The 71393-nt window shown below is 46.6% G+C and overlaps 4 protein-coding genes and 1 long non-coding RNA gene across 5 annotated transcripts in view; 2 read left to right on the plus strand and 3 right to left on the minus strand.

Moving 5' to 3' along the window:
• The window catches only part of LOC149366442 (amine sulfotransferase-like), a 7711-nt gene extending 1434 nt beyond the window's left edge, over positions 1 to 6277 (minus strand). Inside the window, exons 1-2 of the mRNA XM_089559136.1 lie at positions 5986 to 6277; positions 1 to 166 (exon numbers count right to left, since the gene is read on the minus strand). The exon at positions 1 to 166 is cut by the window's left edge and continues 1434 nt beyond it. Of these exons, the coding sequence (XP_089415262.1) occupies positions 1 to 153 (153 nt within the window). The 5' untranslated portion in view covers positions 154 to 166; positions 5986 to 6277. The remainder of the gene's footprint in view (positions 167 to 5985) is intronic.
• A 5523-nt stretch (positions 6278 to 11800) lies between these two features.
• LOC149366443 (uncharacterized) lies at positions 11801 to 29992 on the minus strand. The gene is made up of 4 exons (XR_016283856.1): positions 29922 to 29992; positions 29793 to 29852; positions 19749 to 19996; positions 11801 to 13692 (listed from the first exon to the last, which is right to left on the minus strand). It is a non-coding gene; the product is annotated as an uncharacterized LOC149366443 (long non-coding RNA).
• Positions 29993 to 32078: 2086 nt separating this feature from the next.
• LOC149366444 (putative ATP-dependent RNA helicase DDX5) lies at positions 32079 to 33764 on the plus strand. The gene has a single exon (XM_089550803.1). The coding sequence runs from the start codon at positions 32079 to 32081 to the stop codon at positions 33762 to 33764; it is 1686 nt and encodes a 561-aa protein (XP_089406929.1).
• Positions 33765 to 54537: 20773 nt separating this feature from the next.
• LOC149366445 (uncharacterized) lies at positions 54538 to 60962 on the minus strand. Its single transcript, XM_089570835.1, has 3 exons — positions 60780 to 60962; positions 56901 to 57019; positions 54538 to 55206 (listed from the first exon to the last, which is right to left on the minus strand). Exons 1-3 carry the CDS (start codon positions 60960 to 60962, stop codon positions 54867 to 54869), a joined length of 642 nt encoding a protein of 213 aa, XP_089426961.1. The 3' UTR covers positions 54538 to 54866.
• A 4531-nt stretch (positions 60963 to 65493) lies between these two features.
• LOC149366446 (putative ATP-dependent RNA helicase DDX5) lies at positions 65494 to 67179 on the plus strand. The gene has a single exon (XM_089550842.1). The coding sequence runs from the start codon at positions 65494 to 65496 to the stop codon at positions 67177 to 67179; it is 1686 nt and encodes a 561-aa protein (XP_089406968.1).
• The last annotated feature ends 4214 nt before the right edge of the window (positions 67180 to 71393 follow it).

A 71393-nucleotide genomic window follows, 5' to 3' on the forward strand; every position in this document is an offset into this window, starting at 1 on the left:
CCAGTGTGTTCCGGAGCTCGAATATCCCATCAGGATGATGTCGCCTTCTCGAGGTTTCAGCTGAAGGGCTTCCCGTATCTTGTTTGGGTCAAACGTTGCGTTGTAGCGCTCTCCGTCCACCTCTTGCCAGAGATTGTCGTCTTCACTGGACATGTTAGTTGTTCGCCTGGAAAACACAGAAGGCAAGCAAAGAATATGTCTTAAGGTATTAAGGCAATCAAAAGACACTACTTAACTACGAGAACTCAGATTTAAACATTTTGCACATAATAGTGTAACTGATGCTTATATTACGTATTACATGGTGTAATCGAAGACCGGCTTGTTTTGGAGTCAAAAGAAGAGTAACTTACAGAGCAGACGCCCTCTCACAGACATTTCGGAACGTTTTCAAGCCGTCTCTATTCCGCTCTTCCCGGATATTTATTCTTTGGTTACGTGGCAGACAAGATCGAAGAACTGGGCTGGAACTTTAGGCATGAGACTCCAAAGGAAGGCGAATTAGTTTCTGGATCAAATATTGATAAAGAACCCGTACCATCTTTGTTGGGTTTGCCGTCTGCAGTCAGCAAAAAAAAGTTAAATGGAATTTTGCGTCACCGCAATAATAGAACACCATCCAGGATCTCATCGCTGTGCCGTGCCTGAAGTCTGCTGTATCAGTCTTGTCACCATCTCATCAATGTAAGCGCTGAGTATCAGGTGGAAAGACTAAATCAAAGTGGTTACCCAGGTCACGTGATCAGCAGAGCAAGCTAGGATGTTGTTAGGTGGGTTAAGTGCCAAGACAAAAGCGGGAATACAGAAGAATGCTCAAGTCCGGTCGCGATATCATGCATTGATCGACTATTGCGCGGGATTAAGAATGAGGCTGGCAGGTATGTTGATCGAATCAAAATTTCAGCCGCGAAAAAGCTATCGAGGCTATGCCCTTTAACTGAAAGGAAGTCTCAGCATGGCACGACGAAGGAAAAAGTGGTTGTGGTGTCAGGGATGTATCACCGTTTGTTGTTTGCGAGGTCGGCATAGTGTACAAAGTTCCCTCGACACGTGGTAAGGTGTACGTTGGTCAGAGAAGAAGTTGTTTGAATGTGCGGCTGATGGAGAGAGAGGAAAGAATTTTAATGAGAGGAAAAGGTGGAGAGGTCGGCCGGTGGTAACATGGCCCTGGCCTGCTACTCCATACAGGTGAAATGGAAGGGTAGGAAAGGGAAAGTGCGAATGAAGATTGACGATGGCGTAATACAATGAGTTTCATGGGTTATGTCTACACACACACACATTGGCTGGCGCTCGCATCGTCAGACAACTGAGCAACTGAACATGACACACTTTCAAGAAATGAAGGAAACGCAAGTAGCACTCCGAGCTAACAACACAGCAAATATAAATAACAATGATATTAATAGTACACAAGTATTGACAAGGTTACAAAGTAGTTCTGTACTTGCAGTCTTTGATAACCAGTGGTGTTTTGAATTGCGTTTAAGGTACGCGGAAGGTTATGAACTGAAGACTGTAATTTATAGTTCCTACAAAGAAATGGCATGACCCATACATCCTCATTTAGTGTGTGCATTAAAGACTGGAGTAATTCTAAGGTGGCCAAAGTTGATGAATAATTTTTGACATGGGTGGTGGAAAATACTTTAGTTGAAGAAGTCGAAACTGGTATAGGTTATTTACGCGGATGATAGAATGTGGTTTGAAGGCATCCCGGCCGCGGCGGTTGAATTTCTTCGGAGGAGAAATTCGAGGCCCGTGTACTGTGCGATGTCAGTGCACGTTAAAGAACCCCAGGTGGTCGAAATTTCCGGAGCCCTCCACTACGGCGTCTCTCATAGCCTCAGTCGCTTTGGGACGTTAACCCCCATAAACCAAACCAAACCAAACCAGTTTTTGATTCGATTTTTTTAGATTTGCAAGATGATGAATTATTTTTTGTATTATAAACTATTTATTAATGTTAGTCTTTGCAGTTGTTGCGCAAACTAAACTTCAGTAATTTAAATGTGATTGGAACAATGCATAATAAAATATAATTTTACATTTTTGAGGCTGAGTGCCATGGCATCAAAGAAAAGTTTTCGCTAAGGTGTTCAATACGGTCATCCCAAGTCAAGTAAGACGAAAAATACACACCTAATGTTTTGTGTTTGCTGACAATATAAATAACCTGGCCTTCAAATTTTAGTATGCCACTGTGGTGTACATCTTTATTCTTAGCACGAAACATTATTGCTTTGGTTTTTGCTGCATTTAATTGAAGTCGGTCTAAGCGACACCAGGTTGATAATTTTTCTAGAGCAACATTACACTCTTCTATGAGACACTCAACATTACGGCCACAGACAAGCACAGTAGTGTCATCGGCATGTATAATAAACTGAATGATGTTGTCTATGTTAACCATGTGATTAATGAAAACATTAAAAAGTAGGGGCCCCAGCACCCTACCCTGTGGTACGCCAGGGCGGATTGGTAGAAAGTAAGAAGTTTCATTATGGATACATACAGCCTGATTTCTGCTGCAAAGATAGCTTTCAAATAGTGATAATTTCTTGCCACGGATCCCACATGAATATAGCTTTTTTTATTAGAATATTATGATGTAAGCAATCGAATGATTTGCTGAAATCAAGAAACACGCCAAGCGTAAAGACATTTTTCTTTATATTCTGCAAATGTTTTCTTTCAGTGTCAGCAATGCACTCTCAGTTGACCTTCCGGTTCTGAAGCCAAATTGCGATTCTGTTAGAGCATTGTTTTTATCGAAAAACTTTATTATTCGCGAAAAAATTGACTTTTCTAATCCTTTTGAAAAAACTGGAAGTACAGAAATGGGCCTGTAGTTTGAAGCGACGTTTCGGTCACCTCCTTTATGAATGAGTGATATACCCTGGTTGCTTTCATGGCAAGGAAAAAATTGCCTCAGTCGATTACCAAATTAAAAATGTGCGTAAGCACAGGGGACAGTAAGCCTATTGTGCTTTATTGGTTTTATTTGTGAATTTTAAATATCCAAAGCCTTACTGTTCCTTAAGCTCATGAATGTATTGCAAACTATGGATTCATTAGTCGGCTGTATAAATGCACTATTCGCAGCTTGTGTCAGACTGATCTCACTATTGTCTGTACTGGCTCCATTCAAGCAATAAGCGATGCTGTTCACAAAGGGGTTATTGAAGTAATCCGCAAGAGCTTTACATGTTATTTCATGATCATTTATGTTTATTGCTTTGGGCACGGTGCTGCCCTTATGACGGCCCAAGACATCATTTATTACTCTTCAGGCAATATTAGTGTGCTGAGGGGTAACATTGTCAAACTGTCGTTCATAGTACGGCTTCTAGCCCTACGGAACTAAGAGTTTAGTTTATTCCGCAGTTGTTTGAAGAATTTTAGTGTCGCTTCCGAGGGCGTGCGGAAAAAAAAGTGGCAATGTCGATTTTTACTTTTTATCACGTTTATATGTTCATGCGTGAAGAAAATGCTTCTTGTAGATATGTAAAAACTGCCGAATACGAGCATCATACGCATCGTCTGCACATTTTATGCACGTAACAGGTGACCAATCGTGCTTAAAAATGTCACATTTGAATGCTTTCAAAGCGCTTTCAGAAATACGCTGCACGAAGAAAGGCTCTTTTTATTACTCCGTTTACGTACCTCCCCTTGGTAAGTAACAAAATTAGGACCATGGTCGCTCACATCAGACGCTAACGGGCCGACAATGTCAACATCGGCTTCAATGTTAGTAATAAAAAGCCTATTCCAGTAGAGGTAGCACACGTTACTCTAGTTGCCGTGCTGATTAAACATACGTAGCCAGCAGAGACTAACAGCACATTAGAATCTCTGACAAGAATGCTTTGTTCTAAAATATTGATATTGAAATCACCGCCGCAAAGTAGACGACACTTGTGTACAAAACTATACAGTAATAACTCTTCAAAAAAGCTCATAAACTGCAAAAAGTTACCAGTAGTGGTATGATGCTGAACACATACTATTTCATCTCTGCTTTGCACCATCAGAACCTCATAATCTTCTCTTATCCCGCTGAAATCTGGAAGAATACGGCATTTTTTGTGGGCATCAATATAGATAGCGACGTCGCCACCATGCCTATTGGTACGAATTAGGACGAAATTTTCGTAATCAGGCACTTCCAACATTTTGCAACCATCTTGGTATCAGGTCTCGGACAACATTAGAATGGTGAACTTGAAAGAAAACTGGTTCATAAACAAAGCTATGTCGCCCTCTTTGTTGCCAGCCGAGAGAGCGTTAAAGGTGCACTGAAGAGGAATCTGCACTTGTCTTTTTGCCGCGGGAACTCGATCTACACGTTCCTAGCATTCTTAGAAACTGCGACTTATTGCCCTGTATGGCCGATTTCCCAAATTAAATCGAATTAACGGCCGGCTCCCGCCCTTTTTTTTTTTAATTCTGCCTCGTACGGTGGGCGGAGTCGACCAACGCGTGGAGTGCCTTTCACCCAGTCCCGTGGCGGCTTGCCGCTCTGCCATCGGTGGAGTAATACGTAGTAGTCCGTAGTAGCAAATAGTCCGCGCGTATTTTTATTTCTGCGGGCTTATTTTGCGGCTATATTATCTGCGAAAGAAACAATTTATTCATGGAAACCTAAAAAACAAAATAAAGCGAAAGCAAAGCCTCCACGGGGCTGGCTGAAAGGAACTTTACGCGTTGGTCGACTCCGCCCATCGTACGAGGCAGAATTCAAAAAAAAGGGCGTAAGCCGGACCTTAATTCGATTTAATTAGGGAAATCGGCCATACAGGGCAATAAGTTGCAGTTTCTAAGAATGCTAGGAACGTGTAGATCGAGTTCCCGCGGCAAAAAGAGAAGTTCAGAATCCTCTTCAGTGCACCTTTAAGATGAAGTGCTGAATTAGAGGACAGATTTTTCAGATGGATTGCGCGAGCCAAAACAAACTCGTGGTAATCTATTGTTTCAGACAGAGTAGCAACCAAAAAAAAAAAGCTTTCTTAGACTTGTGTCTGACGTACTTGCTGTGTCATCGGCTGGCACTGCCAAAATCTTGCTGACATCGGCTTCGAATATAGTCGGTACGATAGGAAATTTTTCAGTCCGCCTCATGAAGATCTTCCCGTTCTGCGGCCAGGCGGATTTCGAGTTTTGATAGTAGTTTTTTCTGGTAGCTATGAAAAGTAGTTTCTTTTCCGTTGGGCAGAGATGCTCATTAACATAAACAGGGGCTGGGTCGTTAAGTTAGATGTCATCGTTGGTCAGGAGCATTTTCTTAGCCTTCCTGAGTACAGTGTGGCGCTTTTCCCGAGATCGAAACTGCACAACAATGTTGGGCGTGTCCGCATTCCTTATTGGTACACGATGACATGCCTGGAGTTCCGGTTCCAGGAGAGGTTCGCTTATTGCCGTGCCAGTATTTTAAATTAAATCAGCAGTAGACTCATTCTCATGTTTCAGAACTGCTCTGATTTCAAGATTGTTTCTCCTAGAATACTGTTCAGAATGAACAACGCGCCTTTCAGCATCCAGAATTCTGATTTCCAGATCCTCACGCTTCTTCTGGAGCACTTCATGTTCACCTGCAAGCTCTCTGGCTTTGGCAATTCCTCCATCTGCCTAACTTGACGGGTCTTTTATGTCACCATGAGCAAATTCAATGGTTTCCCGCAAATAAGCCTGTTCACTCTTAATCTCACGCAATTCGTTCATTACTTCCCATTCTATGGACTCACGAAAAGTTTTCAGTTCGAGTTTCATTTCATCTTTTACCTTTGACAGCTTAGCTTTCATTTCTTCTCTAGCTTTGGCTCAGTCCTTCGACATCCTAAAGTGTGGGTGCCATTATGATAGGGAAACGAACATGAGAAAAAGCAGGAAAATGAAGCACTGGATGCGACCAAGAAATTGCAGCCAACTTGGCGGCCGCGACAACTACAAAAGAAGAAATGATAGTACACTCTGTTCACTAACCAGCAGTAACAGCAGAAAGATACCAGTGATGTGCACGATGGCTTGTCGCCGCTGCCCAGTGGCGCCGAAGAGTTTCCAATGCTTGTTGTGTAGAAGCGATGAAGTCACGTGATGGCGATGCAGCAGGCCACAGCAGAGCCGACACCTACAGGGACACCAGGGTGGCCAGCCTGCTTCTAGCGTTCGTTGGCACGCACGCTTCCAGCTTGATCGTCACCGGCGCTTAGTGCGACTGCGTTGCGATTGGCCTGAAGCAACAGCAGAAAGATACGAGGGACGTCCACGCTGGCTAGACGCCGCTGCCCCAAAGGCGAATATCAATGGAAATATGTATAAAAATATCAAGCCTGCTTCCAGCCATGTTCAATTATGCTCCATGCAGCTGTGTTTGTACGGCATCTGTTCCGGAAATTGTTCGCATAGCATCGCCAAAGAGGAACGTTGGCTGTACAGGTAAAAAGGTCAACTCTTTCTGGCACTCTGTATTGCAGCTGGCGATAACAAGCGGCAGCGTGTGTGTGCTGTGTTTTGTGGCACAAAAGCAACCAAGGCTATCAATTGCGAAACGCAACATTTAATTTGCTCCCTTTTTGGGAAGAACTAAAAAAGGTTCTAGACGGTATAGATTGTTTGGCAGTAGGGTGGACTTTTGGGCTTGCTGGTAGGACATAGTTTCAAAACACTGTAGCACAACCGAGGACGAGGACAAAAATCAACAGACGGAACACCACGAGAGCCAACTTCCAACAAACTTTATTGCTCTCAAGCAGCACATTTGTACGCCAGCAAAAACACGTAGTGAGTTTTGCACAACATTATCGCGTTCGCAAAAAAGCGAGCTCTTTATCACTGCGCTCGTGATGTCCCTTCTGTTCATTTTTGTCCTCGTCTTTGGTTGCGCTACAGTGTTTTGAAACTTGTTTACCAGTTTGCTTGTTAATGAAGCAAGAAGTGCAGAAAATTCTGGCAAGATATTTATTTTATGAGGGAAACTGGGATAATAATCTTGTGTTGGTTGTAAACTTGCCGAAGTGTTTTTATTATTTTCTACATTTGTTAGCTTGAAAACAAAATATGGTTTATAGTATGTAGTAGTATGTTTATTTGTCCATATTATGTTCAATATGCCCTTGAGGTGAGGCTAAAGGTGGTAGAGCAAGCATGCCTCCTGACAAGGCCCAACCCCAATTAACCCATCATGGAAACAGTGGCCGAACGGATAAAAGAGAAAAAACAAATAGCAACATTTTCACAATAGAAAATAGTTAATGATATACGATAATAAATATCAATTAACAGTAAACCAAACATTTCAAAATATGCACATTCACCTAAAAAAAGGGAGACAAAAAAATTTAACCGGGGGGAAAAGAATCTTCAGTTTTTTCTTAAATACACACACTAACTTTATAAAGGAATCTGAATAAGAAACTGGTAGGCATTAACAATGTTCTAACTACACGCGGATGAGCGAACACTTATCCGCGTAATTCGAGACGGGCGCTGTGTCTCGTCTTCGTTCCTTCTTGTGGTTTCCATGGATTGGAGCTATTTTTTCACCAGTTCAAGTACGCACCAACTAGTTTTAAAAGAAGTGTTAATGCGGATTGTTCTTGTTTTGCGACAATGGAGCGGTGAGTAATGTGAGTGTGCTCAATGCGAACTATAAATAAAACACTGTCAATGAAACATTCTTAGAGTGTGCATGTTCCGTTCTCCTAATATGGGTTTCACAAGGTGTAGCTCATTCAATGTCCAACCCAGTCCGCCATTCATCTCTCAGCCCACTGTGTACTGAATGTTTGCTGTAATCTTTGCAGAGAGAGCTTACGTTTTTATTTCCCAGTCTCGCGCATGCGCAAACCGGACGTGCGTTCTTTCTTCGTCCGTAATTCAGAAATTGCTCAGGACCAGCCAGAACTTTCATCACAACCCTTTCATCGCTGTATTGAAGCGATATGTTTGTTTTCTATGATACCACCGACTGATGCTGTGACTGCATTTGTAGGGTGGAAACAGTGTGAGTTCTTTTATGAAGTTTACGCAAATTCCGCTTTCATAAATTTAACGTTCATTAGTTTTCTACATACGCAAAGGAGGCAAAACATTCAGCAGTGAATAATGTGTTCCGCCACGAAAGCTTGTTCCTTCCGACGTCACTTCATACGACTCCACTACGGAGTTAATGTATCTTCGAACCACCGGGATGAAACTCAGTGTGGTTGTCGTATTTACTTTTTAGTGCCGGGTGTTTTTCTGCAGTATGTTTCAGCGCCTTTTACTGCCAATGAAATTCTGCTACAGTGCGATCGCATGGTGAGGTAAAATTGTACCATAGGTGCAGTGATTTGCAGTGAAGGCAGAAAGCTGGGCTAGTTGGTGTTTGGAATGAGAAGGCATAATAGTAGTAGCATGGGAAGCCATTTATGGCCTGCAGGAACAATGTGGTCTATCAGATTCCGCTATCTTGAGGAAAATGCTACATCGGCCAGACAGGCCGTTGTATCAATGTTCGCCTCATAGAGCACAAGAATCTGGCAGCTGCTATATCGGGCCCTGGACACTTGGCGGCACACTGCAAACAATGTAAGCATAATGAAAAGACTTGTACCCCTTTTTTGAGCAGACACGTGTGGTTTATGTAAATGCAGACCAGAAGGAATGGGAGGTATTGGAAGCCTTTCTTATTCACATGGAAAGGCAGTCGTGTGTAAGCAAACCAAATGTTTATCTGTGTACAAAACATTTTAACATATCCTGTATCGTGAAGTGCTCTCACGCATGCGATTCGATTGTTGATTATTCTCCTCCTGAATGTCACCTATAAATTCGTGGTTTTTTCGAGAATAAAGTCAGTTGATGTCCAGCGCCTGTGTTGTTTTCTTCTACCCTCGTCCTTGTTTTTTAGCGCTACTACTATGCCTTCTCAGTCATTTGTGCTTTAAGAAGAGCTATGTCCATTATGCTAAGATTGCGGCAGATCTCTCTTCATTGATTCCATCAATTTAGTCGGAAATATTCTCAAAAGGCCCTCTCTCTCGAGGGGACTGCATAAGGCGGTTACTGCATCTGCTGTGGCCCCATTACTACAACTAATACGGCCTAATTACGCGAGGTGTATTGTGGATATTCTTGCAGAGAGACAGTCGGATGTCGGAGCTGCCGTGGTAGCGGCCCTATGTATTGAACGTACGGTCAAGTGAGTGCCGTTTTTTTTTTTTTAGTGTACGCTCATTTCGCGCTGAGTGTGCCGTAGAGAATTACGGCCAAGGCTGTTATCGCAATAAAGCAGGTCATGATCACGTGCAGGGAGCTGAGAGACCACCTATGCTTGCAAACAGCATAACGGAAGTACTCTGCGCTGCGTAGCACGCTTATGCGCACGCTCAGCTTTCTAAAACTGCCCGAGGTATGATGTATGGGGAGAGCTCTAGAATTAGGCTTAATATGTATTAAGTTACTAAGTACATTTCTTACAAGATATATCGAGCAAGAAATACCGAAATGATTACCTAACAAATATTAGCCACGGAATAAAAAGCAGATAAGGAATAATGCAATTTTACATTGTTCAAACGAAATGGAATATACCCTAAGATTTCTTCGTTATAGCCATTGCTTCATTATACCGGTATATCCTTTGCTGGCAACTGTCGCATGCCAACGGGCTTACCTGCCACTGAGTATAACGAAGAGAACACAGCTGGGGCTCTGTGTGCCGCGGATGTGCATTGTGAGATCACCGCTTGAACAGGGCGTGTACCACGTGACCGAATGTACGTAGAGCAATACAATATGCAGGCCTCGATTTTGGTCAAGGTCCAATTTCGGGAACAAGGGAAGATTGTTGGGCCAGTTGGCCCATAATCATGGCCAGGAAACGGCGCGAAAAAACGGGACAGGAAGACATGAGGCGATAGACACAGCGACGATGGGCTATGAAGGACAAATTTCGGGGGTGGCTAGGGCTAATTTCGGAAATGACTCGGGCCGAATTTGAAGGTGGCAATGGTCGCGATCGTGTTGAGCAATTATAGTTGGACATCGATTTTGGTCAAAATCATTCATCGTCGAATTTCGCGAGTCGCCCGGGCCAAATTTTTAAGGCGAAAGCCTTTAATGTCTCATACACTGATCTCCACAAGGGAGCTGGATGGCGCATTGAGCGCCCGAAAGTGAAGCCATCGGAAGTAAGCGGCCTTGTCCCGGAAGTCAGCCTTTGACAGTGCACGAAATTGCACCTCAGCACGCTCTTTCGGTTACAGCTTTGTTTTCCCACTTAGCATTTCGTCTTTTCGCTGTTCTCGTCTTTTTACATGACAATGCCTACCTGTTGCGCCTTCAACTCAGCGAGGAGACCAGCGAAGCCTTCGGGAAAGACGTCTCAAAAATAAGGGTTCATTGCATCGCAATGGGACGACACTAGCAGACGACAGGACGTTGCTACACACAGCAAGTATGGAGCTTAGTCTGCTCAACTCTGCGTCGTCTCGTTGTGCTAGCTTCGCCAACTCTGCTCTATACTGTGATTCTTGTTCCCCCGCTCAAGCCCAAGTTATGCTATCAATGGGGGATAAATATAAGAAAAAATAAGTGGAAACATTCACCAGGCAACTGACCTTGCAGCGACCATTTTACCGAATTATGTTTAGACCGATCCGGAGCGAGGGCTAGGCTACTATCTTGTGAGGTGTCGGCGGTGTTCGGTTGATTCACATTAGCCCCTCCAAAAGGTATGGTACTGCTTTTTCGACGGAGCGTGTCATGTACTGTTTCGTAGTGTAGCAAGTAAAGCCTGCATGGGCTTTTATTCGTGGTGCTTGGTGCAGTTGGCTTGATGGTGATGATGATGATGATGATGATGTCCTCGGGCTTAATGCCACATACCCACGGCGGGGGATTGGCCAGGGTGCATAGCGGACTTCTAACAGCGCTTCTCACGCGCACTGCGGCATTCGTCTTTTTTGTCAGTCGTTCCTCTCACGCTGTGCTTTTTTTTTTGCTGCACGAAAATTCGCTTTTAAGATGACCTAGCCTCATCGTCATTCCACTACTTCTCCTTCATGCTCGGAAGACAAGCACTAGAAAGAACACAGAGTTTAGTGCACGTACTCCTTTGCCGCGGCAGGGTGAGACCTGCATACCTGTTTTCGTCGGTTTCTTCTGCACACAATGCTCGCATTTCTCTCGTTCAGCTTGCTTGTTCATTTCATGTAACAGCAGACATTCAACGAGAATAACGCAGAATACTGAGAACGAAAGGGCGAAAGACGCGACTATTTGTATTGATATACACAGCACACACCCAACTTCCGGGACAAGCCGTTCAACTTCCGGTTGCTTCACTCGTGCTCGTCTCGGAAAGCGGGAATGCGGCATCCAGCTACGTAATGGAGATCAGTGGTCTCATACGGTCGTCCGTTAACAAAGCATAAGAAGCGTATAACTCAGGAACTAAAAAAGATAGAAGAAAACCAATGGCTGCTTCAGATAGAGTAGGAAAAAATCAACCTAGAAGCCAAGTTCGATGACTGCTGAATAAGTAGTAAATTATTTATAGGCAAATATGTCAAAATTGCGTCGAAATAGCGCGGACGTCGATATAGCCACGTGAACGGTGTGACGTCACATCCGCCGAAAGTCGTCGCGGCATAGTAAAAATTGTCGCAGAATGGTCGGAGAAACGTCGGATTTGTGTCAAATTAGATGGAAAAATGGGTAATTAAGCGTAATTAACACTTCAGATCCCCGAAAGATGTATAATTTGGATATCTATATAGCCACGAGAACGGTGTGACTTTACATCCACCGCAAGTCGTCACGAAATTTTTATTGTTAAGACATACTACACCGTCATTAACTTGTACCTCATTCACACAGTTATCATCTGATTATGACTTCACGTGACATGGTGCCAGTTTCGATGTACACGTTCTGAGGACGCGATCTGCGGACAACTTCCGGTGATAGGTATTGCTTCTCGCCATCCATATAATGCTTCCCATTAATAAAACGAAAGAACGCTATGCGGGACTACGCTCTTGCCGATTCACTCAAAATTAATCACATCATCATCATCGTCATCACTCTGACTACGCCCAGTGCAGGGCAAAGGCCTCTCCCATGTCTAACCAATTCACGTAGTCCTTCGCCAGCTGCGGCCACCGTATTCCCGCAGATTTCTTAATCTCAGTCACCCACCTAACTTTCTGCCGCCCCCTGCTACGCTTGCCTTCTCTTGGAATCCACTCCGTTACCCTTAAGGACCAGCGGTTATCTTGCCTCTGCATTACATGCCCTGCCCAAGCCCGCGTCTTCCTCTAGATTTCAACTAGGATGTCATTAACCCGCGTTTGTTCTCTCACTTACTCCGCCCACTTCCGGTCTCTTAACGTTACACCTATCATTTTTCTTTCCATAGCTCGCTGCGTTGTGCTTAACTTAAGCTGAACCCTATTTGTTAGCCTCCACATTTCTGCCCCATAGGTGAATACCAGTAAGATACAGCTGTTGTGTACTTTTCTCTTGAAGGAAATTGGTGAACTGCCATTTATGATCTGAGAGAACCTACCATATGCGCTCCACCCCATTTTTATTCTTCTAGTTATTTCCACACACACATACAGCTAAAGGTTTGAAATTGTGGACATTTTTCGCAAGGAGTGCCTCTGCCTTTTTTTTTTTAAATAAAGCTGCTTACGGCATTTTTATTCAAATTCTCAGTTCCAGATAGAAAGACGACCGTGTTACAGTGCAGCTTCTGAAACTTTCAGAAACTCTTCGCTCCATATATCCCTCACGCATTTCCCCTCTGGGATCTCATTTATCTTGTCCAATATGAGTCTTAGCTGATCCTTGCGAAGGGATTCCGCCCATCGGCCTGTTTTAGCCCGTCTTACGAAATGGATGGTATTCTGTCGAATTTCCGCCGCAGTTTTTGCGGCATCAAATTTAAGCGTTGAGTCGCTGTACGCTCGCTCGATAAACTTCTCTTTGGGAAGCTGGAGAAATGTTTTCGTAAACTCGGCGTCGCATTGGCCAACGACTTTGCTAAGCAACTCCGGGTTCTCGCGGAGAACCCCGGCATAGCTGGGGGAGAGGAACTCTGCCAGGCGGAGAAGAACGCCTTCACAGTCTCGCGACGCCTCCTCGTAGGTGAAAAAGAAGAAATTTTTCTCATCTCTTCTCGCGTAACCGGCGTGCAGGTGTCGAAAATAGTCGCCCATGACCGCCGTTCCTGCCAGAAAAGTTTTCAAAAACTCTCCGAATGACGAAAACTTAGGCACGCCAGGAAGTGCTCCCCATGCCTCGTAGACTGATGTGCAGACATCCCACGGAGCTCGGGCAACGTACACATACTTCGCTTCTGGGGTGACGGAAACTTTTCCCGGACGCAGGTGGGTACGAAGCAGGCGAGGTGTAGACATCACTTCATCTACCTTCTTGCCCGATTTCTCGAGAAAAAGAATCCTCGAACAGAACTCTTCATAAGTGCGAGCACTGCGTCCTTCGTAGCAGATCAGCTGAATCATTTGAGCCGTCCAGTGTGTTCCGGAGCTCGGATATCCCATCAGGATGATGTCGCCTTCTCGAGGTTTCAGCTGAAGGGCTTCCCGTATCTTGTTTGGGTCAAACGTTGCGTTGTAGCGCTCTCCGTCCACCTCTTGCCAGAGATTGTCGTCTTCACTGGACATGTTAGTTGTTCGCCTGGAAAACACAGAAGGCAAGCAAAGAATATGTCTTAAGGTATTAAGGCAATCAAAAGACACTACTTAACTACGAGAACTCAGATTTAAACATTTTGCACATAATACTGTAAATGATGCTTATATTACGTATTACGTGGTGTAATCGAAGACCGGCTTGTTTTGGAGTCAAAAGAAGAGTAACTTACAGAGCAGACACCCTCTCACAGACATTTCGGAACGTTTTCAAGCCGTCTCTATTCCGCTCTTTCCGGATATTTATTCTTTGGTTACGTGGCAGACAAGATCGAAGAACTGGGCTGGAACTTTAGGCATGAGACTCCAAAGGAAGGCGAATTAGTTTCTGGATCAAATATTGATAAAGAACCCGTACCATCTTTGTTGGGTTTGCCGTCTGCAGTCAGCAAAAAAAAGTTAAATGGAATTTTGCGTCACCGCAATAATAGAACACCATCAAGGATCTCATCGCTGTGCCGTGCCTGAAGTCTGCTGTATCAGTCTTGTCACCATCTCATCAATGTAAGCGCTGAGTATCAGGTGGAAAGACTAAATCAAAGTGGTTACCCAGGTCACGTGATCAGCAGAGCAAGCTAGGATGTTGTTAGGTGGGTTAAGTGCCAAGACAAAAGCGGGAATACAGAAGAATGCTCAAGTTCGGTCGCGATATCATGCATTGATCGACTATTGCGCGGGATTAAGAATGAGGCTGGCAGGTATGTTGATCGAATCAAAATTTCGGCCGCGAAAAAGCTATCGAGGCTATGCCCTTTAACTGAAAGGAAGTCTCAGCATGGCACGACGAAGGAAAAAGTGGTTGTGGTGTCAGGGATGTATCACCGTTTGTTGTTTGCGAGGTCGGCATAGTGTACAAAGTTCCCTCGACACGTGGTAAGGTGTACGTTGGTCAGAGAAGAAGTTGTTTGAATGTGCGGCTGATGGAGAGAGAGGAAAGAATTTTAATGAGAGGAAAAGGTGGAGAGGTCGGCCGGTGGTAACATGGCCCTGGCCTGCTACTCCACACAGGTGATATGGAAGGGTAGGAAAGGGAAAGTGCGAATGAAGATTGATGATGGCGTAATACAATGAGTTTCATGGGTGATGTCTACACACACACACATTGGCTGGCGCTCGCATCGTCAGACAACTGAACAACTGAACATGACACACTTTCAAGCAATGAAGGAAACGCAAGTAGCACTCCGAGCTAACAACACAGCAAATATAAATAACAATGATATTAATAGTACACAAGTATTGACAAGGTTACGAAGTAGTTCTGTAATTGCAGTCTTTGATAAGCAGTGGTGTTTTGAATTGCGTTTAAGGTACGCGGAAGGTTATGAACTGAAGACTGTAATTTATAGTTCCTACAAAGAAATGGCATGACCCATACATCCTCATTTAGTGTGTGCATTAAAGGGACACTGAGGAGAAATTGAAGTTGGCTTGTATCGACAGAATACCAGCTCCTGATTACAAAAACGCCACTCATACTGACAACAAAGCTCTTGTAACGTAGAAAAGAGAAAGAACCAAAATACAGGTATCGCCGCCACAGGCCAAACTCGCAAGTACAAGCGTGATGAGATCATAGAACAAAACAGTGTTGCTAGAACGAATGGTTCTAGCAACACCAGGAACCGAGAAATCATGCATCACTGAGGCGCAGCAAATGCATGCGCAAATCTCCTTGACGTCGCCAGATGGCGCCACGTGCCCGGCTGCTATGCGCGCTCCTGAAGCATCGGGACAAATCAGCGCCTGTTTTCCGGCGATAGGCGGGCTCCCGGTATTCCGCTAGCGGTAACAAGGTACACGGTATGCTAAAGGTGTCTATTTGCGAGAACTTCGTTGACGACTTCGAGAACGAGATCCATCGTAACGCTGGCAAAACGCCAGTGCAAACGTAATCGAAGCGACTGTAGCGACGGCCGCAATAGCCGATACATGCCTTCAACGTGCGGCCGGCGGTAGCTTTCTTTTCGGCTGCTGCTAGGCCGCACTGCTGGCAGTCAGAAATCACGGAGTCTGCGTTACGTCATGTGCACGTCATGTTTCACGTCTCTTAGTCCCTTGTCGTCATAGACGAATCCCAAGTTTGAATCAGAGCGGCGGGAAAAACTTTTTCAACTTCGAATCCAAATTTCTTAGAAATAAATGCATCTTTCGCTGCCGGCCAAGTGGCAGCAAAGCCATGACATGCCGAACTATCGGATTTTACTATAAAAAAATATTAATAGTGCTCTCCTCAGTGGCCCTTTAAAGACTGGAGTAATTCTAAGGTGGCCAAAGTTGATGAATAATTTTTGACATGGGTGGTGGAAAATACTTTAGTTGAAGAAGTCGAAACTGGTATAGGTTATTTACGCGAATGATAGAATGTGGTTTGAAGGCATCCCGGCCGCGGCGGTTGAATTACTTCGGAGGAGAAATTCGAGGCCCGTGTACTGTGCGATGTCAGTGCACGTTAAAGAACCCCAGGTGGAAAAAATTTCCGGAGCCCTCCACTACGGCGTCTCTCATAGCCTCAGTCGCTTTGGGACGTTAACCCCCATAAACCAAACCAAACCAAACCAGTTTTTGATTCGATTTTTTTAGATTTGCAAGATGATGAATTATTTTTTGTATTATGAACTATTTATTAATGTTAGTCTTTGCAGTTGTTGCGCAAACTAAACTTCAGTAATTTAAATGTTATTGGAACAATGCATAATAAAATAGAATTTTACATTTTTGAGGCTGAGTGCCATGGCATCAAAGAAAAGTTTTCGCTAAGGTGTTCAATACGGTCATCCCAAGTCAAGTAAGACGAAAAATACACACCTAATGCTTTGTGTTTGCTGACAATATAAATAACCTGGCCTTCAAATTTTAGTATGCCACTGTGGTGTACATCTTTATTCTTAGCACGAAACATTATTGCTTTGGTTTTTGCTGCATTTAATTGAAGTCGGTTTAAGCGACACCAGGTTGATAATTTTTATAGAGCAACATTACACTCCTCTATGAGACACTCAATATTAGGGCCACAGACAAGCACAGTAGTGTCATCGGCATGTATAATAAACTGAGTGATGTTGTCTATGTTAACCATGTGATTAATGAAAACATTAAAAAGTAGGGGCCCCAGCACCCTACCCTGTGGTACGCCAGGGCGGATTGGTAGAAAGTCAGAAGTTTCATTATGGATACCTACAGCCTGAGTTCTGCTGCAAAGATAGCTTTCAAATAGTGATAATTTCTTGCCACGGATCCCACATGAATATAGCTTTTTATTAGAATATTATGATGTAAGCAAACGAATGATTTGCTGAAATCAAGAAACACGCCAAGCGTAAAGACATTTTTCTTTATATTCTGCAAATGTTTTCTTTCAGTGTCAGCAATGCACTCTCAGTTGACCTTCCGGTTGTGAAGCCAAATTGCGATTCTGTTAGAGCATTGTTTTTATCGAAAAACTTTATTATTCGCGAAAAAATTGACTTTTCTAATCCTTTTGAAAAAACTGGAAGTACAGAAATGGACCTGTAGTTTGAAGCGACGTTTCGGTCACCTCCTTTATGAATGAGTGATATACCCTGGTTGCTTTCATGGCAAGGAAAAAATTGCCTCAGTCGATTACCAAATTAAAAATGTGCGTAAGCACAGGGGACAGTAAGCCTATTGTGCTTTATTGGTTTTATTTGTGAATTTTAAATATCCAAAGCCTTACTGTTCCTTAAGCTCATGAATGTATTGCAAACTATGGATTCATTAGTCGGCTGTATAAATGCACTATTCGCAGCTTGTGTCAGACTGATCTCATTATTGTCTGTACTGGCTCCATTCAAGCAATAAGCGATGCTGTTCACAAAGGGGTTATTGAAGTAATCCGCAAGAGCTTTACATGTTATTTCATGATCATTTATGTTTATTGCTTTGGGCACGGTGCTGCCCTTATGACGCCACAAGACATCATTTATTACCCTCCAGGCAATATCAGTGTGCTGGCGGGTAACATTGTCAAAATGTCGTTCATAGTATGCCTTCTTAGCCCTACGGAACTAAGAGTTTAGTTTATTCCGTAGTTGTTTGAAGAATTTCAGTGTCGCTTCCGAGGGCGTGCGGAAAAAAAAGTGGCAATGTCGATTTTTACTTTTTATCACGTTTATATGTTCATGCGTGAAGAAAATGCTTCTTGTAGATATGTAAAAACTGCCGAATACGAGCATCATACGCATCGTCTGCACATTTTATGCACATAACAGGTGACCAATCGTGCTTAAAAATGTCACATTTGAATGCTTTCAAAGCGCTTTCAGAAATACGCTGCACGAAGAAAGGCTCTTTTTATTACTCCGTTTACGTACCTCCCCTTGGTAAGTAACAAAATTAGGACCATGGTCGCTCACATCAGACGCTAACGGGCCGACAATGTCAACATCGGCTTCAATGTTAGTAATAAAAAGCCTATTCCAGTAGAGGTAGTACACGTTACTCTAGTTGCCGTGCTGATTAAACATACGTAGCCAGCAGAGACTAACAGTACATTAGAATATCTGACAAGAATGCTTTGTTCTAAAATTTTGATATTGAAATCACCGCCGCAAAGTAGACGACACTTGTGTACAAAACTATAATGTAATAACTCATCAAAAAAGCTCATAAACTGCAAAAAGTTACCAGTAGTGGTATGATGCTGAACACATACTATTTCATCTCTGCTTTGCACCATCAGAACCTCATAATCTTCTCTTATCCCGCTGAAATCTGGAAGAATACGGCATTTTTTTGTGGGCATCAATATAGATAGCGACGTCGCCACCATGCCTATTGGTACGAATTAGGACGAAATTTTCGTAATCAGGCACTTCCAACATTTTGCAACCATCTTGGTATCAGGTCTCGGACAACATTACAATGCTGAACTTAAAAGAAAACTGGTTCATAAACAAAGCTATGTCGCCCCCTTTGTTGCCAGCCGAGCGAGCGTTAAGATGAAGTGCTGAATTAGAGGACAAATTTTTCAGATGGATTGCGCGAGCCAAAACAAACTCGTGATAATCCATTGTTTCAGACAGAGTAGCAACCAAAAAAAAAAGCTTTCTTAGACTTGTGTCTGACGTACTTGCTGTGTCATCGGCTGGCACTGCCAAAATCTTGCTGACATCGGCTTCGAATATAGTCGGTACGATAGGAAATTTTTCAGTCCGCCTCATGAAGATCTTCCCGTTCTGCGACCAGGTGGATTTCGAGTTTTGATCGTACTTTTTTCTGGTAGCTTGAAAAGTAGTTTCTTTCAGTTGCGCAGAGATGCTCATTAACATAAACAGGGGCTGGCTCGTTAAGTTAGATGTCATCGTTGGTCAGGCGCATTTTCTTAGCCTTCCTGAGTACAGTGTGGCGCTTTGCCCGAGACCGAAAGTGCACAACAATGTTGGGCGTGTCCGCATTCCTTATTGGTACACGATGACATGCTTGGAGTTCCGATTCCAGAAGAGGTTCGCTTATTGCCGTGCCAGTATTTTAAATTAAACCAGCAGTAGACTCATTCTCATGTTTCAGAACTGCTCTAATTTCAAGATTGTTTATCCTAGAATACTGTTCAGAATGAACAACGCGCCTTTCAACGTCCAGAATTCTGATTTCCAGATACTTACGCTTCTTCTGGAGCACTTCATGTTCACCTGCAAGCTCTCTGGCTTTGGAAATTCCTCCATCTGCCTAACTTGACGGGTCTTTTATGTCGCCATGAGCAAATTCAATGGTTTCCCGCAAGTAAGCCTGTTCACTCTTAATCTCACGCAATTCGTTCATTACTTCCCATTCTATGGACTCACGAAAAGTTTTCAGTTCGAGTTTCATTTCATCTTTTACCTTTTCCAGCTTAGCTTTCATTTCTTCTCTAGCTTTGGCTCAGTCCTTCGACATCCTAAAGTGTGGGTGCCATTATGATAGGGAAACGAACGTGAGAAAAAGCAGGAAAATGAAGCACTGGATGCCACCAAGAAATTGGAGCAAACTTGGCGGCTGCGACAACTACAAAAGAAGAAATGATAGTACACTTTGTTCACTAACCAGCAGTAACAGCAGAAAGATACCAGTGATGTGCACGATGGCTTGTCGCCGCTGTCCAGTGGCGCCGAAGAGTTTCCAATGCTTGTTGTGTAGAAGCGATGAAGTCACGTGATGGCGATGCAGCAGGCCACAGCAGAGCCGACACCTACAGGGACACCAGGGTGGCCAGCCTGCTTCTAGCGTTCGTTGGCACGCACGCTTCAAGCTTGATCGTCGCCGGCGCTTAGTGCGACTGCGTTGCGATTGGCCTGAAGCAACAGCAGAAAGATACGAGGGACGTCCACGCTGGCTAGACGCCGCTGCCCCAAAGGCGAATATCAATGGAAATATGTATAAAAATATCAAGCCTGCTTCCAGCCATGTTCAATTATGCTCCATGCAGCTGTGTTTGTACGGCATCTGTTCCGGAAATTGTTCGCATTGCATCGCCAAAGAGGAACGTTGGCTGTACAGGTAAAAAGGTCAACTCTTTCTGGCACTCTGCGTTCCAGCTGACGATAACAAGCGGCAGCGTGTGTGTGCTGTGTTTTGTGGCACAAAAGCAACCAAGGCTATCAATTGCGAAACGCAACATTTAATTTGCTCCCTTTGTGGAAACAACTAAAAAAGGTTCTAGTCGGTATAGATTGTTTAGCAGTAGGGTGGCTTTTTAGGCTTGCTGGTTGGACATAGTTTCAAAACACTGTAGCACAACCGAGGACGAGGACAAAAATCAACAGACGGAACACCACGAGAGCTAACTTCCAACAAACTTTATTGCTCTCAAGCAGCACAATTGTACGCCAGCAAAAACACGTAGTCAGTTTTGCACAACATTATCGCGTTCGCAAAAAAGCGAGCTCATTATCACTGCGCTCGTGGTGTCCCTTCTGTTCATTTTTGTCCTCGTCTTTGGTTGCGCTACAGTGTTTTGAAACTTGTTTACCAGTTTGCTTGTTAATGAAGCAAGAAGTGCAGAAAATTCTGGCAAGATATTTATTTTATAAGGGAAACTGGGATAATAATCTTGTGTTGGTTGTAAACTTGCCGAAGTGTTTTTATTATTTTTCTACATTTGTTAGCTTGAAAACAAAATATGGTTTATAGTATGTAGTAGTATGTTTATTTGTCCATATTATGTTCAATATGCCCTCGAGGTGAGGCTAAAGGTGGTAGAGCAAGCATGCCTCCTGACAAGGCCCAACCCCAATTAACCCATCATGGAAACAGTGGCCGAACGGATAAAAGAGAAAAAAAACAAATAGCAACATTTTCACAATAGAAAATAGTTAATGATATACGATAATAAATATCAATTAACAGTAAACCAAACATTTCAAAATATGCACATTCACCTAAAGAAAGGGAGACAAACAAATTTAACCGGGGGGAAAAGAATCTTCAGTTTTTTCTTAAATACACACACTAACTTTATAAAGGAATCTGAATAAGAAACTGGTAGGCATTAACAATGTTCTAACTACACGCGGATGAGCGAACACTTATCCGCGTAATTCGAGACGGGCGCTGTGTCTCGTCTTCGTTCCTTCTTGTGGTTTCCATGGATTGGAGCTATTTTTTCACCAGTTCAAGTACGCACCAACTAGTCTTAAAAGAAGTGTTAATGCGGATTGTTCTTGTTTTGCGACAATGGAGCGGTGAGTAATGTGAGTGTGCTCAATGCGAACTATAAATAAAACACTGTCAATGAAACATTCTTAGAGTGTGCATGTTCCGTTCTCCTAATATGGGTTTCACAAGGTGTAGCTCATTCAATGTCCAACCCAGTCCGCCATTCATCTCTCAGCCCACTGGGTACTGAATATTTGCTGTAATCTTTGCAGAGAGAGCTTACGTTTTTATTTCCCAGTCTCGCGCATGCGCAAACCGGACGTGCGTTCTTTCTTCGTCCGTAATTCAGAAATTGCTCAGGACCAGCCAGAACTTTCATCACACAACTTTCATCGCTGTATTGAAGCGATACGTTTGTTTTCTATGATACCACCGACTGATAGTGTGACTGCATTTGTAGGGTGGAAACAGTGTGAGTTCTTTTATGAAGTTTACGCAAATTCCGCTTTCATAAATTTAACGTTCATTATTTTTCTACATGCGCAAAGGAGGCAAAACATTCAGCAGTGAAAAATGTGTTCCGCCACGAAAGCTTGTTCCTTCCGACGTCACTTCATACGACTCCACTTCGGAGTTAAGAATGTATCTTCGAAGCATCGGGATGAAACTCAGTGTGGTTGTCGTATTGACTTTTTAGTACCAGGTGTTTTTCTGCACTATTTTTTAGTGCCTTTTACTGCCAAAGAAATTCTGCTAGAGTGCGATCGCATGGTGAGGGAAAATTGTACCATGGGTGCAGTGATTTGTGTTTGAGGCAGAAAGCTGAGCTAGTTGGTGTTTGGAATGAGAAGGCATAATAGTAGTAGCATGGGAAGCCGTTTATGGCCTGCAGGACCAATGTGGTCTATCAGATTCCGCTATCTTGAGCAAAATGCTACATCGGCCAAACAGGCCGTTGTATCAATGTTCGCCTCATAGAGCACAAGAATCTGGCAGCTGCTATATCGGGCCCTGGACACTTGGCGGCACACTGCAAACAATGTAAGCATAATGAAAAGACTTGTACCCCTTTTTTGAGCAGACACGTGTGCTTTATGTAAATGCAGACCAGAAGGAACGGGAGGTATTGGAAGCCTTTCTTATTCACATGGAAAGGCAGTCGTGTGTGAGCAAACCAAATGTTTATCTGTGAACAAAACATTTTAACATATCCTGTATCGTGAAGTGCTCTCACGCATGCGATTCGATTGTTGATTATTCTCCTCCTCAATGTCACCTATATATTCGTGGTTTTTTCGAGACTAAAGTCAGTTGATGTCTAGCGCCTGTGTTGCCTTCTACCCTCGTCCCTGTTTTTTAGCGCTACTACTATGCCTTCTCAGTGATTTGTGCTTTAAGAAGAGCTATGTCCATTATGCTAAGATTGCGGCAGATGTCTCTTTATTGATTCCATCAATTTATTCGAAAATATTCTCAAAAGGCCCTCTCTCTCGAGGGGACTGCATAAGGCGGTTACTGCACTGCTGTGGCCCCATTACTACAACTAATACGGCCTAATTACGCGAGGTGTATTGTGGATATTGTTGCAGAGAGACAGTCGGATGTCGGAGCTGCCGTGGTAGCGGCCCTATGTATTGAACGTACGGTCAAGTGAGTGCCGTTTTTTTTTTGGTGTACGCTCATTTCGCACTGAGTGTGCCGTAGAGAATTACGGCCAAGGCTGTTATCGCAATAAAGCAGGTCATGATCACGTGCAGGGAGCTGAGAGACCACCTGCGCTTGCAAACAGCATAGGTTAAGTCCTCTGCGCTGCGTAGCGCGCTTATGCGCACGCTCAGCTTGCTAAAACTGCCCGAGGTATGATGTACGGGGAGAGCTCTAGAATTAGGTTTAATATCTATTTAGTTACTAAGTACTGGTGCCGTAAAAAGCAAATGAAAGGCAATATTCACAAAAAAATGTAATCATTGTCCCCCCAATTCATGCATCCTTGAATACATATGTGCAGCCTAATTGTGATTTTGCGAATTTCTCTGTGCACCAACAAGCATAGACGATTATGCTTTCGATTTAAAGAAATTAAATTTTTTTGTCAAAGTCGCCTTCCATTTACTTTTGACTGCGAGTGTACATTTCTTACAAGATATATCGAGCAGGGAATACCGAAATGATTACCTAACAAATATTAGCCACGGAATAAAAAGCAGATAAGGAATAATGCAGTTTAACCTTGTTTAAACGAAAAGGAAGATACCCCAAGATTTATTCGTTATAGCCATTGCTTCGTTATACCGGTATATCCTTTGCTGGCAACTGTCGCATGCCAACGGGCTTACCTGCCACTGAGTATAACGAAGAGAACACAGCTGGGGCTCTGTGTGCCGCGGATGTGCATTGTGAGACCACCGCTTGAACAGAGCGTGTACCATGTGACCGAATGTACGTACACCAATACAATATGCAGGCCTCGATTTTGGTCACGGTCTAATTTCGGGAACAAGGGAAGATTGTTGGGCCAGTTGGTGATCATGGCAACGGAACGGCGCGAAAAAACGGGACAGGAAGACATGAGGCGATAGACACAGCGTCGACGGGCTATGATGGACAAATTTCGGGGGCGGCTTGGGCTAATTTCGGAAATGACTCGGGCCCAATTTGAAGGTGGCCATGGTCGCATCATGTCGAGCAATTGTAGTTGGATATCGATTTTGGTCCAAATCGTTCATGGTCGCATTTCGCGGGTCGCCCAGGCCAAATTTTTAAGGCTAAAGCCTTTAAAGATGCAATGAAGAGGAATCTGAACTCGTCTTTTTGCCGCGGGAACTCAATCTACACGTTCCCAGCACTCTTAGAAACTTCGACTTATTGCCCTGTGTGGCCGATTTCCCTGATTAAATTGAATGAACGTCCGGCTCCCGCCTTTTTTTTTTTTTTGAATTCTGCCTCGTTCGGTGGGCGGAGTCGACTAACGCGTGGAGTGCCTTTCACCCAGTCCCGCGGCGGCTTGCCGCTCTGCCATCGGCGGAGTAATACGTAATGAACCGTAGTAGCAAATAGTTCGCGCGTATTTTTATTTCTGCGGGCTTATTTTGCGGCTATATTATCTGCGAATGAAACTATTTATTCACGTAAACCTAAAAAACAAAATAAAGCGAAAGCAAAGCCTCCACGGAGCTGGCTGAAAAGCACTCCACGCGTTGGACGACTCCGCCCACCGTACGGGGAGAATTCAAAAAATAAAGGCGGGAGCGGGACGTTAATTCGATTTAATCAGGGAAATCGGCCACACAGGGCAATAAGTCAGAGTTTCTAAGAGTGCTGGGAACGTGTAGATCGAGTTCCCGCGGCAAAAAGACGAGTTCAGATTCCTCTTCACTGCACCTTTAATGTCTCATATGGTCGTCCGTTAACAAAGCGTGTCACAAGCGTTTAACTCGGGAACTAAAAAAGATAGAAGAAAACCAATGGTTGTTTCAGATAGATGAGGAAAAAAATGAACCTAGAAACCAAGTTCGATGACTGCAAAATAATTAGTCATTTAATGATAGGCAAATATGTCGAAATTACGTCGAAATAGTGCGGACGTCGATATAGCCACGTGAACGGTGTGACGCCACATCCACCGAAAGTCGTCACGGCATAGTAAAAATTATCACAGAATGGTCGGAAAAACGTAGGATTTGTGTCAAATTAGAAGGAAAAATTTGTAATTAAGCGTAATTAACACTTAAGATCCTCGAAAGATGTATAATTTGGGTATCTATATAGCCACGGGAACGGTGCGACTTCTCATCCACCGGAAGTCGTCACGGCATAGTGTCCTCGGCTTTCGCCACTGAACACTTTAGTTGCCGAAAGGATGTCCTTTGAGGGGAAAAGCCTCTTTTTTTTTCTTCACTTGTTGCAGTGTTAGTACAATAATCGGACACAACTACAAAGTAATAGAATAGATTTAGAGTAGAAATTAGAATGGAGTTGAACTGCAATAGACTGCAATTAGAATAGAAATGGAGTTGCAATGAAGATGCGCGTAAGTTCCGTTACCGTGATACTACAGTTCACTATTGGCCAGCGATTACAGGCTCCTGCGTCACTGACCCTGCTGAGTTGCAGTTGCAGTAAAAAGAACTCGGCAAATTCAAAATCTGTTCACTTTTATTTACCTATAGAAATGGCAGCTATGAGAATTCGGCTTTTCAGTACCAGACGCCGGAGCCAGCTTACATTGCGTCAACCTCAGCACTTGGCTCGAAAAACTGTCCTGCAGCCTGTGTTCACAAGATTTTGTGAGTGCATTCTTAAAAGTTGACTGCACGATGTTCCTTTTAACAAGTTTTGAATGGGCTGAATCGTAGGGTAGGATGGGCTTATTGGCTCTTGGTTCAAATAACCAGCACACATGGTCCTCTCCGAAAAACAACTTTAACTCTAGAAAGCGCATGATGTTTTGTTCTGGGAATTCTTGAGTAACTTCAAGAGGTGATATAGTATGAGAAAAAGTGTGGAGGACTTGAGTTGCTTCTGTTTTAAAAGCTTCAGTGTCGCATTTCAGGCAGTTCAGCGCTCTTTATAGGCAAATATGTCGAAATTACGTCGAAATAGCGCGGACGTCGATATAGCCACGTGAACGGTGTGACGTCACATCCACCGAAAGTCGTCACGGAAGAGTAAAAATTATCACAGAATGGTCGGAAAAACGTCGGATTTGTGTCAAATTAGATGAAAAAATTTGTAATTAAGCGTAATTAACACTTAAGAGCCCCGAAAGATGTATAATTTGGGTATCTATATAGCCACGGGAACGGTGCGACTTCACATCCACCGGAAGTCATCACGGCATAGTGTCCTCGGCTTTCGCCACAGAACACTTAAGTTGCCGAAGTGTCCTCGCAATTTTTTAATTTTTACGACATACTACACCGTCATTAACTTGTGGGACTGTGGTCCCTTATCGTGTAACCATGGGGTCCAATAAAATTCTCTTGAGAACTTGTACCTCATTCACACAGTTATCACCTGATTATGACTTCACGTGACGTGGCGCCAGTTTCGATGGACACGTTCTGCAGACGCGATCTGCGGACAATTTCCGGTGGTAGTTTTTGCTTCTCGTGAGCCATATAATGCTAACCATTAATAAAACAAAAGAATGCTATGCGGGACTACGCTCCTGCCGATTCACTCAAAATGAATTAGATACTTGCTAGTTTCTTCGTCCGGCTTGCAGACACTTTTTGAAAAGTGATCCCCAGCGATAAGTCGTTTCTATTAAGCGATAAACTCAAAGAACTTGAAGCTACTTGTATTCACAATCGCAGTCAACGCTACATCGAATGACCCCTTGCTCACACGTGATGTCAAGAGAGCCTGAATAGAAAGAAGAGGGCGTACAGGAAAGACAAACCAGCCAACTCGCCCCTCAGATTTTGATCGCCAAGTTCATTCCACCGCTCCATAGTCTGGGCTCCGGTCCACTCGGGGCTAGGAGGAAACGAGCCAGCAGACACAGCCGCCCGCGCGACACTGAAGACTACCCGTTCTACAAGCTTAACCAAATTTGATGTGAGAGCAATCGGCCGAATATTGTCGAGATCAAAACCCTTCCCCTGCTCTTTCAGCAATAATATAATTTTCGCTGTTTTCCAATTTTGTGGAACACAGCCTTTTTCCAAAGACCAGTTTCACAATCTGCAACAGGTGCGGGGCAAAGTCTTGCATTAGTATTTTCAGCATGGCAACTGTTACTCCGTCAATACCAGAGGCAGCAGATTGCAGGCAATTAACTAACGACACTAAATCAGATATAGATTCCTTAGTGAGGTCTCCACCCAAATGAAACGGGGTTGATGGAAAGGGAGTGCAAGCACGAAAACGCACAGCAAGGCCTTGAGCTATGGACTCCAGTTGATCTTTTTCGTCCCGAGGTGGCAATACTGTGGACTGAGAGATATGAGAGGAGGGCAGCACATTAGTACGTTCCATGAATCTATAGAGAGACAGCAGCGGACAGCAGATCCGGAAAGATGCCTTGCACACATAGCATGTTTCTGCATCTGCTGTCTGCTGGAAGAGTACCAGTGGCATTCAACAATGCACAAACTGACAGCCAGTGGGATGCGAGTCATTAAGTTTACACACTCAGTAATTAGCTTTCTTGACCAAGGGGCAAATAGTAAGTGTTGCTGAAACACTACAGACTGCATCAATACGCTCTTTTGATCAAAAAGAAATGCCCTGTAGGTGTCGCTGACACACAACGAACCACAGCACTAAAAAATTGTCTCGATCTGAACATAAAAAACTGGCTTCCATGTACAGCAGGAGTTAAACATATGGTGCTAGAGTGCGCTTATGGGATATTGTTTGGCAGTAAGCTCACGGGACGGCATCAGGATAGCAAAGCTGCTCCCACAAGATAAAGGTAGCCTCAGAGGCTTTGAGCCAAAAGCCTGGTTTCTACAGTAGATGTTTCAAAGCCAATACGCTTTAAGTGCTTAGTTACTAGTAGATCTGCTTCCAAGAGCGGCGTGTTGTAGCGTGCATATTTCATGGTTCGTTTTTTACAGCCACATCATCTAAGCAAGTACATCATTTTTTTTTACTGTTCTGTTTGTTGGGAGCTGTACTGCTTTTGAAAAACATTATGTGGTGCACCATTCCATGCAATGCTTTATGCTGGGTTCGTGCCCAGTGTTTCAGTCGGTTACTATTCGCCTTCTCCATATTTCTTGAGTACATGTATGGAAAGGCCCCCCATTTCTTATTTTGGAAAATGGGCATATAATTGTGCATAAAAGAGCCAGGTGTTATACCTATCCTATTGCTATTGTTACCCTGTCACAGTTCACTATAATGCAAAATTTCATTTCAGGAGTTAAATAACTAAATGAAACACCCTAGTGGCAGTGTCAATAATTAGAATGAGCCAAGCAGCACAATTGCCACAGATACACAGCACTGAAGGAGTACAATTCTCTGCATGACAAAGCTAGAAAGTGATCTGTAAACACAAGCACCAACAGCATTTATTACACAAGACATAATTCTACTGCTATCACTGGCCAACATGGTTCAAGCTATGCTCATGAAGGCAGAACAAAACAAAGAGGACACCATCGTACAAACTTTCGGCTTGCCCTTTGTCCCCGAGTGCAGTTTACACCTGAGTGAAGTACCACGTTGCCCAACAATACTCCCCAATCAGTTTCTCAAACTTGTGAACAGAAACAAAACATGGACGCCGCTAGTGTGACTCACTAGCCGAGTTACTATCAAAAGCACCAACACTGGCACCAGAAGCTTCGACAGAATGTTCAGCAGTTACCACAGCAGGCCCTTTCACCAGCTCGCGAGTGCGTTCATCTTTCAACGCGTGTTTACTTGTGTGACCGAGCAGTGCCAACCACCTTGCCCAACAATACTCCCCAATCAGTTTCTCAAACTAGCGAACAATGACAAAACATGGAAACCTCCAATGTACTCACAGTCAACAATAAAAGTTTGATATCCAAGCCTTCGCGAATTGACAATGAGGCCTTCAGAAAGCAGAGCCTGTAGCTCGGAAACAAATGGTCTCAGAAACTCATTTGAAGAGTCTGGCTTTGACTGCCCCGCAAATGCACCAACAAGAAATGGTATTTCATCACCACAGTCATGAGCAAGGCACTGAATGGGCCAAAGCTACATCTTTGAAATTCTTGACAGCGGGAGACCATTTATATTAAATGACAACGGAATCGGAGCAGGCGGATTTTCTACTTGACGGAGCAAACGCAGCAGCCAATCTGCAAGACCGAAATGGCAATAGTGCCCTGGTGCCAATAGTGTGACCGAACTGTGCGACCATCCATTGGTAGACCCTACATACCAGACTTACTCCTTAAAATCTTCAGCAAAGCTGTCAGCGCACGCCGTTTGATACCGTGCTCAACTGCCCACTCCCGCAGAGAATCCGGAAATCATTTTGTATGTTATCTGCCTCGCATTGGGGTGTCTGCATAGCTGCTGCTCCACAGTCAATGCTCTCGGCACAAAGTCCAGTTTCTATGTCTTGCGTGGGCTCTTACAAATGCGCGCTACGGGAACCTGCACTCAAGGCAGCCGAACTAGCCGAGTTACTATCACAAGCACCAACATTGACACCAGAAGCTTCGACGGAATGTTCAGCAGTCACCACAGCAGGCCCTTTCACCAGCTCGCGAGCGCGTTCATCTTTCAACGCGTGTTTACTTGTGTGACCGAGCAGTACCAATGACGTTTTGGTCTCCCGAGGGGCTTTTTCACATATGCGTGTATCACTACGCAGTTGCATGGTCATAACTGTACCGACTGTATACGCACAAATGCGGCTTGTTAAAACACAGCACGCGCCATAACAGTACGTCCGGTTTTCACATGTACTACAACGGACCTAAATCGGCTGAAGATTGTAACCAAAGAGATACTCAACCCAACGTCAGTCGGCTAAAGAAAGAAAAAACGAAACCAACTCACGTTTCTTGCCTTTTCCCATCGCCACTATTGCTAGTTTGACTGCAGCTACGCATCCAAAATCTGCACAGCAAATGAAGGCCCAAAATTACGCGAGAAGACTGTGCTAAAGAATAAACTAATCGGACTCACCGCTTCCACTCCGCACTCTTCCCGCCGCCCGAAAGAGCGACGCCAGCGACGCGCGCTGCCACTGGACCGGCTTTGGCAGTAGCACTGGCTGTTGCTGAGCGCGAAAGTAATGCGCGTGCTGCCAACAGCTAACTGCTTCGTCAGCGTCACGTGTGCCCTATTCCGCCTTGCTCATATCTTATCACACAGCGTCACGGCCAAGCACAGCTTTCCTTTCGTTCTCGTTTTCTTTGGCTGGCTGTCAAAACCAAAGTCACGAAATAAACCTCGTTCTTTTTGCTCCAGCCACCCCTCTCGTTTCGTTCTAGCGGGCTCCGCCGCCGACCCGTTGGCAGGCGTCCGCCAGCCGCCGGCCCGTTTGTAACAGCGCGTTTTGAATTATTTGAATGTGTAGAAACTGTATGGTTGCGGAGCTAGGTTTATATTTGACGCATGTAAATGTTCGTTTGACAATGAAAACTCATACATACCCACTTGAAAAATATAAAAGGTACAGATATGTCAAACGGTCGTACACCGAACGTCCATAATCGAAAATTAGCAAAGTCCACTGGTAGTACATGTTCATGATTAAACTGCGCGAAGAAAACACTGACAGAGAAAGAAAACACGTACACACACTGAGCGTAGAACTTCCAACTTTTATTCGAAAAACGCATCAGAGCAAACCATCAGAGGTCCTGCGGACTTTCGCTTTTAGACGTCCATTACTCGCGAACCGGCGAAAGTCCTGCGGATTCACTCTTTTGGACGTATGAGTTGGTCCGGCGCGGTATGATCCTCTGTTCATCCGCTGTACATATCTGGTTCGGTTTTATGGCGTTTAACGTCCCAAAGCGACTCAGGCTATGAGAGACACCATAGTGAAGGTCTCCGGAAATTTCGACGTTAAAGAACCGCAGGTGGTCGAAATTTCCGGAGCCCTTCACTACGGCGTCTCTCATAGCCTGAGTGGCTTTTTGGGAAAATTTGAAGACAGGTCAGAAGACGCAGAGGCAGGCCGTGGAACAGAAGCACCAACGGGGACGGCAGGGATCAGCAGTACTCCGGTGATGAAGGACAGAAGAACGCGGTCGATGCTCCACGTACGTAGGGCAGCTCACGCTCTCAAGCTCTGAATGATGATTTCCTCAGGCTTAATGGCACATACCCATGGCGGGGGATTGGCCAGGGTGCATAGCGGATACAAACGCACACATGTACAGGGAATGGAGCATTTTGATAATTTTGGAGCTAGAATTTGTGCAAAACAAAAAATACGGAAGAGGAAAAGTAGTGTATTCACATTCTAGCAGAGGAATCTACCAGATGAAATTATATAATCGTGAATATAATCGCACACAGGCGCTTGCCTCGAATGATAGGATAATCGGAATAGACAGAGGAAGCCCGAGTCGAGCGAGGGGGATCTCCAAGTAAATTCTGCGGAGAGAAGCGAACCGCCGGCAGGAAATGAAAAAGTGTTCTATGGACTCAAATCAAAATACCACATTCCCTGTACACGAGTGCGTTTGTATCAGCTATGCACCCTGGCCAATCCCCCGCAGTGGCTATGTGCCATTAAGCCTGAGGACATCATCATCATCCTCATCCATATAAATTTCCACCGTATTTTATTTTATTCCTCAAATATCTAATTTTTTTCTTTATTAAAAATTTTTAACAATTCATACATATTGTCTAATTTCAAACATTCTACTATTTACCTTAGCTTTTATTTCCCGTTTTTTTTCCTTGGCATTCACCACCGTACCTTGGCCAATCCCCCCGCGTGGGTATGTGCCATTTTCATATGGTGAAGAAGAAGAAGCATGTTGACCAGCGCTAGTGTACGCTTTTCGTCTTTGTCAGGACTCGCGCTGATCGCAACGCCAGCACGGAGTTGTTTCTTTTCGCATTATACCTACTCCAATCAGCGTCATGACTTCTGGTGTTTTTTTATTTCACCGTCTGGTTTTCGCCTCGTTATTGCGTTCAAATTTCTTGGATTTTCCTCGTAAGGAACACAGTATCGTGTGAGTTAAATACCTTTGACATCCCTGCGGTTATGCGTGGAATAGAGTTCACCGAAGAAGAGGGCGAAGGCAGCTGAGGGAGGGCAGCCGTCGGTGGAACCAGCAGCGACTACGACAGGAACAGAACGCTACCGCAGGCGAGATGTTTGGTCATCAAAATCAGGCCCTCGCGCAGGACACCATTGATGCCGTGCATTCGTTGAACAGAGCTCTCAACATGGTCCACAACATCAACCAAGGCCTGCCCCATCAACTGTTCAACGCTGGCCTGTTCGGGCTACAATTTCACGGCAACAACTGGATGGTCGCACTCAACGGGCTCAACGAAGGAGTTGCCGGCATGGCGCCACAAAACGCTCTAATTGGCCTCGGTCAAGGGCAAGCCGATGAGTTGGCCGGAGAAGTCAACCTGACAGTCGGGAGAGGAGAGGGTATTCCAGCAGGTTCTATCCAAGGAGAGGGTGCCCGGAGGCTCCGTTCTCCAGACTGGAAGCGCCTAGAACTGCCACTCTTATTTAAGAAGGTTTATCGGGAGCATGTGAATACATCACTGCGGTCACCCGCCGAAGCCGACGCCTACCGTGACGCCAATGACATTGCGGTAAGAGGCCACGGCGTGCCGAAGCCTATTCTTTACATCGAGGAAGCCGGCTTCCCCAAATACCTGAAGGAAGCCGCCCAGGCAATAGGGCTCGACCCACTCAGCGGGCTCCACGGCCAGTGCTGGCCAGTAGCGCTCAGCGGCAGGGACCTTCTCGCTATCGTCATCAACGAAGCTGAGAGAAGGATACTGGGCTACCTTCTCCCTGCCATCGTTCACATCCACTATGACTATCCCTTTAAGCCCGGCGACGGACCTATAGTGCTTGTGCTGGCAGCTACCCGGGAGTCGGCCCGAGGGATTGAGCAAGCAGTCCTTAACATCGAGAAGTACACGCGCATTCGAGCTATGTGTCTTTTATCGGGCCTCCCGAAAACACCGCAGCTCGAGCAGCTGAAGAAAGGCGCACAGATCTGCATTGCTACTCCTGCCCGCCTTGTGAGCTTCATGGAGGATAGGTACGTGGACCTGAGCCGTTGCTCCTACCTGGTCGTGGATGGTGCGGACCGCATGGTGGCGATGGGCCTGGAGAAGCAGCTTCGCACCATTGCAAAACACATCCGGCCGGATCGCCAGACGCACATGTGGGTCACCTCGTGGGCAGCGGACATGGACGACCTCAGCGAAATACTGCTCACGGATCACGTGACGGTCAGATTCGGGACGTCCCTGGAATGTCGGTTGCACCGAGTACAGCACGTGGTCTTGGTCTGCGAGGAGGACGAAAGAGACAATGCACTCATCACCCTCTTCCAGGACATACTCTGTGATGAAAGGGACAAAGTAGTCGTGTTTGTGGAAGCGAGGCAGACAGTGGACGACCTGGTGGTCAAGATGCACAACCATAACTGGCTTGCCGTTGGTGTCCACATGAAGAAGCAAGAACAGGAGCGCCGCTGGGCATTGGAGGCATTTAGACTCCGCAGTGTGCCCATTCTGGTGTCAACCTGCGAGGCAGTGTGCGGTCTGGCCGCGGACGACGTGCGTTTCGTGGTGAACTACGACCGCCCCGCCAGAAAAGAGTACATCCAGCGAATCAAATACGCCGCTCGCGTCGACGGTTCCGGTAAAGCCTACACTTTCCTAGCGCCCTCCGACAGCTGCCAAGCCAAGAAGATGATTTCGATATTGCGCGATGCCGAACAGGACATTCCGCGTGACGTCCTCAACATTGCCGAGAGGAAGGTGCCGTCGGGAAGGTCACCTGCTCTGGACTGCCACCAGTGATTCTTCGCTGTGTACTGGCTGCCTGAAGAACTCAAGTGGCAGTGGCACTTCAAAATTTGTTCAGGAGCGTAAATTGCTGGGCTAGTTGGGTCATAATGTTGTCAGGGTTTAACCAGCGGAACACAGACGCAGGACAAGAAAAAGGAGGTACACACACCACACCGCTGGACTTGCAATTGATTTATTTCGAAGAAAACCACCACATTTAAAGGTTTCCCTGCGCAAGCGCACACTCTGGATGATGGGAACAACTGTATTAAGATAAAAGAAAGTTACATTCTTTATCCGTGATAAAAACCGAGGGATCGCTGACACACTTCTCCTTGTTTTTCCTGATTAGAAACGCTTCAAGAATTTCACGCACTCGTCTTGTTTTCCCCCGACCGATAATGCTCGTGCGGTGAAGCAAAGGAGAACATCCTTCGCATACCTTAGCATGCAAGGCTAAATTGCTTCCAGTGCCTGAATTGAACGTTGTTCGGCGCTGCCTCAGACGTTCATTGATGCACCAATGCACGGATCACGGATAAAGAATATAACTTTCTTTTATCTTAATGCACTTGTTCCCATCATCCAGAGTGTGCGCTTGCGCAGGGAAACCTTTAAATGTGGTGGTTTTCTTCGAAATAAATCAGTTGCAAGTCCAGCGGTGTGGTGTGTGTACCTCCTTTTTCTTGCCCTGCGTCTGTGTTCCGCTGGTTCAACCCTGACAACATTATGAACCAACTAGCCCAGCAATTTACGCTCCTGAACTATTATTCTTCTACTCTGGGCCCTTTTCTTCGTGTTCAAACATCTTCGGATGTTTTATCTTCCTGCGTCAGCGCCATTGCTCTGACTACATGTAAGGCAAGATTTTTGTCACATTGTCTAAAAAGCGGATTTCCGCCATTGGAAGTGTGCCAGCTTTTCGGCCCTCTGCCACCGTCTTCAGGCCACTGGAAGCGTGTCTGTAGAATACTGAAGTCGGAGCTATATCGGCAGGTCAGACACCTGCGGGATTGGCTGCGGCATGCCTGCCTTCAGATCGGGAATCCCTGGACGGCTTCTAGCAGGCTTCGTGAACATCTTCGCCTAGCATCCCTACTTACGGAGACCTACTGGAACGACCTTCGGCGACATTTGCCCAAGAAAAAGAGACAGCCTGAAACAAGGACAGCTGTGACGTACCTAGAAGGAGCCTCCCTTCCATCGGAGTTCGACAACCTATTGAAGCTTGGCCCTAAGTACGCCCTGGAGCCGCAGGTTCGAAAGCATGAACTTCTGGCAGCTGTGCACAGTATTGCTGGAAAGGCACCACCTGAGGAGAAGAGTCACTGCGTCTCGGAGGGAGTCGGCTGTCTTGCACGGACTTGGCCTAGCCGACATAAAAGAAGCAAGGGTATTCGCCCCTTGGTCAACCATTTCCAGCAGGAGGGCCTCAGCCTTCTGCAAGCAGATAAGGAAGGTGGGTTCGTGGTTTTGCCTTCTTCACTTTTTAAGACAAAAGCCACCGAGGCTATCGAGAAGAACTTCAGGAATTCAGACTTAAAACCACGAAACGCTAAGGCTCTGGCATTGGGGCTGTTAAATCGGCTGAATTTGCGTCGCCTGGAAGAAGTTCGGAAGAGTGATCAAGACGTCCTGCGGGTGTTCTTCAGCGCTAAAACTCATAAGCCTGGTTATCCGTTCAGGGCCATCGTTACAGAAGAAGGCTCTTCGCAAAAAGTCGTCTCCAACTACCTCAAGGTTTCCTTCGAGGGTCTGCTGCTGACGGATCCCTTTAGGGTGAAGAGCTCACTGAACATGGTAGAATGCCTCTGTTCCGGTTTTCCCGGTGCCAATGCAGCCTTCTCTTTGGTAATTGTGGACTTGTTTTACTCTGTTCCGCATGATGAACTCTTTTGTGCTGTACGCGAATTAATTGAAAGAACCGGGACAATTTCCTTCCAGAATAAGTGTGGCATATCTCTGGAATCTTTCCTTGAGCTGTTGAAGGTGTATTTAAATTCGACAATTGTTCAATATGATAGCAAGTACGTGGTGCAAAACCGAGGGATCTGCGTTGCGTCGTGTGTAGCGCCAGTCCTCTGTGACATTTTTTTAGCAAAAATTGACTGGATTCTACAGTATTCCATTCAAGACACGCGTGTTATTAGGGTTTTCAGATATGTGGACGATTTTCTAGTCATTTTAAGAAAGTGAGGTCCGGTGTCGTAGGGCGTTGTGAGGCAGTGCCCGCTCGAGTAGGAGAGCCAGGAGTATTAAGAAGGGTGAGGTGGCGTTCCTGGGCCAGATAATGGAGGAGGCGGCCGGGTTTGAGGGTTTGTGGGTAGCTCCAGAGTGTGTGAGGGGCATTAAAGTCACCACCAAAGAGGAGATGGGAGGTAGAAGAAAGAGAGCGAAGGAATTTGCCCAGAGCAGAGAATAAAGAGGAAGTGACAGGGGGGTTGTAAAAAGACAAAAGGACGAGTGAGATGCGGGAAGAAGGGTGGTAATAAACCACACCAACTAAATATTTAAGGAGGGTGGAGGGGATGTCAATTTGCTCTACGAGCACGTCACTGCGTACATAAATAGACGCAAGTGGTGTGGCCGTAGTGGCATGGTAGGCGCGGTAGCCTGGGACATTGCGGGCCGTCCGGGTCTCCTGGAGAAGGAGAAAATGAAGTAGGGAGGGGCGGGTGAGTAGATACTGGTGGAGGGGTTTTAAAATTAAATGAAACTGACCAGCTCACTCTTGTGGCAGACCAGCTTTTAAATGTTTTTAGCGCATGCTCTAACGACTTGGCTTTTACCAAAGAGATTCCTTCTGACAAGATCATTAGGTTCCTTGATTTAGAATTGACTTTTTTTACCCGACGGGCACGTGTGTTGGAAATATGCGCCCAGGACTAAAAAGTCGCTTTTGCCATATGAATCGGCTCATTCGAAGCTGGTGAAAGGCAGCATCGCAAATTTGTGGTTTTCGAACGCTCTCAAGAAAAGTTGCCCACATGTCATGCAGCAAAGTCTGGCCGAGCAGGTCGCGCGGTTGTCGGATTTTGGGTTTTCCCCGTCGGTTTTGCTTGCGGTGGGTGAATCACTGGGGAATAAGATGAAGAAACTGTCGGCTAAGTCTGCAAGTCCATCGCAAGAGAACAGGAAGAAGATTGAAGTGCTTCCTTACTGCCACAAGACATCGCATTGTCTGAAAAAAGTGGCACAAAAATTCGGTGTCACTACGGTTTTTTCTGCCCCCCGAAAACTGCCTGGTTTGTGCGCCCATATTTCTGGTGGCCCGCAGAAAAAGGGGACCTGTAAAACCAAGCACCAAACGAGGTTCACTTCGTGTCAAGTAGGGGTGGTGTACTGCATCCCATTGTCCTGTGGGAAAACCCACATCGGGCAAACCGGAGGGTGCATCAATGAACGTCTGAGGCAGCACCGAACAACGTTCAATTCAGGCACTGGAAGCAATTTAGCCTTGCATGTTAAGGTATGCGAAGGATGTTCTCCTTTGCTTCACCGCACGAGCATTATCGGTCGGGGGAAAACAAGACGAGAGCGTGAAATTCTTGAAGCGTTTCTAATCAGGAAAAACAAGAAGTGTGTCAGCGATCCCTCGGTTTTTATCACGGATAAAGAATATAACTTTATTTTATCTTAATACACTTGTTCCTATCATCCAGAGTGTGCGCTTGCGCAGGGAAACCTTTAAATGTGATGGTTTTCTTCGAAATAAATCAGTTGCAAGTCCAGCGGTGTGGTGTGTGTACCTCCTTTTTCTTGTCCTGCGTCTGTGTTCCGCTGGTTCAACCCTGACAACATCAAAATTTGTGCGCGACGTTGGTATTGAACCGTCGTAAAAGGAGATGATAGCGCTTAACCTTTCCCAGAGAACAATCTTCTTCCAGCAATACTTTGGGCAACACATCCTTGAACTGATGCCCGTTGGAGATTGACATTGTGTTCGATTGTTTAAAAATTCGATAAAATTTGGGCGTTCATTGCAGGATCGATTTTCGACGTGCGCTCGTTACATTTCGCCCGTTTGTAAGCTCAGATGAGAGCAAAACCCTCGAGCTATCCTTTATGTTCAGGAGGGAGAACTAAGAATGCTTTATGCTCGATTGTTCACAACGTGAGGCCAGAGAAAGTTGTCGCGTAAGAGAAAGAACGATGAGTGAGTACTACTCTATTAATTAAACGCAGTCCTGATATGGTTGTCTTCCTAGCTTGCCAGGTGACACTCCGCCGGTGAGACTAGGCTAATATCCGCTGAAATCCTTCATTAGGCAAGGAGGTCCAAGTGCAAGCCGTCTTATTTCTTCTGCAGGTGCACTTATCCATCGCACAAAGAACGCAGCACAACCCCGACTCGATTGCCAAAGCTGCTGGCAAGGGACGTGCACGCTATTCCCAAAACTATCCAGGAGGTGTTCCAGGCTGGCAGCGAAAGAGCAAATGCTACGATGCAAACATCTGCTAATGTCGATATCGTGCAGAGCGCGCCTGTGAGCTTCTAAAGAGTTCACTAATGCTTCGGAGCTCATGTTTCTAGGCAGCTGACATCAAAGGCATCTTCCCCGTTGGAATCTCCGGAAGGCACAGTCTAAACCGAAAATAGTAAAAACGGAGTAAACTGTCCTCTAGCGCACACTCTTTTATAAAAGTGTGTGCGCTAGAGGACACCTTACTATATTTTTACTCCCAAATCGACGTATTCCTGTCTAGAATCCCAGCAAACCAAAAACCTCTCAGAAACGTCTAGAGACGTCTAGCGATGTCTCTGAGAGGTTTTTGGTTTGCTGGGATGCGGCAGGTGCTGCCAAATGTTCAGTGCTCCCCCCAAGGTCTGATTGCGTGCACGTAATCTATATACATCTTTAATCAATCCATGGCTGCACCATAGTCGTATGCCGCCAGAGCTAAGGTCCCCTGCTCGCAGCATCTGTTCCGAACAATTGGAGAAAAAAAAGGTACGGGTGCCACAGAGGAAGACTTCGCGAAACCGCCGCATCCGTGCTCAAAGCGCATAAGTGGGCTTCGATCCTGACACGTGCGACTGGGACGTATATGCGCACTGCTATCCTCTGCCACCTGTTTCCGCATAAATTGGACTGCAGTTACGTATGCGGGGTGGAATTGTCCGTAATGATCGCGCAATCTCTGAGAGTACGGCGAGGCTTGCCATTAATCTGCATGTCTCGTTAAGTACGGCCGGAGTAGGAACATGTCACTAATGAAAGTACGGGTCTCATGGTTCCGACAACGTATGGCGAAGAGTCCGGACTACATACCGCGGAAACAACTCGCCGGTTTCGTTGTTTCTAGTGTCTTCATATTTTCTTTATCATCTTCCATTTCACTGTTTTGCGTCGCTCCAGAGGAGCTGTCTCCCCGCACCCTACCGCGCTCTTCTCGCTGCAAGGTATGCACTTTCTCCGTAACAGTCTGTCCTGTCGGAAATATGCTGATTAGCTTAGGGCTTCACATAGTGCGCACCCTCTCTGATTCCCGCCTGGTTCGGAACTCTTCGGTAAGTTCAGCTGCGCATTCTACATTTTTTTTTCGCCTGGGCTGTCTTGTAACCACACGCGCATTTCTTACCCTAGACAAATACAAAACTGCTCAGAACAGATAACTTACGTAACCATGCCGTGGCTTCCGAAAGCGTCCTCTCCTTTTAGCTATCCACTAAAACCAGATTTCAAGCTGGTCAAATGATTAGGGGAATCCCCCAAGGTCGAGTAGATTTGTAACAAGGGAGTAATTACTCATTGACATCCACCCGAGCGCAGCCATATGGCTACAATGGAAAGCCAAACAGCTTTCTCAGAAACTTCGTAGTTAAAGAAAAATTCGTGCTGGTCCGGGGTTCGAGCCCGGGACCACCGCTTCACCGGAGCGGTCGCTCTACCAATTCAGCTAACCGGGATTGCAAGCTTATGGTAGGGCGAGAGCCAATTGATCAATAACTCGAAGTGGGAACTGCGTTGGTCAAATGTTTAGGCGAATCCCCCAAGGTGGAGTAGAATTGTAATAAGGGAGTAATTACTCATTGACATCCACCCGAGCGCAGCCACACGGCTACAAAGGAAAGCTATACAGCTTTGTCAGAAACTGAGAAAGCTGAGAAAGCTGTATAGCTTTCCTTTGTAGCCGTTTGGCTCCGCTCGGGTGGATGTCAATGAGTAATTACTCCCTTATTATAGATTTCAAGTTCGAAGAGGAATTCCAGAATCAATGATTAGATCGCTTTTCTCTCCCTCTGAAGCGCTGACGAAAGGCAATGGTGGACAAGCGGTACTTACTTAGTAAAGAGGCTTTTGATTTCCCGTTTAGTCATTCACGCTTCACCAGTGTCACAGCATTAAAACAACGTGTCGAGTTGGAGCCACCACCATGTCGGCATCATTTCGCTCGCCGAACCTTACTTCACAAACTGTATCACCATCCCACCCTCCGCGATGACTACTTCTTGCCACACCCTGCAGCCTATCCTCGCCGTGACCACGTTAACAAAATAAAACGCATAACGTGCCGTTCATCGCTTTACCCGAAATCAATCATTCCTCGCACTATAATAGACTGGAATAACCTGCCATCACATATAGGTACTGAGGTTAACCAACAATAGTTTCAGCATTCGTTAAAGCAAACATTGGACTAACAGATTTTCTATTTTTGTATCCCCCCCCCCTATGTAATACCTTCCCACGAGGGCCCGTAGGGGTATTCTAAATAAATAAATAAATAAATTTGTGCAGTAATGGCTGAAGGTTAGTTAGAGTCTTATAACGCAGACAGGCATCTGTAAAGAAATCACATAAGTGCTCGCCACTTTATGCCCCTTTTACTCCCGGGAACTATTATCAGGGACATATGCGACTTCGGGAAGCCAACCTAGCGATTTCTAAAAAACGACTCTTTACAAAAATGCATAAGATGTGGCAATTTCGAGTTGTACTGTATTCCATACTTTTGCACAAAAATATTGAATTGTGAGCTCCAAGCAGCACTGGCCGATGACCTATCATTGGACACGTCTTGGAAACCTCTTGGTGGCCATCACACTTGGCCAGCACCCTGTTTCCTTGATAGGAAATAACTTGGATACCGTGCTGAATGCAGTTAAATAGGAGGACCATTGGTCATCTTGCTTGGCAACTCTTCGGCCACCATGCACGATCCGTTCCGAATTCGCTGAATATTCGTATAACACACGTCCCAGCTAAAAAAAATTCAGGATGTATAACACACCCGGGCTAAAAAAATTCAGGGGGCACTTTGACGATCTAAAGTGCCCGAGGCGAAAGGCTTTTCCGTGACTAACTAGTCATGATTGTTTAATGACCAACCAGTTATGACTAATTATGACTGGTTAATGCTTATAGTACTGGCTCATCAGTTATTACGAATTAATACTAATTAGTCGATTACTTATTAATGACTAGTTAGTCATGACTGATTAATTGATGACTAACTAGCTATTGCTAATTAGTTGATGACTGGTTAATGACTAGTTAGTCATGACTAATTAGTTGATGACGTGGTTAATGACTAGTTAGTCACTTGTGACTAGTAATGACTAGTCATATCCGCGAGTATGAGGCATTAAATGCTTTCGCCTTAATATTAATGTATGATGTGAGCGCCTGCGCCTGTCTGCATAGTTTTTATTTCGTCGCCTCTTTCGCGCACGTCCTTCCGGCGCATGCTTCATGTTGGTCGGACGGACGCGAGGCCTGCGAGAACGACGATAAAAGAAATAGTTCTAAAAAAATTCAGTTGTAATGTGGAATTCATCTGTATCTGAGCGAAAATTATTTATTTATTTATTTATCATCATACCCACAGCGCCATTGGCTGGCATTACAGTGGGGGGGTAGAAGAAAAAGTACACAAATGCCACCGCGTGCAGGTGGTTACAAAAAAAAAGATAACAATGAGATAGAAAGAACACGGAATTATTATACACAAAAAAATGTCACAGCATGGAAGAAAATGAATCATTTGATAATATGGACACTACTTCCTCAGGCAGCTTGTTCCATTCCGAAACCGTTTTGGGGAAAAAAGACATTTTAAAAAGGTCAGTCCGGCACCTGTATTCTTTAACTTTAAGTGAATTATCTCTACGTAAAGACACGTAATCAGGGTTGGCTATATATTTGGTTCTGTCTATTCCAGTTCTAGAATGAAATATATTATGAAATAATTTTAAACGCAGTACTTTCCTACGTTTTTGAAGTGAGTCCCAACCCAAAGATTTTTTCGCGCTCGTTACACTAAAATATCGCCCATAGTTATTGAAAACAAAACGAACGGCCAAATTCTGAACTCTTTCTAGCTTTTGAACGTCAAGCAAGGTTTTCGGATCCCAGACAGTGCAAGCATACTCAAGTATGCTTCTAACGTTTGTATTATACAGCAGTTCTTTAGTCTTTAAAGGGAAAAGTTTAGCGTTACGTCGCAGGAAACCTAAAACACGACAGGCTTTGGCAGTAACGAAATGCACGTGACGATGCCAAGACATTGAACTTGTTAAATATACACCAAGATATTTAAATTCCAACACTGAAAGCAGTCTGCTATTATTTATGTTATAAGTGAAAATATGGGGAACCTTCTTTTTAGTGAAACACATATGTACAGATTTTTGTAAGTTAATATGCATTCTCCAGCTCTCACACCACTGGGCCACTTTACACAAATCCTGTTGTAATGCATCGCAGTCACTTTGATCGTTAATAATTCTATACAATACACAATCGTCCGCAAAAAGACGCATGTATGAAGAAATACCTGAAAAGATGTCATTCATGTAAATTATGAACAGTAATGGGCCCAAGACGGATCCCTGAGGCACCCCTGATGTTACAGCCACCTCATGCGATTGTTTCCCGTTGACAACAACACATTGACGCCTAACGCTCAAATATTCTTTTATCCACCTAATAACGTTCTCATTTATGTTGTACCAGTATAATTTTTGTATTAATAAGGAATGTGATACAACGTCAAAGGCCTTCTTAAAATCTAGAAAAATACAGTCAACAGAATATCCCTTATCTAAAGCACTTGACAGGTCATGTACAAATTCGGTAAGCTGGGTGACACACGAGTAACCACTGCGAAAGCCATGTTGATTAGTATTTAATAATGAATGTATACTAAGATGATTCATAATACTAGTATAAAACACATGCTCTAAAACTTTGCATAATACACTGGTCAAGGACACTGGTCGATAATTTGAAACAACATTCCTAGGTCCCGATTTATGTATAGGTACAACATTAGCAAGCCTCCATTCATCAGGCAAGGAGCCTTCCTGTAATGACTTTGTGAAAAGAATTTGAAGGTACCTTGACAACGCAAAAGCGCAAGAAGAGAGCAGGATCGTGGGTAAGCCGTCCGGACCGGTGGCACTGTTATCTTTTAAGCGTTCTAAGAGCGACACAATTCCTCGCTGATCAAATTCAATGTTCTCCATGGGTTCCGTACAGTTCAAGGCAAGGCGAAAATCGGCAGGGCTATTGCTGTCCTCAGCAGAAAAAACTGAGCTGAAAAACGTGTTAAAGCACTTGGCTTTCTCCAGATTATCATGAACGATACTTCCGTTGTGATCGAGTGGCGGGATAGACAATTCATCCTTTCTGTTTTTTTTTATGTACTGCCAAAATTCTTTAGGGCGATCCTGGATACGCATGTCGAAAGACTGAAAGTAGGTAAATTTAGCCTCTTTGACCGAAGCATTCATATCCTTTGTAATCTTTTTTAACTGATCCATGTTATCTTCCGACGGATTTCTTTTGAAGCGCGCATATAGTTGTTGCCTCTTTTCAACGACTCTGCGCAGCGCTTTTGTGAACCATGGCTTGCTTTTGCTGCGACGTTTCGTCATCACCCATGACGGCACATGCTGCTCACGCAAATCAAAAAGTTTGGCTGTCAGTGTGCGCCACAGCTCATCAACGCTGAGTGAATCAGACAATGTTTCGTACACATCGACATAGGATTCAAGTGCCCGGGCTATCTCGGGGAAATTTGCCTTTCGGTAACTGTAAATGCGCCGATTGCCACAGTCTTCAAGTTTAACATACTGAAAGTTCATTTCCGCTAAAACACAACTGTGATCACTGATACCGGGCACTACAAGGGTAGAACAAGCTGCCGATGGTTGGTTAGTGAATAATAAATCCAAAACATTGTTGCCACGGGTTGGCTGCAGCACTAATTGGGATAAGCTAAATGAATTGCACAGATTTAACAATTCTTTGCCTACTGCGGAATTGGCTCTAGACGGAAGACATCCTGAGCTCCAGTCTAATTCAGGAATGTTAAAGTCACCTCCAACAACTAAACAGTCTGTTTTAACAGTTTCAATCATATCAGTTAGGTCGCTGATGGGTTCAAGCTGATTTCCAGGTGGCCTGTAAAACGAGCAAACTGATAGTAATTTACCATTTAAAAGTCTAATTTGAGCCCATACTGCCTCACATGTCCCAACATCAATTTCCATCTTACGAGAACTAACTAAGACGTCCACCAGTATAAATACGCCTCCTCCGTGCCTGTCTCGATCTTTTCGATAGCTGATATAGTTACTCGGAAAAACTTCGCTATCGCTAACATCCCCATCCAGCCATGATTCACATCCGATCACAACGGAAGGTCTCGCCATGTCAATTAGACCATGTAGCTTGTCCACTTTATTCTTAATACTTCTGCAGTTTAGTACTAGAATCGACAAAACAGAGTGATCCGGCTTAACTTGTCAAGAGGCTCGAACTACCTGCCCCTGAGATTCGTCGTAAATGTACTTGACATTATTCAAGTAAAGGACATCGTATTTCAGATGTGCTTTGCCATTGGGTCCCTTGCAAGTTTTGGCGTAGTCCCATAGCATTTTCCTCTTGTTTCGTACTGGTTCAGAGAAGTCCTCTGAAATGCTAGTAGAACTTCCTTTCAATTTCTTCGCATTTGACAGAACAGCCTCTTTCTCTTTGAATGAACTAAAATTAACAATTATTGGGCGAGTTCCTTCTGAACGGAACCGTCCGAGGCGATGGGCTCTTTCGATTCTGGGGTCTATTCCCAGAGTAGATCTACACAAATCTAGGACAAGTTTTTCAGAAATTGGTTGTGACTCGCGTTCATCCTCGTCCTTAATTCCATAAAAGAGCAGATTGCATCGTCGAGATCGATTTTCAAGATCGTCCACTTTCTTCATCAGAGTCAAGTAAATTAAACATCCACTTATTTCACCCACAGATAATTGCAATCTGTACATGTCAACTTTGCCTAAAAAAAGCTTGTTGTCAGCATGATTTTGTATCCGTCCGACGGGTGCGCCGCACGTGTTACTTCTGTCATCGCGGTACGCCGCACTGCGCAGTGCCGTCTTTGCAGTCGCTTCGTTGTCGTCTGTGTGTTAATCTGCAAAGTTTTGCGCCAGTCCTGTTGCTGTATTTCAATTGAACGTGTCTCCGGCGATTGGCACATCTCGCTACTGTTAAGGCGGGTCACCATTTCGGTATAACTCTTGTTGTGTTCTGGAGTTGAGAAAGGCAAGCCTAAAATTTTTCCTAGTTCAAGTACACCATGTGTCTCTTTATGATTTTATGCTTGGGGACAGTTGGAAGCTGCACCCAACTTATTTTTCATTCTCCTGGGCTGGCGGAGGTTATCGGCTGGCGGAGTCTATCGCAGTAATGCATTAAGATTTCGCGGAACCGCAGAAGCGGTTTATGAGCTTCTGAGCCAGGAGAGCTAGGATCAGGAGCCCGGTTTGTGAGCGCTCGGGCGGCCGCATCAGCGGCCTCATTGCCTCGTAGACCCTGGTGGCCAGGAGCTCAGATTACCTTTGTGCGAGTTGGACCGGCAGGAGCCCCGCTCCTTCATGAATCTGAGGCCACCTGAGCCCGGTTTAAAAAACCTCGGGTTAAAAAATTAGGCAGTGGCTTAGCTCTGGTTCAGCCTGGTTATACAAGCGAAAAGCTGCAGTTGTGCTTGGTTTGACGTCATGGGTGTCGCAGTTGGCGCACAGTGCACTGGGAGCACCACGATAACGGTGGAGGCGTTCGGCCGTCCACGCACTGCCTGTACGGAGGCGGAGGAGGAGACGCGCGTGTTTGAATACGGTTCTGTCTTAGAAGGGTGCTTTGTAGAAATGTACTGCGGTGCCCATTCCTTTCGGGTGTACACAACGATATGAGAGACAGGCATTTCCTTTCCTTAAAACCAATTTTAATTTCATTTCATTTTCCTTAAGGCCCTTACGGCGCGGTTCAGGTATCCACCGAGATATGAGAGAGACAGGCGTCATTTGCAGACAACAATGTTTACCCGCATAGCATGGTGGGATTTCCCCCCATATCTATCCCCACAGGACGCCATGCTGCAACAAACATACAACCTTTTCGACCAGCTTTTTCCAGGTCACACCAAGGCAGTCTTAATTTTGGATCTTTCCGAAGCTTTTGATCGCATTGAACATCAGGCTATCATGACTGCCCTGTCCCCATTGAATGTGGGTGTGCGCACGTACGCCTACATTCAAGCATTCCTCACTGACCGCACGGCTGAGATACACTTCGGCCCTCTGTGTTCCACCTCCTACACGCTTCAGAGTATCGGCACCCCTCAAGGGTCCGTCCTTTCCCCCTTTCCGTTTAACATTACCCTCATACCCCTCGCCCGAAAATTGGCAACTATTCTCCACCTGAAGACATTCTTTATGCCGACGATATCACCCCGTGGACCACCCACGGCAGTGACGGCGGCACACAGAACACCTTACAGGAAGCAGCCACACTCACCCAAAATTACGCGCCCGGACCATCGGACTGTCTTGTTCCCCAGAGAAGTCCGAACTCTTTATCATCCGGCCTAAGAACCACCGCTGCCCCCGCTCCCCCATTACCACTGAACTGAATGGTGACCCGGTACCTGAGGTTGGCACCCTCTGTGTATTGGGCCTGCACATCCAGAACGATGGCAAAAACACCACCACCCGCAAGAAACTCAAGCAGGTTGTAGGCACGATATCGCACCTCATCCGCAGGGTTTCGGGACATCATAGAGGAATGAAGGAGCGCGACCTATGTCGCCTCATTCATGCCTTTGTCCTCAGCCGTGTGTTGTACACTACCCCTTACATAAAGCTATCCAAACATGACATAAACGCTTTGGATGCTTTGATTCGCAAGGCATTCAAAGTAGCACTTCATCTTCCCCTCAACACACCCACAGGCAGAATACTAGGCCTGGGCCTCCTCAACACGATCGGGGAACTGGTGGAGGCCCACCGACAGGCCCAATACATCAGGCTCACGCAAACCTCCACAGGTCGGTGTATCCTGGACTCCCTCGGAATCAGAATACCGGCCAACGACCCAACTCTCATCGCCATCCCACGACCCATTCACCGAGAGCTCATCAGGCCGCTCCCGACGAATATGCACCCGTCCCACCATGAGCAGCGCCGCAGAGCCCGTGCGAAGGCACTCCATCGAGCGTACGGCTCCGAGCCGAACGTCGTATAGGTGGACGCTGCCTGCACGGGTGAAGAAGCGACAGCAGCTGTGGTGGACTCCTCTTTATCCGCCCTCCTCACACTACCTCACCCTCCAGACACCTCCCCTGAGGCTGCAGAGGAAGCCGCCATTGCACTTGCTATCACCTGCACGGAATCCCGGTACAATTTAAGTGATTCTAAAACTACGATACAAAATTTTGCTCGAGGCCGAGTCCATGTCCCTGCTTTTGGCATACTAGACTCGCCCGATGCACCCCCACCCCGCCAAGTGGAGCTGATATGGGTGCCTGCGCACTGCGGGAATCCCGGAAACGAGGCCGCCAACCTTTTAGCCCGAGTTTCTTTAAACCGGGCTCAGGTGGCCTCGGACCGGGGATTCACGAAAGAGCGCATGCACCCATTCAGCGAGCTGACGGAATCCTACAGAGCCTCACGCCAGCTCTACCCTCCGCACCACTCCTCCTTAGATAACAAACAAGCAATACTCTGGCGCAGACTACAGACACACTCTCTGCCCTCACCCCTTACCCTAGCCCACTATCATCGCTCCTTTGCTACTCCGGCATGCGCGCTATGCCCAGAACCCTTCGCTTCTTCCCTCCACATCATTTCCCTCTGCCCGGCGGACCCTCCCCCGCGGGACCTAGAGAACCTCAAGACCTGCGAAGACTGGGAGACCCTGCTGCGCTCGGAGGACCCGGCCGTGCTGACCATCGCCACCGGCCGGGCTGCCAGTGTTATGGACCATAGGAACAAACACTTGAGTGCAGTGGAGTCGTGCAGGGACCCTGGGGCGTGCCTCGAATTCCTCTTCAAATAAACTTTTTCTCTCTCTCTCTCTCTACTTTCCTCAAAACCAATTTTCTGCTCATTTTCCTTCCTTTACGGCGCGGTTCGTGTGTGCACCGAGATATGAGTGTTTCACGACCATCGCCACCGGCCGTGCTGCCAGTGTTATGGACCTCAGGAACATAAACACTTGACTGCAGTGGGGTCGTGCGGGGACCCTGGGGCGTGCCCCGAATTCCTTTGTAAATAAAGTTTTCTCTCTCTCTCTCTGGCGCACTGATTATTTTTTATTTATTTACCTGTGCCGCGTGTGACATCACTAGGTTTCACGCATGCGCAGCTATGGCAAATATCGGCTCCGACGGCTCACGCGAAGCGCAGCTGGGGAGCGAGCTTTTTCGCTTCAAAAACATTAGGGGCCTCGTTTCCGGGAATCCGCCCACATTCCCACACAAAAGATGCAATCCCTCCATCCGGGTACAAAAGTATTCCTCTAAAGCAGACACATCCACCAAACCGACCATTCAACCCGCCGTACTTAGCAACTATATTCTCACTCATCCTATCGAACATAACAACAAGTGCTGGTTTTGTAATTTGAAGACTCGTTATAATACCAGTTGCAACCAGACTGCTTTCCTATGTTCAAATTTACGCATGGCTTTCGTCAGCTAGCGAAAGTTTTTCAAACAAGTTTTTGTCTATACGCCGCTCTCAGAACATCATCTGAGCGCTACCCGCCGCGGTGGCACAGTGGATGAATGGATGAAAACAACTTTATTACACACAAAAAAAATCTTCCAGGGTGGTCTCCTACTGGTCCAGGAGTCCACGGGCTTGTGCTTCACGTAAAGCCCGATCCACCAGCTATTTCTGGGCGGCGGGCTGAGCGGTCCGTAAAGCAGCCTCCCAGGAAGAATGAGTGGGATTGGGGATGGGGGGTACTGCCTTTGGGGAAGGACATTCCGAAAGGTAGTGGAAAAGTGTTGGTTTGGTTTGTGAGGTTTAACGTCCCAAAGCGACTAAGGCTATGAGAGACGCCGTAGTGGAGGGCTCCGGAAATTTCGACCACCTGAGGTTCTTTAACGTGCACTGACATCGCACAGTACACGGGCCTCTAGAATTTCTCCTCCAAAGAAATTCTAGCCGCCGCGGCCGAGATCGAACCCGCGTCTTTCGGGTCAGCAGCCGAGCACCATAACCACTGAGCCACCGCGGCGGCAGTGGAAAAGTGTGGATCTGGGCACGCCACAGGTGTTACAATCAGGAGGAAAGGTGCGGTGAAAGCATGAGAGATGGTGGGGGGAAATAAAACATCCTGTCTGTAATTGTCGCCATGTGGCGCTGGAGGAGGGCCACAAGGTACTGTGGGGTGGTGGCAGTGTCATGCGGCTGAGTTTTTAGTATGTTGTGATGTGGTGATATGTAGAGAGGACCGATGGGGCCTCTTTCGCAGGGTTGGGTGCCTGATCATCCGGGGCCCGGGAGGAGAGTTCTCGGGCCAGCCAGCGCCATCTTGAATTCTCAAGGCCTGCGCGCTTTCCTTTCCCCCCGCTCTGACGTCAGCCACTTTGACCGCTGACCCCTCCGCATTCCTCCGACACTGAGACGTCTCCTTTCTTCCCTCAACCAGTTCTGCACCCTTCCGTAGTCGTGTAGCCGGACATGTCAGCGTGCGCTGCTGCGTTTTATTGCTGTTGCGTTCGTGAGTGCTGGCTAGGAAATTGCTTGTCATCGTGATACCTAAATCTTTGAGTGTCGTGACCTGCTGTTGAAGCAATGGGTCGCTACTGCGTGCCCAACTGTAGAGGAAACTATGACAACGGGCCAAAAGTGCGTGCGTTTTCGTTCCCAAAAGACTCCCGTAGGATTACGTGGGAGCGTGCTGTTCGCCGCGACGACGTCGACATACGGACTGTGCGAGATTCTAAGGTACTGTACGTTGTGTCTGCGCATCGAAGCAATCGTTCAAGTGTAATAATTTATCACGGTGCTAAAATATGGACAAGGTGCTGTTCTAAGATTCATGGGACGCGATGTTTGCCCTAGACTGCTGGTATCAGTAAATGTATCTTTTTCTCTTATGTACCAGGCAGCGTTCTTGTGTGGTTGAAAGATACAAATTTTCAAGTTCAGGGCGGGCGTTCATGTCATGGTTAAATAAATATGCCTATGAATATCATCGAATTTTGCAGACAGCATATACACACTAACGAGATATATTCTTGCATCTTGATTCAGCGTTTCGACTATATTTAGTGTGCGTAGTGTGTTGGCTAAAGAACGCTCAGTATATTTAGGTAATTGAAGCGATTCTATGCATTTGCGCAACGAATAAAGGCGTCTATGACATGGGTGCGCAGTGTCGCATACAAGTAGCTGCACTGAACTTGGTTCAAACTTGAAATAAAAAAGTGAAAAGAAAGGGCAATATTTTGGTCCCTGAAGGACTTTTTCCTCCGCTGCTTTTCAGGTATGCGCTCGAGCTACATTTCAAACCTTAAAATAGAATCTTTAATAGAATCGTGTGGGCTGGCGCACGAACGGAAAAAGCTTGCCATTTGTAAATATGTATATAATTTGTAAATATGTGAATAAAGTCTTGTGACCACTGTTCCTTACGATCCCTGGCGTTTCTTTTACGGAAGTTTCATATCTAGGTATGCTACGTGAAACATATACCACAAAAATATTCCAGGAATCCCTTTATTAATACAATAAAAACCCATCCATTCAACGCAAACCTTCATTTTAGCCCAATGCAATTTAATAGCAGTCGCCAAAATTTTACCCCACATCAGTACCGCCCGCACTACGCGCGTGCACCTGCACGGGAGGAGACGCGGGCAGCGGCGGTTGGGTCAAGTCGGGTGACGTCACGGAGGGAGCGCGCAGGCCTTAAGTGTCTAGGTGGCTTTGGGCCAGCGCATGAAAGCGCTCATTAACGGGGATCGAGGCATGCCCAGGGACCCACGACAGAGTAAGCGTTCGGTCGAGAGAGGTGACTGTGGCAAGAATACGATGTGTTGCCGGCGTCGCCACGCCCTTTAGGTAGCGGCGGTACGCGGCCTGGGAATCCGTGCAAGTTTCCGTTACGGTTTTACGTAACTGACGCCCTAGTGAAGGGCTCCGGAAATTTCGACCACCTGGAACAATTTATCATCATGACGGGTTTGGTGTTCAACACTCCGTGACTGGGGTAGTGCTGGCAGCCTGATAAACATTATCGAAGGTGTAACCAATGGCGGAAACGAAGTCATCGTACATGCCATGCATATTCGTTTTTTTTTTTGCTTTTTTTATTACGGACTCAAAATGTTGCACACAAATACTATACACAATAGATCGCAGCGAGAAGTGTTCATTACATTCAAGCAGGCCTTGATACCGCCCATAAAGAAGTGTAAAGGCTGATATAAATGACAACTCTGGTCAGGTTACATGAGTAACCAAACATATACTCAAATTTTAAAAAGTGCATCTGTAGCGAAGAGAAAAAAAAGCATGCGTGCGCCTGGTTCTTTTAGACATTATCGACACTTGTATACATGCACGTAGTATCTATATCACATCCGCTGGGTGCTTCCCTTCCCAGTGTAATAAATACAGAAATATGATCCGCGTTAGGGTACGACATACAAAAATGGTAGTAAGGTGGAAAGTTGGGCGAGTTGAATCTTATTCATGATGAAGTTTAGCGCCAAAAACGAGGACTAAGTAGGAGAGAAGACACAACACGAGCGCTTTTTCGCAACTAAAACTTTAATGGAAGAACACATGACATATATACCCATCTCGTGAAGTAAATCAAAAAGAAGAAACATACATGATATCGTCAAGATAAACCTTAGAGGACGATATATCTGAAGAGTGCTGAGGGTGCAAAAGGTACATAAAGGGTGCAAAAACAGGAAAATTCATGGTCACAATCACGAAGGCCAAACCAAAATACCAAAAAAAACCAAAAAAGGGGGGAAAGGAAAAGATATTAATTCCACGTGTGATCCAGGTATGCCAGCTCTTTTGCTGTTAAACAATTGGACGGTGCGCTTATGCATGAATTTCCCTGTCGCGAAATTTAAAAAGCCTCGGTAATTTCGCGCTGGAGGCGTTCTTTATGATGTGACAGAATTTCAGCCTGCGCATAAAGTGGATTGCATTTTTTCTTGCACACTGGCCCACATTCCGGCACACAATCCGGCTTGCACTCCTTACATCCTTGGCAATGGTCAACCAAATGCCAGGACTTCGACCCAGAGAGCGATTTCTCGTGTTCTTTTAGCCGCACGTTTACACAACGCCCTGTCTGACCTATGTAGGTCTTGCCACAGGAGACGGGCAGTTCATATACCACACCCGTTTTGCACGGGATGAATCCCGAAGTATGGCATGTGTTCTTATTTTTATTTTGTCCTCTCTGGTTCCCTATTGTTCTGCTTACTAGGCCGCACACTTTCTTGAGCTTGTTTGGGGCCGAGAAGATTACCTGTACGCCATAGCGCCTGGCCACGTTGGCAAGGTTGTGCGAAAGTTGATGCTTATATGGTATCACCACTTTTTTCTTCTTTATCTTCTCGTCCTTTTCCTTCTTTGGGGCAATACCTTTTACCCAGCGGATAAGTTTTTCGCATGCAAAACCAATTGCGCTGTCCGGATAGCCTGATGACTTTATTCTATTTACTTGTTCATGAAAACTTTTAGCCATGCCGTGCGTGCAGGACTTTACCAGGACTGAACGTAGGCATGAGAGTACAATGCCATTTTTTACAACTTTCGAGTGGCCTGAGGCGCAATGCAGTAGGGGTTTTACTGATCGCGGATGATAGCGCCATCAAACATGAGTCTGGTTGAAAGATAGCAGCACATCAAGAAACTGCAATTTATCTCCGGCTGATAATTCGAATGTGAAAACGAGACCATGTCCACACTCCCGGAAGACCTTCAAAATATTCACAACCTTGCGGTGAAGCGTGCACTATGTGTCCTATGCCACCTGGGAAGGCAAAACGTACATACAGAAGTCAGGTGTATGTATTGGTTCATGTGTGGCGCCCGTACTCTCCGACATCTTCCTCAGTAGCGTGGACAGTTGTCTTGAAAGCTGTCTGAACGACATGTGTTCTGATGTGTTTAGGTACGTGGATGATTATCTGGTATTTGTGGACAGTGCACGCTTCACCGACAAGGTTGTGAATATTTTGAAGGTCTTCCGGGAGTGTGTACATGGTCTCGTTTTCACATTCGAATTACCAGCCAGAGATAAATTGCAGTTTCTTGATGTGCTGCTATCTTTCAACCAGACTCATGTTTGCTGGCGCTATCATCCGCGATCAGTAAAACCCCTACTGCATTGCGCCTCAGGCCACTCGAAAGTTGTAAAAAATGGCATTGTACTCTCATGCCTACGTTCAGTCCTGGTAAAGTCCTGCACGCACGGCATGGCTAAAAGTTTTCATGAACAAGTAAATAGAATAAAGTCATCAGGCTATCCGGACAGCGCAATTGGTTTTGCATGCGAAAAACTTATCCGCTGGGTAAAAGGTATTGCCCCAAAGAAGGAAAAGGACGAGAAGATAAAGAAGAAAAAAGTGGTGATACCATATAAGCATCAACTTTCGCACAACCTTGCCAACGTGGCCAGGCGCTATGGCGTACAGGTAATCTTCTCGGCCCCAAACAAGCTCAAGAAAGTGTGCGGCCTAGTAAGCAGAACAATAGGGAACCAGAGAGGACAAAATAAAAATAAGAAGAACACATGCCATACTTCGGCATTCATCCCGTGCAAAACGGGTGTGGTATATGAACTGCCCGTCTCCTGTGGCAAGACCTACATAGGTCAGACAGGGCGTTGTGTAAACGTGCGGCTAAAAGAACACGAGAAATCGCTCTCTGGGTCGATGTCCTCGCATTTGGTTGACCATTGCCAAGGATGTAAGGAGTGCAAGCCGGATTGTGTGCCGGAATGTGGGCCAGTGTGCAAGAAAAAATGCAATCCACTTTATGCGCAGGCTGAAATTCTGTCACATCATAAAGAACGCCTCCAGCGCGAAATTACCGAGGCTTTTTATATTTCGCGACAGGGAAGTTCATGCATAAGCGCACTGTCCATTTCTTTAACAGCAAAAGAGCTGGCATACCTGGATCACACGTGGAATTAATATCTTTTCCTTCCCCCCTTTTTTGGTTTTTTTTTGCCATTTTGGTTTGGCCTTCGTGATTGTGACCATGAATTTTCCTGTTTTTGCACCCTTTATGTACCTTTTGCACCCTCAGCACTCTTCAGATGTATCGCCCTCTAAGGTTTATCTTGACGATATCATGTATGTTTCTTCTTTTTGATTTACTTCACGAGATGGGTATATATGTCATGTGTTCTTCCATTAAAGTTTTAGTTGCGAAAAAGCGCTCGTGTTGTGTCTTCTCTCCTACTTAGTCCTCGTTTTTGGCGCTAAACTTCATCATGAATACAAAAATGGCCTGGCTTAGCTTATGGTTAAGCCTAGGATGCGAAGCATACCGCCGGCGGAGGCTGCGCGTCCGCAAGCGAGAGCACGAGTTGAGCCCCAGCTTTCACAGCTGTTGTGACGTCAGCGCCCCTAGCGGAAGGAGCGGGAGTTAGGCCGCCGGTGGAGGCTGCGCGTCCGCAAGCGAGCGCACGAGTTGAGCCCCAGCTTTCACAGCTGTTGTGACGTCCTATCACGTGGTGCGCCGATGTAGGTCAAGTGGTAGCTACGCGGCCGCGCGCGGCGCAGCAAGGAAGAGCTCGGTTGTGCGGCTAGTATGCTTCGCATAAAAAGTGTCGGGGATCAACGGCCGTCACTATGCGCCTTCCTAGCACAGGCCTCGTTGCAGTCGGCCATCGAAGAGAACTGGTTTCTGCCAGCCAGGCATCGGCGGCCGCCGACCACTGCTTCCGAGGTTAGCAAGCAGGTGGCGCGGCCCTCCTGCAGCGAGAAGTGTACGAAGTAGGGAAAGCGGAGGTGGCGCCGCTTGCAGGGCACGGCGCGATGCTTGCCGCAGGAAGGGTGGCGCTGCGCGCGGTAGCCGGCGCACTGGGAGGCGCACTCGGCGGCAGAGGCAAAGACGGCGCTGCCGTTCGCCGGACACGTGCCCGAAGAGAAGCTCCAGCTATCCCTCATGTCTTCCCTGCAAAAGGCAGACCGCATGGTACCTTAGCGGTACTCACCTATGGGGCAGAAACTTGGAGGCTGACGAACAGGGTTCAGCTTAAGTTAAGGACAACGCAGCGGGCAATGGAAAGAAAAATGATAGGTGTAACGTTAAGAGATCGGAAGAGAGCAGAGTGAGTGAGGGAACAAACGCGGGTTAATGGCATCCTAGTCGAAATCTAAAGGAAGGAGTGGGCTTGGGCAGGGCATGTAATACGAAGGTAAGATAACCACTGGTTTTTAATGGTAACGAAGTGGATTCCAAGAGAAGGCAAGCGTAGCAGGGGGCGGCAAAATGGTAGGTGGGCGGATGAGATTAAGAAGTTGGCAGGAATAGGGTGGCCGCAGCTGGCAAAGGGCAGGGTTAATTAGGGATACATGGGAGAGGCCTTTGCCCTGCTTTGGGCGTAGTCAGGCTGATGATAATGATGGTAAGATATTTTCAGTCTGGCTCGCTCTTCACTGTGCACGCCAACTAGAATTTGGCCAGGTCGCGGAAATCGAGCGACGTAAAAAAAATTAGAACGCCGAAATGAATGCACGACGACATTGTACTAGCTATGAACTGTTAGCACACAGAAGAAAGCAAAAGTCTTGGACACCGCAGCAGCTTCATTGTGTGGTGTCCGTTATATATCACACGGAAAGAGGACCAGAAATAGACAAAACAGGCCGAATGTACGGGAAATCCCATATGCTTGTCTGCAGACACGGACACCAGGAAAGCCTGGGTGCGTCCCTGCGCCCTAGCTAAACATGCACCAGCCAAGGCTTGTTCTCTGGTGTAGAGTTGGCCAGCGGTTTTTACAATGCAGAGCTCGGGTTGGTCTGTTGTGCAGGTTTTTGCATTTTCTGGATCTGTCAGCTGAAGTCCCTATTACGTAAGCTCCTCCCCACCGAAGAAGACATTTTGACGAAGGCTGGTGAGGTGAAAGATTGCCACGTGGGGAAGTAGTTCACGATCAGCTGCTGTGCTATTACAGACTGCTCTCTATTAACGAGCTTACTTGAATAGAGGTGCATAGACGCGTCGAATTCCGTGAGTGCCTCGAAGTGCCAGGTGTGTGGTGTGGGCGGGGAAAAAAATGCCTTTCAGGCTTGTACCCTCTATTCTCATGCTTTTGAATTCTGAGGGACGGCATCTCAACAGCATAAATTTCCAGAATCAGGGAATGCTGTAGTTTTCGGTAACGACATGACAGGACAACAATGAAAACAATGCTTGCACCAGAAACGAACTATCAATTGTGTAAAAATGCAATCAAGGATACTGGACTACAGCTATTCTTATTGCTTTAAAAGTGTGAGCCCCCACGTTATCAGAGAGAGAACGAATTGAAGCTGCCAATAAGATAGCGACATTATCGCTTGATGGGGAACAAATTAGGCTTCGATTCGACTTGGTCGAACCGAGTTAACCGCAGTGGAAGCTGCGGTGCGATGCTTTCGGTTATATACAACACTGGGCGCTGACGTCGCACCCACACTCCATCACACCATAATCACGTGGTATCACACTAAGGTCTCGTGACTTCTTCCACTACTGCACTCCCACTGTAAGGTCAAAGGGAAAGGGTGGTCCACTTCTCGACCAAGGTCATTCAAGGTCGGCGGCTAGGCACGCGAAGTGTAAGTTAGGCATCTTGGTGTAGCTTTCGCTGCCAAACTTACCTATTGCAGCCGGTGAAGAGCGGCGTCTCGAAGCAGGCGTCCTTCATGCGCTCCCCGAAGGCGCAGCTGTGCTGGCAGTCGGCCAGCGAGGCGAACCTGTTCTTGCCCCGGGCGCACAGCTGCATCATCAGGGGGTCCAGGGAGGCCGCCACACAGGCTTTCACCGACGTCCGGTAGTGGAACTCGAGCCGGGGCACAGTGCAGTAAGTGTACACGACACTCTGGCATTGGGGACTGGCCTGGGAAGGCAGAGTTGCGTGAAATGCTGTGCGCAACTGCTGTTGAAATACGCTGCGACCCGTTGCCCATGAAGCCCACACATTTTATACGTATAATAGCACTCTTGAGGCAAAGCGTATAATGTACGCGTACAGACCTAGGTACCTATATTGTTTTTCCGAAAAAGAATCAAATATAGGTCCTCAAAACTTCAGCGCGCAAGCATATTAATCCATTGCTACATTAGTTGTACCATGTGGCACCGAGTATAGACGTCGCTTAACGTTGACTAGTGGCAGAAAGACTCAAAGGCCGGCACACTAACTCATAAGTGCACTCATATCGCCTCACTCACACTCACGGATGTCAGTGTGAGTGGGTTTATGGTTTTTTGGTGTTTGACGTCCCAAAGTGACTCAGACCATGAGGGACGCGTAGTGGAGGGCTCCGGTAATTCCGACCACCTGGGGTTCTTTAACGTGCACTGATGTCGCACAGTACACGGGCCTATAGCATTTAGCCTCCATCGAAACGCGACCGCCGCTGCCGGAATCGAACCCGCGTCTTTGGGGTCAGCAGCCGAGCACCCTAATCACTGAGCCACTGCGGCGGATGAGTGTGATTGAGTGGCTGTGTGTGTGAGTGGACGTGAGGCTGAGTGCGAATGAGTGGGTGTGAGTGTGGGTGGTCATGAGTGAGTGCCAGTCAATGTATGTGAGTGTGATTGGTCACGAATGTGAGAAGGCAGAATGGCGCAAGCTATACACAGGGACAAGAAAGTAGACGAGACACACACAGCGCTGACTTAAAACTGAAGGTTTATTTTCTCAGACACTTCGATAAATGTACAGCAGCATCAAGAAAATAAGAAGAGCAACCGAGTCTGATAAACAGTCATCGCCACCAGAAATCACAAAGGAGAACTCAGATCATCCAGCTACCGATAAGAACCGCAATTCATCTACAAGAGCTACTAGTGGGTGCTGACACAAATCTCTAAGATGCACGATCTTTACGGCTTCAATGATTTCTCGCGTGGTTTTGTCATCGCACGCGCGCAGCACGCTCGTGTTGCCCAGCTCAGGGGCCCATTTACAATCTCGGCAGTGAATGCCCAGATGGCCTCAGATTCGTTGCGTCACATTGTCTTTGTGCTCGGACAATCTCTTATTAAGGCATCTGCCGGTTGGGCCTACGTATGCATGGCCGCAAGACAAGAGGAAAGAATACACGACGGCCTGAGCACAGGAAGCGAACCGGTCGCGATGATTTATGGTGCATCCGGTGTGCTTACGGCCCATTTGATTAATGCGCTTGCAGAGGCTTGACAAGCGATCCGGAGCTGAAAATAACGAATATATTCCTTCTCTTTTTCCTATCTTTCTTAAATTGTGCGAAATACTTAAAAATCCTTATCCTTATCTCGAAGAAAAAGTAAAGAGATAAGGATAAGATCGCAGTCATTCCCTACGCACACGGTATTTCACACAACTCAAGAAAGATAGGAAAAAGAGTAAGAATATATGGGTTATTTTCAGCTCCGGATCGCTTATCAAACCTCTGCAAGCGCGTTAATCTAATGGGTCGTAAGTACACAGGTTGCACCATAAATCATCGCGACCGGATCGTTTCCTGTAGTGTTTCAGCAATACTTACTATTGGCCCCTTGGTCAAGAAAGCTAATTACTGAGTGTGTAAACTTAATGACTCGCATCCCACCGGCTGTCAGTTTGTGCATTGTTGAATGCCACTGGCACTCTTACAGCAGACAGCAGATGCAGAAACATGCTATGTGTGCAAGGCATGTTTCCGGATCTGCTGTCTGCTGGAAAGAACCAGTGGCATTCAACAGTGCACAAACTGACAGCCGGTGAGATGCGAGTCATTAAGTTTACACACGCAGTAATTAGCTTTCTTGACCAAGGGGCCAATAGTAAGTATTTCTGAAACACTATAGACTCCATCAATACGACTCTTGATGAAAAATAAATGTCCTGTAGGTGTCACTGACACACAACGAACCACAGCACTCTGGAAAATTTTCTCGATCTGAACATAAAAAACTGGCTTCCATGTGCAGCAGGAGTTAAACAACTGGTGCTAGAGTGCGCCTATGGGATATTGTTTGGCAGTAAGCTCACGGGACGGCATCAGGACAGCAAAGCTGCTCCCACTAGATAAAGGTAGCCTCAGAGGCTTTGAGCCAAAGGCCTGGTTTCTACAGTAGATGTGTCAAAGCCAATACGCTTTAAGTACTTAGTTACTAGTAGATTTGTTTCTAAGAACGGCCTATTGTAGCGTGCATATTTCATGGTCCGTTTTTTACAGCCACATCATGTATCTAAGAAAGTACATCATTTTTTTTAACTGTTCTATTTGTTGGTAGCTGTACTGCTTTTGAAAAACATTATGTGGTGCACCGTTCCAAGCAATACTTTATGCTGGGTTCGTTCCCAGTGTTTCAATCGGTTACTATTCGCCTTCTCCATATTTATTCAGTGCATGTATCGAAAGGCACTCATTTCTTATTTTGGAAATTATGCATATAAGAGCCATGTGTTATACCTATCCTATTGCTTTTGTTACCCTGTCACAGTTCACTATAATGTAAAATTTCATTTCAGGAGTTAAATAACTAAATAAAACACCCTAATGGCAGTGTCAAAAATTAGAATGAGCCAAGCAGCACAATTGCCACAGATACACAGCACTGAAGGACTACAATTCTCTGCATGACAAAGCCAGAAAGTGATCTGTAAACACAAGCACCAACAGCATTTATTACACAAGACATAATTCTACTGCTAGCACTGGCCAACATGGTTCAAGCTATGCTCATGAAGGCAGAACAAAACAAAGAGGACACCATCGTACAAACTTTCGGCTTGCCCTTTGTCCCCGAGTGCAGTTTACACCTGAGTGAAGTACCACCTTGCCCAACAATACTCCCCAATCAGTTTCTCAAACTTGTGAACAGAAACCAAACATGGACGCCTCCAATGTGACTCACAGTCAACAATAAAAGTTTGATATCCAGGCTTTCGCGAATTGACAGTGAGGCCGTCAGAAAGCAGAGCCTGTAGCTCGGAAACAAATGGTCTCAGAAACTCATTTGAAGAGTCTGGCTTTGACTGCCCCGCAAATGCACCAACAAGAAATGGTGTTTCATCACCACAGTCTTCAGCAAGGCACTGAATGGGCCAAAGCTGCATCTTTGAACTTCTTGACAGCGGAAGACCATCTATATTAAATGACAACGGAATCGGGGCAGGCGGATTATCTACTTGACGGAGCAAACGGAGCACCCCATCTGCAAGACCGAAATGGCAATAGTGCCCTGGTGCCAATAGTGTGACCGAACTGTGCGACCATCCATTGGTAGACCCTACATACCAGACTGACTCCTTAAAATCTTCAGCAAAGCTGTCAGCGCACGCCTTTTGATACCGTGCTCAACTGCCCACTCCCGCAGAGAATCCGGAAATCATTTTGTATGTTATCTGCCTCGCACTGGGGTGTCTGCATAGCTGCTGCTCCACAGTCAATGCTCTCGGCACAAAGTCCAGTTTCTATGTCTTGCGTGGGCTCTTACAAATGCGCGCTACGGGAACCTGCACTCAAGGCAGCCGAACTAGCCGAGTTACTATCACAAGCACCAACATTGACACCAGAAGCTTCGACGGAATGTTCAGCAGTCACCACAGCAGGCCCTTTCACCAGCTCGCGAGTGCGTTCATCTTTCAACGCGTGTTTACTTGTGTGACCGAGCAGTCCCAATGACTTTTTGGTCTCCCGAGAGGCTTTTTCACATATGCGTGTATCACTACGCAGTTGCAGAGCCATAACTGTACCGACTGCATACGCACAAATGCCGCTTGTTGAAACACAGCGCGCGCCATAAATGTACTACGTCCGGTTTTCACATGTACTACAACGGACCTAAATCGGCTGAAGAGTGTAACCAAGGAGGTACTCAAACCAACGTTAGTCGGCTAAAGAAAGAAAAAACAAAACCAACTCACGTTTCTTGCCTTTTCCCATCGCCTCTATTGTTAGTTTGACTGCAGCTACGCATCCAAAATCTGCACAGCAAAGGAAGGCCCAAAATTACGCGAGAAGACTGTGCTGAAGAATAAACTAATCGGACTCACCGCTTCCACTCCGTACTCTTCCCGCCGCGCGAAAGAGCGACGCCAGCAACGCGCGCCGCCACTGGACCGGCTTTGGCAGTGGCTGTTGCTGGGCGCAAAGTAATGCGCGTGCTGCGAACAGCTAACTGCTTCGTCAGCGCCACGTGTGCCCTCTTCCGCCCTGCTCATATCTTATCACACAGCGTCACGGCCAAGCACAGCTTTCCTTTCCTGTCCTTCTCGTTTTCTTTGACTGGCTGTCAAAACCAAAGTCACGAAATAAACCTCGTTCTTTTTGCTCCAGCCACCCGTCTCGTTTCGTTCTAGCGGGCTCCGCCGCCGACCCGTTGGCAGGCGTCTGCCAGCCGCCGGCCCGTTTGTAACAGCGCGTTTTGAATTATTTGAATGTGTAGAAACTGTATGGTTGCAGAGCTAGGTTTATATTTGACGCATGTAAATGTTCGTTTGACAATGAAAACTCGTACATATGCACTTGAAAAATGTCAAAGGTACAGATATGTCCAATGATCGTACACCTAACGTTCATAATCGGAAATTCGCAAAGTCCACTGGTAGTAAACCATCGGTGGTGGTGGTGGTGAAAAACTTTAATATTCAAAGAAAGTTTGAGGGTCAAAAACCCTGCTGCATGGTCGGTATCCTTAGTCCGGAGCACCGCACGACGAGGCCCCGTCTCGCGCCCGCTTTACTAGAGCCCTTTGGGACTCCAGTGTGGAGCAGTTGAGGAGGGCAGTCTGCCATGTCTCTCGGGTGGGGGTGGGGGAAGGGGGAAGGTGGGGATTTTGAGTACATGCCCACACCATGTGAAAGATATCGCAGATCTCTCCACAGTGCGGGCAGCGCCCAGCTGTGTTCGGATCGAAGTGTTTTGCTATGGCAGGACAGAGAAGAGTTCCTGTCTGCAGGCGCCGCAGAGTTCGCTCCTCCGCCTTACTCAGCCCCTTGGCAGATGCCGGGTAGAGACGGTGGCTGTCGCAATAATGAATTAGGATTTCGCGGAACCACAGAAGCGGTTTATGAGCTTCTGAGCCAGGAGAGCTAGGATGAGGAGCCCGGTGTGTGAGCGCTCTGGCGGCCGCATCAGCGGCCTCATTGCCTCGTAGACCCTGGTGGCCAGCAGCCCAGATCACTTTTGTGCGAGTTGGATCGGCGGGAGGTCCTGCAGACTTTCGCTTTTAGACGTCCATCACTCGCGAACTGGCGGAAGTCCTGCGGATTCACTCATTTGGACGTATTAGTCGGTCCGGCGCGGTATGATCCTCTTGTCATCCGCTGTACATATCTGGTTCGGTTTTATGGCGCTTAGCGTCCCAACGCGACTCAGGCTATGAGAGACGCCGTAGTGAAGGTCTCTGGAAATTTCGACGTTAAAGAACCGCAGGTGGTCGAAATTTCCGGAGCCCTTCACTACGGCGTCTCTCATAACCTGAGTCACTTTTTGGGACGTTAAACGCCATAAAACCGAACCAGATGTGTACAGCGGATGACCAGAGGATCATACCGCACCGGTCCGACTCATACACCCAAAATAGTGAATGCGCAGGACTTTCGCCGGTTCGCGAGTGATGGACGTCCAAAAGCGAAAATCCGCAGGACCTCCGATGGTTTACTACCAGAGGACTTTTCTAATTTCCGATTATGGACGTTCGGTGTACGACCGATGGACATTCAAATTGGGTTGCGGACAGTAGCGGACATTCGGATCTTAAACGGATGTCCGACGAACTTTTATGGTCCAATGGGAAGGAGCCTGCGTGGAAATGACCTGCGACAAGGCATCGCTGAAAGTACTAGCTGATCATGCGGTCAAGTACATCGGCAACAGCCTTCTCCACCACAGCAACAACGGACTTAGTTAAGGCTGCCTCCACATCAGAAGCGGCCGTGCGCGCAATACTTGCGTATGAGCTCTGTCGTCTGGCGGGCATATGCATCAGCGCGCGAGCACCTGTCAGGCTGAATAATGTCTAAAATGCTCTGTTCATAGGCCGCCTTCGGGCAGGTGGGGTCGTCAGCTGTGTGATCAGAGTGGCAAAGGCAGCAGCTAAGCGACTCAGAAGTGCAAATGTTTTGTGCATGATCACCGCCGCAAACGCGACAACGCGTTCCGGACTTGCAAGATTTTACACTGTGACCGAACCGCCAGCAATTCTTACACTGTAAAGGACGGGGCTGCAGTGGGTCCACACGGTACACAATAGGCCAAACTTTGATCTCGGATGGACTAGAGGACCCTGAAAATGTTGCAATCACCGACTCAGTTGGTATACGAGAGCCTCCAGCCTCTCTGCTGCAGCGGTAAACTGACAGGATGCCAACACCGGCGTCATGTAAGTCTGCAAGAACTTCCCCTGGTGTAGCGTAAGGATCCACCCCGCGGATAATTTATTTTACGGAGGCAATTGAATTGCTCAGGAATAAACACTTTCACCGGTGGTGAGGCGAAAGAGGCGCACTGCAGGAAGTCGGAAACACAATCCAAGTCAGCCGATTTGCACAGAATTCCTCTCTTACCAAATGGTCGCACCTCCAAAATCTCAAGACAGCGGCTGGTCGCTGTCTTTAGCTGCTTCTGGATGATTCGAGAGTTTTGAAGCGAAAAGCTTCACTACCCGCACCACAGCCGCGCTTCGCGTGAGCCGTCGGAGCCAAGATTTGCCACAGCTGCGCATGCGGGAAACGAGTGACGTCACGCGCGGCGCAGGTGGCCGTAGCCGCCACCGCGCCGACTCCGCCGCCTGACCTGTCGGCGCAGCCACGCGCTACTGCGCATGTGCGCCGCCTCCTCACCGCCGCTACGACGGCGCGCTCGCCTCTTCGCCACCGTTTGACCATTCGTTGCAGCCGCGTGTTCACAACAGTTACTACGCATGTGCAAGGAGGGCTATATAACGTGCTTGCCTACACCGTTATCTTGATGCTCCCAGCGCATTGTGCGAACTGCGACATCCATGACGTCAAACAAAGCATAACTGCAGCTCGTACTGGAGATAAGCCACTGTCATTTCTTTTATTTTAATTACACCATCTCCTGCAGGGACCAGTGGCACAGGGATAAGCTTGACATCGTTTGGACCGAAAGACGTTAGCGGCATATTTTCAGCCGGCAAACTGGTCAACCAGGTTACCGGACCTGAGCCCGGGGAAGACATAGCCATGGCGGTAAGCCTACAGAGCATTGGAACCTACATCCAAAGGAGGGGAAAATTTGGCCAAATCCCCCACTCGCGGGACGGCCTCACCAAAATTTGAAGACAGGCCAGAAGACGCACAGGCAGGCCGTGAAACAGAAGCACCAACAGAGACGACAGGGATCAGCAGTAGGAAGGGCAGCTCACGCTCTCAAGCTCTGAATGATAATGATGATGGTGATGTCCTCAGGCTTAATGGCACATACCCACGGCGGTGGATTGGCTAGGGTGCATAGCGGATACAAACGCACACATGTACAAGCAATGGAGCATTTTGATAATTTTGGGACGTATAGCTAGAATTTGTACAAAACAAAAAATACGGAAAACGAAAAGTAGTGAATTCGCATTCTAAAAGAGGAATCTACCAGATGAAATTATATAATCATAAATATAATCGCACACTGGTTTCAGGGCATATCCCTTGGCGCTTGCCCCGAAGGATAGGAGAATCGGAAGAGATAGAGGAAGCCCGAGTCGAGCGAGGGGGATCTCCAAGTAAATTCTACGGAGAGCAGCGAACCGCCGGCAGGAAAGGAAAAAGTGTTCTATGTACTCAAATCAAAATATCACATTCCCTGCACACGAGTGCGTTTGTATCAGCTATGCACCCTGGCCAATCCCCCGCTGTGGCTATGTGCCATTAAGCCTGAGGACATCACCATCATCATCATCATCGCCACAAGACTCTGAATGTTAACCAGTGTACGCTTTTCGTCTTTGTCAGGACTCGCGCTGATCGCAACGCCAGCACGGAGTTGTTTCTTTTCGCATTATACCTACTCCAATCACCGTCATGACTTCTGGTGTTTTTTCTTTCACCGTCTGGTTTTCGCCTCGTTATGTCGTTCAAATTTCTTGGGTTTTCCTCGTAAGGAACACAGTATCGGACGAGTTAAATACCTTTGACATCCCTGCGGTTATGCGTAGAATAGAGTTCGCCGAAGAAGAGGGCGAAGGCAGCTGAGGAAGGGCAGCCGTCGGCGGAACCAACAGCGACTACGACAGGAACACAACGCTACCGCAGGCGAGATGTTTGGTCACCAAAATCAGCCCCTCGCGCAGGACACCATTGATGCCGTGCATTCGTTGAACAGAGCTCTCAACATGGTCCACAACATCAACCAAGGCCTGCCCCATCAACTGTTCAACGCTGGCCTGTTCGGGCAACAGTTTCACGGAAACAACTGGATGGTCGCACTACACGGGCTCAACGAAGGAGATACCGGCATGGCGCCCCAAAACGCTGTAATTGGCCCCGGTCAAGGGCAAGCCGATGAGTTTGCTGGAGAAGTCAACCTGACAGTCGGGAGAGGAGAGGGTATTCCAGCAGGGTCCATCCAAGGAGAGGGTGCTCGGAGGCTCCGTTCTCCAGACTGGAAGCGCCTAGAACTGTTACCCTTAATTAAGAAGACTTATCGGGAGCATTTGAACACATCACTGCGGTCACCCGTCGAAGTCCACGCCTACCGTGACGCCAATGACATCGCGGTAAGAGGCCGTGGCGAGCCGAAGCCTATTCTGAACATCGAGGAGGCTGGCTTCCCCAAACATCTGATGGAAGCCGCCCAGGCAATAGGGCTCGACCCACTCAGCGGGCTCCACGGCCAGTGCTGGCCAGTAGCGCTGAGCGGCAGGGACCTTCTCGCTATTGTCAACAACGAAGCTGAGAGAAGGACAATGGGCTACCTCCTGCCCGCCATCGTTCACATCCACTATCAGTATCCCTTTAAGCCCGGCGACGGACCTATAGTGCTTGTGCTGGCAGCTACCCGGGAGTCGGCCCGAGGGATTGAGCAAGCAGTCCTTAACATCGAGAAGTACACGCGCATTCGAGCTATGTGTCTTTTATCGGGCCTCCCGAAAACACCGCAGCTCGAGCAGCTGAAGAAAGGCGCACAGATCTGCATTGCTACTCCTGCCCGCCTTGTGAGCTTCATGGAGGATAGGTACCTGGACCTGAGCCGTTGCTCCTACCTGGTCGTGGATGGTGCGGACCGCATGGTGGCGATGGGCCTGGAGAAGCAGCTTCGCACCATTGCAAAACATATCCGGCCGGATCGCCAGACGCACATGTGGGTCACCTCGTGGGCAGCGAACATGGACGACCTCAGCCAAATACTGCTCACGGATCACGTGACGGTCAGATTCGGGACGTCCCTGGAATATCAGTTGCACCGAGTACAGCACGTGGTCTTGGTCTGCGAGGAGGACGAAAGAGACAATGCACTCATCACCCTCTTCCAGGACATACTCTGTGATGAAAGGGACAAAGTAGTCGTGTTTGTGGAAGCGAGGCAGACAGTGGACGACCTGGTGGTCAAGATGCACAACCATAACTGGCTTGCCGTTGGTGTCCACATGAAGAAGCAAGAACAGGAGCGCCGCTGGGCATTGGAGGCATTTAGACTCCGCAGTGTGCCCATTCTGGTGTCAACCTGCGAGGCAGTGTGCGGTCTGGCCGCGGACGACGTGCGTTTCGTGGTGAACTTCGACCGACCCGCCAGAAAAGAGTACATCCAGCGAATCAAATACGCCGCTCGCGTCGACGGTTCCGGTAAAGCCTACACTTTGCTAGCGCCCTCCGACAGCTGCCAAGCCAAGAGGATGATTTCGATATTGAGCGATGCCGAACAGGACATTCCGCGTGAAGTCCTCAACATTGCCGAGAGGAAGGTGCCGTCGGGAAGGTCACCTGCTCTGGACTGCCACCAGTGATTCTTCGGTGTGTACAGGCTGCCTGAAGAACTCAAGTGGCAGTGGCACTTCAAAATTTGCTCAGGAGCGTAAATTGCTGGGCTAGTTGGTTCATAATGTTGTCAGGGTTGAACCAGCGGAACACAGACGCACGACAAGAAAAAGGAGGTACACACACCACACCGCTGGACTTGCAACTGATTTATTTAGAAGAAAACCACCACATTTAAAGGTTTCGCATACCTTAACATGCAAGGCTAAATTGCTTCCAGTGCCTGAATTGAACGTTGTTCGGTGCTGCCTCAGACGTTCATTGATGCACCAATGCACGGATCACGGATAAAGAATATAACTTTTTTTATCTTAATACAGTTGTTCCCATCATCCAGAGTGTGCGCTTGCGCAGGGAAACCTTTAAATGTGGTGGTTTTCTTCTAAATAAATCAGTTGCAAGTTCAGTGGTGTGGTGTGTGTACCTCCTTTTTCTTGTCCTGCGTCTGTGTTCCGCTGGTTCAACCCTGACAACATTATGAACTAGCTAGCCCAGCAATTTACGCTCCTGAACTATTATTCTTCTACTCTGGGCCCTTTTCTTCGTGTTCAAGCATCTTCGGAGGTTTTATCTTCCTGCGTCAGCGCCATTGCTCTGACTACATGTATGGCAAGAATTTTGTCACATTGTCTAAAAAGCGGATTTCCGCCATTGGACGTGTGCCAGCTTTTCGGCCCTCTGCCACCGTCTTCAGGCCACTGGAAGCGTGTCTGTAGAATACTGAAGTCGGAGCTATATCGGCAGGTCAGACACCTGCGGGATTGGCTGCTGCATGCCTGCCTTCAGATCGGGAATCCCTGGGCGGCTTCTAGCAGGCTTCGTGAACATCTTCGCCTAGCATCCCTACTTACGGAGACCTACTGGAACGACTTTCGGCGACATTTGCCCAAGAAAAAGAGACAGCCTGAAACAAGGACAGCTGTGACGTACCTAGAACGAGCCTCCCTTCCATCGGAGTTCGACAACCTACTGAAGCTTGGCCCTAAGTACGCCCTGGAGCCGCAGGTTCGAAAGCATGAACTTCTGGCAGCTGTGCACAGTATTGCTGGAAAGGCACCACCTGAGGAGAAGAGTCACTGCGTCTCGGAGGGAGTCGGCTGTCTTGCACGGACTTGGCCTAGCCGACATAAAAGAAGCAAGGATCTTCGCCCCTTGGTCAACCTTTTCCAGCAGGAGGGCCTCAGCCTTCTGCAAGCAGATAAGAAAGGTGGGATCGTGGTTTTGCCTTCTTCACTTTTTAAGACAAAAGCCTCCGAGGCTATCGAGAAGAACTTCAGGAATTCAGACTTAAAACCACGAAAGGCTAAGGCTCTGGCATTGGGGCTGTTAAATCGGCTGAATTTGCGTCGCCTGGAAGAAAAAGTTCGGAAGAGTGATCAAGACGTCCTGCGGGTGTTTTTCAGCGCTAAAACTCATAAGCCTGGTTATCCGTTCAGGGCCATCGTTACAGAAGAAGGCTCTTGGCAAAAAGTCGTCTCCAACTACCTCAAGGTTTCCTTCGAGGGTCTGGTGCCGACGGATCCCTTTAGGGTGAAGAGCTCACTGAACCTGGTAGAATGCCTCTTTTCCGGTTTTCCCAGTGCCAATGCAGCCTTCTCTTTGGACATTGTGGACTTGTTTTCCTCTGTTCCGCATGATGAACTCTTTTGTGCTGTACGCGAATTAACTGAAAGAACCGGGACAATTTCCTTCCAGAATAAGCGTGGCATATCTCTGGAATCTTTCCTTGAGCTGTTGAAGGCGTATTTAAATTCGACAATTGTTCAATATGATAGCAAGTACGTGGTGCAAAACCGAGGTATCTGCGTTGGCTCGTGTGTAGCGCCAGTTCTCTGTGACATTTTTTTAGCAAAAATTGACTCGATTCTACAGGATTCCATTCAAGACACACGTGTTATTAGGGTTTTCAGATATGTGGACGATTTTCTAGTCATTTTAAATTTAAATGAAACTGACCAGCACACTCTTGTGGCAGACCAGCTTTTAAATGTTTTTAGCGCATGCTCTAACAACTTGGCTTTTACCAAAGAGATTCCTTCTGACAAGACCATTAGGTTCCTTGATTTAGAATTGTCTTTTTTACCCGACGGGCACGTGTGTTGGAAATATGCGCCCCGGACTAAAAAGTCGCTTTTTGTCATATGAATCGGCTCATTCGAAGCTGGTGAAACGCAGCATCGCAAATTTGTGGTTTTCGAGCGCTCTCAAGAAAAGTTGCCCACATATCATGCAGCAAAGTCTGGCCGAGCAGGTCGCGCGGTTGTCGGATTCTGGGTTTCCCCCGTCGGTTTTGCTTGCGGTGGGTGAATCACTGGGGAATAAGATGAAGAAACTGTCGGCTCAGTCTGCAAGTTCATCGCAAGAGAACAAGAAGAAGATTGAAGTGCTTCCTTACTGCCACAAGACATCGCATGGTCTAAAAAAAGTGGCACAAAAATTCGGTGTCACTACGGTTTTTTCTTCCCCCGGAAAACTGTCTGCTTTGTGCGCCCATATTTCTGGTGGTCCGCAGAAAAAGGGGACCTGTAAAACCAAGCACCAAACGAGGTTCACTTCGCGTGAAGTAGGGGTGGTGTACTGCATCCCATTGTCCTCTGGGAAAACCTACATCGGGAAAACCGGAGGGTGCATGGATGAACGTCTGAGGCAGCACCGAACAATGTTCAATTCAGGCACTGGAAGCAATTTAGCCTTGCATGTTAAGGTATGCGAAGGATGTTCTCCTTTGCTTCACCGCGCGAGCATTATCGGTCTGGGGAAAACAAGACGAGAGCGTGAAATTCTTGAAGCGTTTCTAATCAGGAAAAACAAGAAGTGTGTCAGCGATCCCTCGGTTTTTATCACGGATAAAGAATATAACTTTCTTTTATCTTAATACAGTTGTTCCCATCATCCTGAGTGTGCGCTTGCGCAGGGAAACCTTTAAATGTGATGGTTTTCTTCGAAATAAATCAGTTGCAAGTCCAGCGGTGTGGTGTGTGTACCTCCTTTTTCTTGTCCTGCGTCTGTGTTCCGCTGGTTCAACCCTGACAACATCAAAATTTGTGCGCGACGTTGGTATTGAACCGTCGTAAAAGGAGATGATAGCGCTTATCCTTTCCCAGAGAACAATCTTCTTCCAGCAATACTTTGGGCAACACATCCTTGAACTGATGCCCGTTGGAGATTGACATTTTGTTCGATTGTTTAAAAATTCGATAAAATTTGGGCGTTCATTGCAGGATCGATTTTCGATACTGTGCGCTCGTTACATTTCGCCCTTTGTAAGCTCAGATGAGAGCAAAACACTCGAGCTATCCTTTATGGTCAGGAAGGAGAACTAAGAATGCTTTATGCTCGATTGTTCACAACGTGAGGCCAGAGAAATTTGTCGCGTAAGAGAAAGAACGATGAGTGAGTACTACTCTATTAATTAAACGCAGTCCTGATATGGTTGTCTTCCTAGCTTGCCAGGTCACACACCGCCGGTGAGACTAGGCTAATATTCGCTGAAATCCTTCATTAGGCAAGGAGGTCCAAGTGCAAGCCGTCTTATTTCTTCTGCAGGTGCACTTATCCATCGCACAAAGAACGCAGCACAACCCCGACTCGATTGCCAAAGCTGCTGGCAAGGGACGTGCACGCTATTCCCAAAACTATCCAGGAGGTGTTGCAGGCTGGCAGCGAAAGAGCAAATGCTACGATGCAAACATCTGCTAATGTCGATATCGTGAAGAGCGCGCCTGTGAGCTTCTCAAGACTTCACTAATGCTTCGGAGCTCATGTTTCTAGGCAGCTGACATCAAAGGCATCTTCCCCGTTGGAATCTCCGGAAGGCATAGTCTAAACAGAAAATAGTAAAAACGGAGTAAAGAGTGTGCGCTAGAGGACACCTTACTCTATTTTTACTCCCAAATCGAAGTATTCCTGTCTAGAATCCCAGCAAACCAAAAGCCTCTCAGAAACGTCTAGAGACGTCTAACGATGTCTCTGAGAGGTTTTTGGTTTGCTGGGATGCGGCAGGTGCTGCCAAATGTTTGCCTGTTCAGTGCTCCCCCCAAGGTCTGATTGCGTGCACGTAATCTATATACATCTTTAATCAATCCACGGCTGCACCATAGTCGTATGCCACCAGAGCTAAGGTCCCCTGCTCGCAGCATCTGTTCCGAACAATTGGAGAAAAAAAAGGTACGGGTGCCACAGA

Source organism: Amblyomma mixtum, chromosome 1 (assembly GCF_055824585.1).
Source record: "Amblyomma mixtum isolate Tamu chromosome 1, ASM5582458v1, whole genome shotgun sequence".
Taxonomy (NCBI): domain Eukaryota; kingdom Metazoa; phylum Arthropoda; class Arachnida; order Ixodida; family Ixodidae; genus Amblyomma; species Amblyomma mixtum.

Bases quoted from the DNA above. Each gene is read 5' to 3' on its own strand.
- LOC149366444 (XM_089550803.1), top strand. From the start codon at position 32,079: ATGTTTGGTCATCAAAATCAGGCCCTCGCGCAGGACACCATTGATGCC.
- LOC149366446 (XM_089550842.1), top strand. From the start codon at position 65,494: ATGTTTGGTCACCAAAATCAGCCCCTCGCGCAGGACACCATTGATGCC.
- LOC149366445 (XM_089570835.1), bottom strand. From the start codon at position 60,962: ATGGCTCTGCAACTGCGTAGTGATACACGCATATGTGAAAAAGCCTCT. The intron at 57,020-60,779 runs GTTGGTGCTTGT...CTGATGATGCAG, and splicing joins TCGAAGCTTCTGGTGTCAAT to CTGTGCGCCCGGGGCAAGAA. The intron at 55,207-56,900 runs GTAAGTTTGGCA...TGCCTTTTGCAG, and splicing joins CTCTTCACCGGCTGCAATAG to GGAAGACATGAGGGATAGCT.